At 43.5% G+C, this 71,069-nt stretch overlaps 4 protein-coding genes across 5 annotated transcripts; 1 reads left to right on the top strand and 3 right to left on the bottom strand.

Annotated features, from left to right (window-relative positions):
• Window positions 1-4,576: 4,576 nt before the first annotated feature.
• On the top strand, window positions 4,577-5,984 carry LOC116985879 (hemoglobin subunit beta-like). Its single transcript, XM_033040980.1, has 3 exons — window positions 4,577-4,735; window positions 5,006-5,213; window positions 5,649-5,984. The coding sequence occupies exons 1-3, from the start codon at window positions 4,644-4,646 to the stop codon at window positions 5,775-5,777; spliced, it is 429 nt and encodes a 142-aa protein (XP_032896871.1). The 5' UTR covers window positions 4,577-4,643; the 3' UTR covers window positions 5,778-5,984.
• Window positions 5,985-21,334: 15,350 nt separating this feature from the next.
• LOC116985881 (hemoglobin subunit beta-like) lies at window positions 21,335-22,751 on the bottom strand. The gene is made up of 3 exons (XM_033040983.1): window positions 22,593-22,751; window positions 22,115-22,322; window positions 21,335-21,680 (listed from the first exon to the last, which is right to left on the bottom strand). The coding sequence occupies exons 1-3, from the start codon at window positions 22,682-22,684 to the stop codon at window positions 21,552-21,554; spliced, it is 429 nt and encodes a 142-aa protein (XP_032896874.1). The 5' UTR covers window positions 22,685-22,751; the 3' UTR covers window positions 21,335-21,551.
• Window positions 22,752-28,736: 5,985 nt separating this feature from the next.
• LOC116985880 (hemoglobin subunit alpha-like) lies at window positions 28,737-30,759 on the bottom strand. 2 transcript variants are annotated; one of them, XM_033040982.1, is made up of 4 exons: window positions 30,635-30,759; window positions 30,173-30,380; window positions 29,782-29,928; window positions 28,737-28,932 (listed from the first exon to the last, which is right to left on the bottom strand). In XM_033040982.1, the coding sequence occupies exons 1-3, from the start codon at window positions 30,727-30,729 to the stop codon at window positions 29,803-29,805; spliced, it is 429 nt and encodes a 142-aa protein (XP_032896873.1). In that variant the 5' UTR covers window positions 30,730-30,759; the 3' UTR covers window positions 28,737-28,932; window positions 29,782-29,802. The 2 variants fall into 2 exon arrangements, with proteins under 2 accessions (XP_032896873.1, XP_032896872.1); XM_033040981.1 differs by lacking the exon at window positions 28,737-28,932 and having other exon boundaries at window positions 29,590-29,928.
• A 7,822-nt stretch (window positions 30,760-38,581) lies between these two features.
• Window positions 38,582-47,946, bottom strand: LOC116985437. Its single transcript, XM_033040228.1, has 6 exons — window positions 47,786-47,946; window positions 47,324-47,531; window positions 46,955-47,079; window positions 39,840-39,995; window positions 39,362-39,569; window positions 38,582-38,927 (listed from the first exon to the last, which is right to left on the bottom strand). The coding sequence occupies exons 1-6, from the start codon at window positions 47,878-47,880 to the stop codon at window positions 38,799-38,801; spliced, it is 921 nt and encodes a 306-aa protein (XP_032896119.1). The 5' UTR covers window positions 47,881-47,946; the 3' UTR covers window positions 38,582-38,798.
• Between the last annotated feature and the right edge of the window lie 23,123 nt (window positions 47,947-71,069).

The raw sequence follows: 71,069 nt of genomic DNA, 5'->3' as shown, positions 1-71,069 counted from the left end.
ACTTGCTCCTTATTCTTAACCTATGGCCCCTGGTTCTGGACTCCCCCAACATTGGGAACATGTTTCCTGCGTCTAGTGTGTCCAAACTATTAATAATCTTATATGCTTCAATAAGATTCCCTCTCATCCTAAATTCCAGAGTATACAAGCCCAGCCGCTAAGATTCTATCAACAAATGACAGTCCTGCCATACTGGGAATTAACCTGTTGAACCTACGCTGCACTCCCTCAATAGCAAGAATGTCCTTCCTCAAATTAGGGGACCAAAACTGCACACAATACTCCAGGTCTCACTAGGGCCCGGTACAACTGCAGAAGGACCTCTTTGCTCCTATATTCAACTCCTCTTGTTATGAAGGCTAACATGCTATTTGCTTTCTTCACTGCCTGCTTTACCTGCATGCTTACTTTCAGTGACTGAGGAACAAGGACCCCAAGATCCCATTGCACTTCCCCTTTTCCCAACTTGACTCCATTTAGATAATAATCTGCCTTCCTGTTTTTGCCACCAAAGTGGCAAACCTCACATTTATCCACATTAAACTGCATCAGCTATTCATCCGCCCTTTTCCAATGAAGGTTAGTAGCAGATTCATCAGTCAATAAGACTCCATCGGGCATGACGGCACATCACAACTGCAGCCTAGTATTTCAGAATGTTGAACGAAAATAACCCTGTTTACAAATATTTATGTAATGTTGTCTTAAAAGTTCCATCCGCAGAATCCCATATACATAGACAAGCACTTTAGATAACTTATATTCTGTATGTTTCAATGAGGCCTCCCGTCATTCTTCTAAACTCCAGCGAGTACAGGCCCAGTGCCGGCAAATGCTTAATGGTTGTAATGTTCAGTGGTGCTTTATTATCACATGTGTAAACGCACAGTGAAATTATTTTAATACTAATAATCCAGTGGAGTATTGCCAAAGTGTACGGAAATAGTCTGCTGAGCCAGTATTCAAGAGGCGCCATGTTTAGGCACATTTTTCAAAGGTCAGTCTATGGGCTTATGAGCGGTGCCCCTTCCAGGCAAGTCCCAGGCTGCTGCGAACCTCCAGCCATCGCCTTTCTTTGGACACGTTGATCGATCTGCGAACCGACGTCCCTCTCCTCACCCGCCCACCTTTGTACCCTGCAGGTACCTCCTACATTGGTATGTGATAACTACAGCATTCTCTATCTCCTTAGCTCTCTCTTTGCAATCTCTGAGGTGTCAATTATCCAGCTTTTTGGAATTTGTCCATTTCTGGGCTCCTTGACTTTTCCGGTGCTATGATTTTACTACTGTTTTTACTATCTACTCTCTGTCATTTGCAATATTGGTTCTCCATTTTTTTCTTGCAGAAAACGGGCACAAAGTATTTGCTTAATTCGTCTTCCATTCCATTATTCCCCATTTTAAATTCTATTCACTGTCAAGAACATCCATTTCCCCTTATTAGTCTTTCCCTTTATACATGTTGACTGATGTGCTTAGTCTATTTTTGCAAGTTAAGCCTCATTTTCTACTTTCCCATCAAATATCAATTTCCTGAATCCTAAAATGCACCCAATCTTCAGGCTTGCTGCTTTTCCAGGATGTTTTGCATGACTCTGGCTTAGATTTAATAATATCTTTGATTTCCCCGGTAATAGTGTTGAAGGGGAATTTACTTACAATTTAGAGATACAGCGTGGCAACATGCCCTCCAGCCCACCGTGCCAACACCGACCAGCAACCTCGCACACTAGCACGATCCTACACACACTGCGGTAAATTTACAATTTTATACCAAAGCCAATTAATCTACAATCCAGTAGGTCTTCGGAGTGCGGGAGGAAACTGGAGCACCCGGGGAAAACCCACGCGGGTCACGGGGAGAAGATACAAACTCTATACAGACAGCACCCATAGTCAGGATCGAACCCGGGTCTGTGGCACTGTAAGGCAGCAACTCTACCTCTGCACCATTGTGCCGTCTCTTGTAGGGATTTGTGCCTCTAGAGCAAAACATGCACTTTTTTTCCTCTAGAACCCAGTCAATGTCTCCGCACTGCCATGCCCTTTGCTCTAGTTTCTCAAACTATCGTTGCCAAACAGCTCAAACCATATTTTCCTTTCTTGGATTGAAGATTAATTTGAGTTTCACTCTTCAACACATAGACCTGAGGTTATCGTCACTCTTTGCTAGGAGATATTTCCCTACAGTTTATTAGTTAACATTTTCTTAGAGCACAGAACTCGACCTAAAACCATCTGCTCCCCCTGTCACAATTTCTTATCTTCTATCGTTAGAAACATAGAAACATAGAAACATCGGTGCAGGAGGAGGCCATTCAGCCCTTCGAGCCAGCATTGTGATCATGGCTGATCGTCCCCAATCAATAACCGTGCCTGCCTTCTCCCCATATCCCTTGATTCCACTAGCCCCTTGAGCTCTATCTAACTCTTAAATCCATCCAGTGATTTGGCCTCCACTGCCCTCTGTGTCAGGGGATTCCACAAATTCACAACTGGGTGAAAAGGTTTTTTCTCACCTCGGCCTTAAATGGCTTCCCCTTTATTTTAAGACTGTGGCCCCTGGTTCTGGACTGTATAAGATAACCCCTCATCCTTCTAAACTCCAGTGAATACAAGCCTAGCCTTTTCAATCTTTCCTCATATGATAGTCCCGCCATCCCAGGGATCAATCTCGTGAACCTACGCTGCACTGCCTCAATCACAAGGATGTCCTTCCTCAAATTAGTAGACCAAAACTGGACACAATACTCCAGATGTGGTCTCACCAGAGCCCTTTTCTATAGATGAATGAAATTTCTCTCCAAAGCACATTGTTAAATTCATCTTGCATGAGACTGTGAATGCCCATGGCTTAGTTTACCATTTGATGGACACACTGAACAGACATTTACAGAGGCACATCTAACATATTATCAAGTAAAAACAAGGAACTCCACAGTCTAAAATGTAGAAACTGGAGACTGCAAGGGTCTAAAAAAGGGTCCCGACCCGAAACGTCATCTATCCATGTTCTCCAGGGATGCTGCCTGACCTGCTGAGTTATTCCCGCACTTTGTGTGCTACCAAATTATACATCTCCCTGTAGCCAGGCAAAATGTTACTACTTGAAAGATAATAGCAGAATCAGCAGTCAAAATGACTGCAAGGACCATGACAGGCATATTACTGAAGCAGCCCAGTATTCCAGAACACTGACCGAAAATAAGCTTTTATCTTGAAATGTTGAATAACTTTTAATGTCCAAAATATTGTTTTTTTTTGTCCTAAGCACAATCCTGTGTCTTCAATCGTAGTTTATTGGATTCAATGATACATCTTACACTAAATGTTGCACCCTTTATCCTTTATAGAGTCAGAGAGTCTCACTGCAAGGAAACAGGCCCTTCGGTTCAATTTGTCCACACTGGTCAATATATCCCATCTACACTGGTCCCACCTGCCTGCGTTTGCCCCCATATCCCTATACACCTGAACTATCCATGTTCCTGTCTAAATCGTTCGATACATCCACCACCCTTTGTGTGAAAAAGTAACCACTCATGTTCCTATTAAATCTTTCCCCCTCAACTTAAACCAATGTCCTCTGGTCCTCGATTCATTGCCTCGTGAACATCTTTATATTCGTGTATAGTCTTTTCTATGACTGGATAGCACGTAAACAAGTGCTTTTCATTGTACGTTGGCACACATGATAATAATAAATATGCTAAACTAAACGAGGCAAACACAAGCACATTATTCAAAATATATTATATTGAATGAGGGTTTGGTTTCAACATCAGAAATGTATATATTTCTGCCTTTGAAAAATTATTCTGTTTAACGGTAAAGTGTAAGAGGAAAATGGAAATGTACACCTGGAAGACATGAGATTCCTCCTAGCAGGCAAACCAGACCATTTCCAAAAGATTTGGTCTCCATTTATCGACTTATTACAAGTATAGGGTGCAACATAACTTTGAAAATAAATGGTTTCAGGACCTGGTGAGGGGTGAGTAAAGATACGAAGAAGGTATATCCCTTTTATCTTTTTTTACTTTTTTATAGCTTCTGTTCTCTTCTTCTCTCTTTCTTTTTCTTTGGCTTTCTTCTTAACTCTTTTTCGAGTTTTATGTTTCTAAGGGTCTCTCTTGATCACTCTTTCACGCACTTACTATCCTATCTAACTCTCTTTACTTTTCTTCTTTTTAAAGTATAAGATATGAAGTGGTACAGGAAATGTATGATGTTATTTTTGGCTTATATCACTGGAATGTACACTACTTCTAATAAGTTAAGTTGAACTTGTTACATCTTGTTCAAATGGAAAAGTTGAATCAAGAGAGGATTGTACAGTTTAAAAGTGAATGCCTTGAGATATTATTCAGCAGAATTGGGTTGTGCCTCTCTGCGTTGGGGGGTGGGGGGGGTGGGGTGGGGAGAAGTGAAGCACAAAGAACAGGTGTTTATCTTAACGCTCACACACAGATGGGTGAAGCCTATTGATGGAAAGTGGGTCCAGCCCACAAGCAGTCAGCCTATTACAGTCGGGTCTTGGTCAAAGATGAGCTCCGCTGCAGCCTATAAAAGTGAAGGCAGAACTCCAGACCGACACAGCTATCTTGTGCAAGAAGTGGCAGTGAAATCTTAACCTCCAAAATGGTGCACATAACAGCGGATGAAGCCCACACCATCGGGGGCATCTGGAAGGATTTGGACAAGCAAGCGACAACTGCCCTAGCCCTAGAAAGGTATGATGAAAATGTCTATTTGATTTAAGTTTAATTTGTGCATTATATTTTCAAGTCTGGTTGCAATGAAGGTTCTTTCATTCTCAATGCATTCATAAACCTTGTTACAGGTTGAGGGAGTTGGTATTCAACAGGACACGGAGGTTCCAGTCAGCTCTATGGATGCTCAGTTGTTAGCATGATACAAATTGACCCAATGATGAGCCGGGAGGGTTAAATGGATTTCAATCTTTCACAAAACCCTCGATGACTTTTGCTTTTCCCCTCCAGGGTGTTCACGGTCTATCCCTGGACGACCAGGCTGTTTAGCAGCTTCAAACATGATTTCAAAGCCACCGGCAGTGGTGTCCAAGGTCATGCAAAGAAAGTTGTAGGGGCTCTGAATACGGCAGTTGATCACCTCGGTGACCTGGAAGCTGTCTTCCATGATCTCAGCAAGAAACATCAAACCATCGGAGTGGACACTCAAAACTTCAAGGTAGGAACTTGAGTGGAATGTTGAATCACTAATCCTTATTCACCATTCATCAGCTGCAGCAATGTGTGGCAGTGGTTAGTGTGGCTGCTGCACAGCTCCAGAGACGATGGTTCAATCCTGACCTTGGCTACTATCTTTCAAGAGTTTCCTTCAGGTTTCTGTAGCTACAAGTTAATCAGCTACTGTACATTACCCAATGGGTTGGCAAAAAGAATCTAAGGGGCTTTGATAGACATATGGGAGCAGAATAAATTATAAGATTGCAGGGAAAAAGGAGAGGGCTAATGTGCTTGCACCACTGGGAGGTGGAATGTACTCAATGGGCCGAACGACCTCATTCCGTGCCATTACCTGTGAGATCACTGGAGGGTTTGGGGTTTCGATTTCCATGTTTTGTTTCATATTTTCTATACTAATCGTTCTTTTCTTTTCCAGCTTCTGGGCCAGACCTTCATCGTTGAGCTCGCCATTCTGTTAAAAGACGGGTTCACTCCCGAGGTGCATGAAGCTGCATATAAGTTTTTCTTGGCAGTCGCAGGAGCTCTCTCCGCTCAATACCATTAGATCTGCATCCATCTGCATCCTCCACCATCTTCAAGAAGTGCAATGAGAACATGCATCCTTGCCTCAATACACTCTGTGCGCTTAATGAACTTGTGTAACACCCGGTTCAAATCATGCTTAGATAAAGGTTTCACTTTGTATGGTAATTTCGCCTGAAATGTCTATATGCATTCCTTCTGCTTCAATAAAGAAACAATCTTTCCCTCACATTTGCCTCATGTACATTCTTCATTCAAGATAATTAAAATGCAAAGATCCACGACTTAGTCAATTCATTGCCACAGACGGCTGTGGATGCCAAGTCAATGGATATTTTTAAGGTGGAGATTGACAGACTCGTGATTACTTTGTGTGTCCGGGGTTATGGGGAGAAGGCAGGAGAATGGGGTTGAGAGGGAAAGATAGATCAGCCATGATTGAATGGCAGAGTAGACTTTTCTGGGCCGAATGGTCTAATTCTGCTCCTATCACTTATGAACTTTTGCTGTTCGCCTATGGTGCCTTGTTAAAAAAACCCAGACATATTGCTGCAGGGCATTCACTGCCGCAGGCCTGGTTATGGGTATTTATCATTCGTCAAAGTAGTTGTAAGATAAATTTCCTGCTGTACTTTGGGGAAAAACAGCAGACAATTTTTTAACTTACTTCTCATATTTATCATCGTGGATGCTAGGGAACTCATAGTTAAACAGTCAAACGACATGGTAACAAGCCTTTGGCCCCAACTTCCTCACACTGACCAACATGCCCCATCTACACTAGTCCCACCTGCCTGCATTTGGCCCATATCCCTCTTAACCTGTCCTCACCATTTTCCTGCCTCAACACAGGAAAGCTTATAGCATTGTATTGAAGTGAGTCCACCTTAAAAAAAAAAAAAGAGGGGATTCTTGAGGTATAAAAACCACTAAGTAGCTAAAACCCTGGACCTGATCAAATGTTCATGTATCAAATTATACATGCCCCTCATCCTCACTCCTGCAAGCCCACCCTCTCTCTTCTGTCCCACCACTGCTACCCACTCCACTTCTTCACCCATCTGCAAAGAGTCGGGCTACAGGAGTCTGGTGAACGACATTCTTGCCTATGGTGAGGTGAACGACCTAAGCCTCAACACAGACAAGACAAAAGAAATAATAATGGACTTCAGAAAAAATCCACCCCCCCTGCAGCCCCTCATCATCAAGGGGACTGTGGTGGAGAGGGCTGACAGTTACAGATACCTGGGATTACAAATAACATCAGATCTGAACTGGACTTTGAACACTGCAGCCACAGTGAAAAAAAGCCCAGCAGAGACTGTACTTCATCAGGCTGCTCAGAAAAGCTGGTCTGCACTGTCGCCCTCTCACCCAGGTCTACAAAGGACTGGTAGAGAGCATCCTCACCACAGGCATCACGGTGTGGTATGGAAACACCACACAGACAGAGAGGAAGGCTCTGCAAAGAGTCATAAAGACTGCAGAGAGGATCATCAGAACTGAACTCCCCTCCATGGACACAATCTACACACAGCGCTGTCAAAAAAGAGCAGAGAGAATCATTAGAGACACACTACATCCAGCTCACTCCCTGCTCAAACACAAAAACTGCACATACAACCTCAGGCACAGACGAGCGGACAGTATCGCCACAAATAGAACACGCTTTTTTAAGAGCTTCTTCCCTGCAACAGTGAGACTCTTGGCCAAAACACAACAAAATGAACTGATGTCCTGATATAGGGTTTGTGCAAGTTACAATGCTCTATGTGTCTTCTGTGTGTCTTTTTAAATTTTTTTTTTTTTTTTTTTTTTTAATTTTTTAATTTTAATTTTTAACTTAACTTGACTCTCTGAATAGCCGCACAAGAGTTCCTATGTGTGTAAGCACAAATGGCAAATAAAGTTTTTGACCTTTGACCTTGACCTCAGCAAACATCTGCAAATAGGGCCACCAACATATGTGGGAAAGAACTGCAGAGGCTGGATTAAATCGAAGGTGGACACAAAATGCTGGAGTAACTCAGTGGGACAGGCAGCATCTCTGGAGAGAAGGAATGGGGGACATTTCCAAAACATCACCCATTCCTTCTCTCCAGAGCTGATGCCTATCCCGCTGAGTTACTCCAGCTTTTTGGGGCCACCTGCAAGCACAGTTAGTGCCTGACCACAACAATGATGGTCCCTCTGCCTGTCTGACATCCTCTTTAAATGCACTACATCCACTCGCACCTAACGATATTCTGGTTCTGCTCTTAGGAGAGGGTGGGGATCAGAGGAGAATGAATGGAGAAGTGGTAGAAGAAGGTTTGGAGATTAACAATATATTGTTTACCGTAGCAATGCAGAAGGCAGGTTTGAATGAGGTCATAGCGTGGAAACAGGCCCTTCGGCCCAACTTGCCCATGCCGACCAACATTTCCCATGTACACTAGTCCCACCTGCCTGTGTTTGACCCATATCCCTCTAAACCTGTCCTATCCATGTACCCGTCTAAGTGCTTCTTAAACATTGCAACTGCCTCAATTACCTCCTCCTGCAGCTTGTTCCATACACCCACAACCCTTTGTATAAAAAAGTTACCTCTCAGGTTCCCATTAAATCATTTCCCCCTCACCTTAAACCTATGTCTTCCGGTTCTTGCCATAGAGGGAGTACATTCTTGACATTCTTGCCATAGAGGGAGTACAGAGAAGGTTCACCAGACTGATTCCTGGGATGTCAGGACTTTCATATGAAGAAAGACTGGATAGACTCGGCTTGTACTCACTAGAATTTAGAAGATTGAGGGGGGATCTTATAGAAACTTACAAAATTCTTAAGGGGTTGGACAGGCTAGATGCAGGAAGATTGTTCCCGATGTTGGGGAAGTCCAGAACAAGGTTTCACAGTTTGAGGATAAGGCAAGGCAAGGCAAGGCAAGGCAACTTTATTTATATAGCACATTTCATACACGAGGCAGACTCAAAGTGCTTCACATAAAAACATGTCATACAATAAATGAAATAATAAAATGAAATAAAATAGAAGAACTAAAAGAAAAGAAAAACAAAATTAAAAATGCATTATAAAAAGTGCAAAAGTTAAAAGTGCAATGTAGTTAAGATTTAGCTGAAAGCTAAAGTAAACATAAAAGTTTTCAGTCTTGTTTTAAAAGTGGTCAAAGTTGAGGCAAGTCTTAAATCTTCAGGAAGTTTATTCCAGCTATTTGTTGCATAGTAACTAAATCCTGCTTTCCCATGTTTTGTATTTACTCTGGGAATCACTAGCAGATTGGTTTCAGAAGATCTTAGCGGTCTAGAAGGCTTATATAGTGGAAGCATGTCAGTGATATACTTTGGCCCTAAACCATGTAGTGATTTATAGGTGAGCAGCAGGATTTTAAAATCAATTCTCTGACATACAGGGAGCCAATGTAAGGATTTAAGAATTGGTGTAATATGCTCAAATAAGGGGGAAATCTTTTAGGACCGGGATGAGATAAAACATTTTCACACAGTGAGTGGTGAATCTCTGGAATTCTCTGCCACAGAAGGTAGTTGAGGCCAGTTCATTGGCTATATTTAAGAGGGAGTTAGATGTGGCCCCTGTGGCTAAATGGATCAGGGGGTATGGAGAGAAGGCAGGTACAGGATACTGAGTTGGATGATCAGCCATGATCATATTGAATGGTGGTGCAGGCTCGATCTATTCCTCTCATATAACCATATAACCATATAACCATATAACAATTACAGCACGGAAACAGGCCATCTCGACCCTTCTAGTCCGTGCCGAACACGTATTCTCCCCTAGTCCCATATACCTGCGCTCAGACCATAACCCTCCATTCTTTTCCCGTCCATATAACTATCCAATTTATTTTTAAATGATAAAAACGAACCTGCCTCCACCACCTTCACTGGAAGCTCATTCCACACAGCCACATATGGTTATATGAGAGGAATAGATCTGAGTAAAGAAGTTCCCCCTCATGTTACCCCTAAACTTCTGTCCCTTAATTCTCAAGTCATGTCCCCTTGTTTGAATCTTCCTTACTCTCAGTGGGAAAAGCTTATCCACGTCAACTCTGTCTATCCCTCTCATCATTTTAAGGACCTCTATCAAGTCCCCCTTAACCTTCTGTGCTCCAAAGAATAAAGCCCTAACTTGTTCAACCTTTCTCTGTAACTTAGTTGCTGAAACCCAGGCAACATTCTCGTAAATCTCCTCTGTACTCTCTCTATTTTGTTGACATCCTTCCTATAATTAGGCGACCAAAATTGTACACCATACTCCAGAATTGGTCTCACCAATGCCTTGTACAATTTTAACATTACATCCCAACTTCTATACTCAATGTTCTGATTTATAAAGGCCAGCACACCAAAAGCTTTCTTTACCACCATCATGATTGTGATGCTGATTGCAACCATGATGTGTTGTAACTTTGGGTTCGAATGTTAGGGACAAATAAATCATTAATAGCAAGACATTGCGTAACAACATTGAAGTACAGAGAGTTTCTGGTGTCCAAGTCCGCAGCTCCATGAAAGTGGCAAAGGCAGATGATAGAGTGGTAAAAAAAAGCATGTGGTACGCTTGCCTTCACCGGTCGATGCAATGGGATTAAGTCAGGAAGTCATGTTGCATCTTCATAGAATTTAGGTCAGGCCACATTTGGAGTATTGTGTGCAGTTCTGGTCACCCCGTTAGTAGAAGGAAGTGGAGGCTTTGGAGAGGGTGCAGAAGAGGTTTACAAGAATGCTGGCAGACACAAAATGCTGGAGTAACTCAGCGGGTGAGGCAGCATCTATGGAGAGAAGGAATTGGCGACGTTTCAGGTCAAGACCCTTCTTCAGACTAATGTCAGTGGAGGGAATAGGACAATGAAAGAAAGTAGGCGGAGACAGTGGGAGGACTGGGAAGGGGGAGAGGATGGAGAGAGAGAGCAAGAGCTATCTGAAGTTAGAGAAGTCAACACTCGTACCGCTGGGGTGTAAGCTACCCAAGCGAAATATGAGGTGCTGTTCCTCCAATTCGCGCTGGGCCTCACTCTGACAATGGAGGAGGCCCAGGACAGAAAGGTCAAATTGGGAATGGGAGTGGGAGTTGAAGTGCTGGGCCACCGGGAGATCAGTTTCTTTGGTTTTACAAGAATGCTGCCTGGATTAGAGGGTATTTACCGATGAGGTTGGACAAACCTGTATTGTTTCCTCTAGCGCCTCGGATACTGGGATGAGACCTGATGGACATTTACAATATTATGAGCGGGATAGATAGGAAAGAGAACCAGAACCTTTATCCTGGGGTGGAAATGTCAAGGACGAGAGGGCATAGCTTGAAGGTGAAAGTGGCAAGGTTTAAAAAAAGTTGTGTGGGTAAGTTTTTTATGCGGGGAGTGGTGGGTGCGTGGAACATGCTCGCAGGGGTGGAGACAGTTACAAAAGAGGCATTTCAATAGACAATAGACAATAGACAATAGGTGCAGGAGTAGGCCATTCAGCCCTTCGAACCAGCACCGCCATTCAATATGATCATGGCTGATCATCCCCAATCAGTACCCCGTTCCTGCCTTCTCCCCATATCCCCTGACTCCGCTATTTTTAAGAGCCCTATCTAGCTCTCTCTTGAAAGCATCCAGAGAACCTGCCTCCACCGCCCTCTGAGGCAGAGAATTCCACAGACTCACCGCTCTCTGTGAGAAAAAGCGTTTCCTCGTCTCCATTCTAAATGGCTTACTCCTTATTCTTAAACTGCGGCTTCTGGTTTCTGAAGCTTTGGACATGCAGGAAATGGAAAGATATGGATCACGTGCAGGCCGAGGAGATTAGTTTCTTTTAGCATTATGTTTGGAACAGATATAATGGATTGAAGGGCCTGTTCTAATGCTGTACTGTTCTAAGCTACCTTCTATGTTCTACTTAGAGCGTGGAAAAACGTCACCCGCTCAGAGTCACGTCTCCTACAAGACAAAGTCACTTTGAGATGGCTTTGTGCATCATCAAAGATGATTATTACATCTTTCCACTAAGTTTTCACTATTTGCAAGCCTTATTTTCAAACTTTCTCATTGTCTACGCAGGGTGCAGGCGAGACGTGAGGCCTGTTAAACGGAGATGCCTGCATCATCAACATACACATGGAGATTGGCAACATAGGCTGCCGTAGGCTGGTCTGTATCAGAGGACAAGAATGATCCCAGCAATGAGCAGGTCAACCTATGGTGAACATTTGTATGCACTGGGCCTGTACTCGCTGCTGCTTGGAAGAATAAGGGGAGGCCTTATTTAAACATACAGAATAGTGAAAGGCTTGGATAGAGAGGATGTGGAGAGGATGTTTCCACTGGTGGGAGAGACTAGGAGGTCATAGCCTCAGAATTAAAGGACGTTATTTTACAAAGGAGTTAGATAGAGCTCTCGGGGCTAGTGGAATCAAGGGATATGGGGAGAAGGCAGGCACGGGTTATTGGTTGGGGAAGATCAGCTATGATAGCAATGAATGGCGACTCGAAGGGCCGAATTGCCTCCTCCTGCACCTATTTTCTATGTTTCTATGAGATGAGGAGAAATGTATTTAGTCAGAGGGTTGTGAATCTATGAAATTCTTTGTCACACAAGGCAGTGAAGACCGTCAGTGGATGATTTTAAGGCAGAGATAGATAAGTTCTTGAATAGTACAGGTATAAGAGGTAATGGGGAGAAGGCTGGAGAATGGGGTTAGAAGGGAGAGATAGATCAGCCATGATCGAATGGCGGAGTAGACTTGATAGCCCAAATGGCCTAATTCTACTCTTATAACATATGAGCTTATGACTTTATCCTCCCCAAACTCTGCTCAGCTCGATGTGTTCTGAATGATTCAGAAGGTGGAGAATAAGGTCATGTCATAAGGAATAGGAGCAGAATTAGGCCATCATCTAGAATCAAGTCTACTCCGCCGTGGCTGATCTATCTCTCCCTCCTAACCACATTCTCCTGCCTTCTCCCCATAACCTCTGACACTGTGCTGATCAAGAATGTTTCTATGTCTGATATATTCATAGTTCCTTCTATTGGCTGAAACATTGTCTGAGGTGTTGAAAATGAAGAATGCGTCGCGTATGTAATCACATGTGAAAATCTACAATTACAACAATGTAATTTAGAATATAAAGGGGCTGACCTAATCCGTGAGTTCTGGCGAGTTTGCCCTCGACTCATACTCGCTGCATGGACGACACGAGGTCCTAGGAGGTCTTTGTAACTCTCCTTCCATGCTTGAGAGTGATCCCCGCGTACTCGAAGCCTCAGCTGGGTCGCGGAGTATTTTTCAATATGTTAAAAAATGCCCGCGAGTAAAAAAAGGTCGCCATAGAAAAAAATAGATACTTTTTTTACTCATAGGTTTAGTCGTAGTAGGTCGCAGTAGGTCGCCATGTTGGTCGTAGGTAATCGAGGGTAGTCGAAGGTAGTCGAAGGTAGTCGTAGATAGTCTTCTTCATAGTCGAAGGGAGGTCGAAAGAGATCGAAGGAGGTCGTCTTCACTCTCCACTATTCGGTGTCCAATTTTCAAGAAGTTAGTCGTGACTAGTCAAAGCGCTTCTTCAACATAGTCGAAGGAGGTCGAAGGAGGTCTTCTACATAGTCGAAGGATGTCTTTAGCATGGCATTTTTTCAAACTCTCCTAAACTGATAATATATTAAAGTCTTCCATCCCAACCATATTCTGCTCGATGCCCCATCAAGAATTGTTCAACCAGGAGAATGACTGATTTCTCAGATAAAGGAAGGCAGTTGATGACAATCAGCCGGATGGATCCTTACCAAGTACAGGCCATGTGCGGCTGTAAAACTTCATGAGATTCACAGTTCTTCCCCCAACACTTCAAGAGAGACTCATGCCTGTGGCTGCAATTGTGCCAAAGTCATAGAGTTCTAGAGCATGGAACCAGGCCCTTCAGCCCAACTTGCCATCACTGACCAACATGTCCTATCTACACTAGTCCCACCTGCCTGAGTTTGGCCAAAATCCCTCTAACCTGTCCTATCCACGTACCTGTCAAAATGTTTCTTGATCATCGCAGTTGTACCTGCCTCAACTAACTCCTCCGGCTGCCTGTTCCATACACCCACCACCTTTTGTGTGAAAAAGTTACCACTTGGATTCCTATTAAATGTTTCTCTCCTCTGGTGGGTCTCTTCCTACTAGAACTCGCTAGAATTTAGGGAGATTGAGGGGGGATCTTATAGAAACTTACAAAATTCTTAAGGGGTTGGACAGGCTAGATGCAGGAAGATTGTTCCCGATGAAGTCCAGGACAAGGGGTCACGCTTTAAGGATAAAGGGGAAGTCCTTTGGGACCGAGATGAGAAAAGCATTTTTCACACAGAGAGTGGTGAATCTCTGGAGCTCTCTGCCACAGAGGGTAGTTGAGGCCAGTTCATTGGCTATATTTAAGAGGGAGTTAGATGTGGCCCTTGTGGCTAAAGGGGGGTATGGAGAGAAGACAGGTACAGGATACTGAGTTGGATGATCAGCCATGATCATATTGAATGGCGGTGCAGGCTCGAAGGGCCGAATGGCCTGCTCCTGCACCTATTTTCTATGATTCTATGATTCTATGATTCTATGATTCTATGATGAGCAGTGCACCCAGGCAGTGTGAAGGTGGAGCCTGGGACATTATCTGTAATCAAACCAGCATCTGCAGTTCTTTCCAGCACACATTGTCTGCAATGCATGATTCTGCGAGTACAACATTACGAGACCGGTCTTACTGTCTCTGACTACATTTTACCTCTGTTTCCGTTGTTGTTACCTTCTGCCAACTAACAATGATCTATTCTACATTTTCCTTGATCTCCATTCCCTTTGTTCTGTTTTCACACTATACTCGTCCTCATCTATGTACCTCTCTCTCCCCTGACATCAGTCTGAAGCAGGGTCTCAACCTGTGAAGGCACCCATTCCTTCTCTCCAAAGATGCCGCCTGTCCCGATGAGTTATTTCAACATTATGTGTCTATCTTGTTTAATCCAGCATCTGCAGTTCTTTCCTACACACTGTGACACTGTTACTTGACTTGTCCATGGAATATCTCTGCCAATTTAGATAAAAGCCTTAAGGAATCTATGAGGAGGACTTTGTAAGTTCAACTAGCTGGGAGCAACTGTGCCACCATTGAATCCATTGTCTTTGATGATGCTATATTAACCTCTTCAATGAGAGGATATATAGACAAGGATTTGGTTTAGTTTAGTTTAGATTAGAGAAACACCGTGGAAACAGGCCCTTCGGCCCATCGAGTCCACACCAACCGACGATCCCCGCAGGTAGACAAAAATGCTGGAGAAACTCAGCGGGTGAGGCAGCATCTATGGAGCGAAGGAATAGGTGACGTTTCGGGTCGAGACACTTCTTCAGCGATCCCCACAAACTAACACTATTCTACACACTAGGGATAATTTACAATACTAAGGGAAATCCACGCAGGTCGAGGGGAGAACGTGCAAACTCCATACAGACAACACCCGAAGACAGGATCAAACTCGGGTCTCTGGCGCTGTAAGGCAGCAATTCTACCTCTGCGCCACTGTTCCGATTTCTGTGATGGCAGAAGATTTTGAATTAAATTGATAAGTATTCTGACAATTTACCTGACTGTTTTAACCATGTCCTTTGAATTGTAAAAGTGCAAATGTAACTCCTTCAGTTTAGGAAAATGAGAGAGAAAGCAAGACATTAAAGTGGTTTTGGTTTAGTATTTTTTTTAGAATATATACAGTAAATACTATACTTACTATTATATATAAGTGCATACTTACTACTAAACTTAGAATATATACGTGTGACCGAACACAGGGAAATTTAGTTTAGAGATACAGCGTGGAAATAGGTCCTTCAGCCTAATGCCCCTGTCCCACTTAGGAAACCTGAACGGAAACCTCAGGAGACTTTGCGCCCCACCCAAGGTTTCCATGCGGTTCCCGGAGGTTCCTGGAGGTGTTCGTCAGTCTCCCAACCTGCTTCCACCATCTGCAACCACCTGCAACCTCCGGGAACCTCACGGAAACCTTGGGTGGGGCGCAAAGTCTCCAGAGGTTTCCGTTCAGGTTTCCTAAGTGGGACAAGGGCATTACGATTCTGTGCCGATCAGCGATGACCCGTACACTACTTCTATCCTGCACACTAGGAACAATTTACAGATGCTAATTAACCTACAAACCTGCACGTCTTTTGAATGTGGGAAGAAACCATACCACCCTGAGAAAACCCACGTGGTCATGGAAAGATGGGGCAAACTCCGCACAGACAGCACCTGAGGCCGGGATCGAACCCGGGTCTCAGGCACTAGCTCCACCGCTGCGCCACTATGTTGAAATATTGACTAGTTAAGGAAAGCTAACATGGATTAGTAAAAATGAGATCAAATCTTGTTTAATTAACCTCATTGTCAATTGGGTACCAGTCATTCCTAATCTGTACTCTTCAGAGACTTATAATGAGCAGACACCTCTGAAGCACTGGAGAGATGTTACCAGGTTAAATGGCCTCTGTAAAATTGCCCCTTATGCGTAGGGAGTGGATGAGAAAGTGGGATAGTGAGAAAGTGTTAACAGCTGGCTCGGGGAGGGGGGGAAGGGGGGAGGGGGGTGGCGAAGTTACTGTTTCCATACTTTATCTCTGAACTAAACTGAACTATTTCAGCAATGTTGTGTCAATTATACATGGCAAATAACCATGTAACATGTTCCACAGCTTATTAATTTTACCAGTTCACTTTAAAATATTATTGGGCCATAAGTTGACAAGCAGCCCCTCTTGGAGGGAGTTCGATTGGAAAATTAAAATGAGAGTATTTAGGACCCCTCTAGTGCTGGCAAGATACAGTAACGCCTCAAATTTATGCTGGAGACAATGTGGGAAGATCGGTGATCACACACATATTTTTTGGGATTGTCTCAAATTGTACCAATACTGGAGAGACATCCAGGTAGAGATTATATTAATTCTGGGAGTGGATCTACCTTTGGAACCGGCTTGTTTCATATTAAGAGATACTCCAGCAGAGACAGATATTCAAAATCAGAAATATCTGCTTGGGGTGATGCTGTTGATTGCTAAAAAGATGATAACAGTGCTATGGAGAAAGGAAATGCCACCAAATGTTCAACAGTGGAGGGAAAGATTGAAAAATGTATACTTGGTGGAAAGTATAACTGCTAAACTCCAGTTGAGGACTGATGCCTTTAATATTATATGGATGTGAATGGATGAGCTTGCTCTGGTGCCTGTGAATAAGATGCTTTTATGATAGAATGTTAAGAGGATTTGAAGCGATGCTAATGTAGGTTAGGTGATTTGTATTTTGTCATTCTGCGACTGTCTTTTGTCTGCTTCTTTGTTTTGTCTGTTTGTGCATTTTGTTATGTCAATAAATGTTAAGTTCAAAAAATATATATTATGTACCAAAATAATATTAAAATAATCCTAAACTATGATTCTTGAAAGAAACACAGTGGCGCAGCGGTAAAAATTGCTGCCTTACAGAGCCGGGGTTGATCCTGACTACAGGCGCTGTCTGTAGGGAATTTGTACGTTCTCCCCGTGGCCTGCATGGGTTTTCCCTGGGTACCCCTGTTTACTCCCACACTCCAAAGATGTGCAGATCTGTAGGTTAATTGACCTTGAAATGTCCCTAGTGTGTAGGATGGTACGGGGTGATCACTGGTCGGCATGGACTCAGTGGGCCGAAGGGCCTGTTTCCACGCTGTATCTCTACAGTAAAGAAAATTAAAAATTGCTTCGGAACATTTGGATCACAGAAGAGTTAATTTTAATCTGAGTTTGTCAGGTTTTTGGTGTTGCCGTATAGTGCTACTTTGAAGAGGTGTGGTACAGTATCTATCAAATTTTACTTTTCCCCAAGAGCAAAACAGCTCATAATCTTGGCCAATCATACATGGCCTAAGATGTGATACAACAATTATCTTTGCTGAGTCACCAGGCCACAGGAGATAATGTGCATCTTTAGAGCAAGATCTGCTTCTTCTCGTGTTTAAGGCGATCAACATGCATTTCATCAATTAAACCATATCCCCTTTTCTGTGTGCCTGTGTGCACATGATCAGAGAGAATTTGTTTATCGGTGATGTCCACCCTGTATCAAGCGGCTGTTGTTTGAGCAACATGTTTCAATACTTAGAAGCTGGATTAACTGACAACTTTAAATAAATGTCTGAGGAAATTTAATGTTACAAATTCTCCAAGTTCATGTTCAAGCTCATTGTCAAAAACAGGAGTGTGGTGAAGTACAGGTACAAAGAATATCCTTCTTTACAGCTACATCCCAGACACACACGGGATCCGATAAGCACAGAGAAAAATTAAATATACATAAATTCCACTTACAATTCTAAAAGAAAGAAGATTGCGTGGAATCAAACAAGTCATTAGTGCAGAAACTTAATTAAAAAAAAGAAAAAAAGCACGTCCATCTTGGTACAAGAGTACTGTTGTGTTCTCAAGGTGGGGTTAGGGTTATAGAATCATAGAGAGCCATACAACGGCCCTTCAGCCCAACTTGTCCATGCCGACCAAACCCCATCCACACTAGCCCCATTTGCCCACACTTGGTCTACATCGCTCTAAATCTCTCCTTTCCATGTACCTGCACAAATGTCTTTTAAATGTTCCCAAATGTGCGCGAGTAACTCAACAGGACAGGCAGCATCTCTGGGGAACATGGATAGGTGACATTTCGAAGTGGGACCTGAAACGTCACCTATCCATGTCCTCCAAAGATGCTGCATGACCTACTGAGTTACTGCAGCACTTTGTGGCTGTTTTTATTTGTGAGCCAGCATCTGCAGTTCCTTGTTTCTACATCTTTTAAATGTTATTATAGTACCTGCCCCAATTATGACCAATAGCAATTTGTTCCATATACCCACCACCCTTTATGTGAAAAGGTTGCCCCTCAGGTTCCTATTAAATCTTTCTCTTCTCAACTTAAACCCATGTCCTTGATTTCCCTGCTCTGGGTAAAAGCCTATGCTTCACCCTATCTGTCTCCCTCATGAGATTTGTGCACCTCTATAAGATCACTCCTCAACCTCCTGCACTCCAAGGAATAAAGTCCTGGCCTGTTCCACCTCCCCCTATAGCTCAGCCCCGCAAGACATAGCAAAAGGTTATGTGGATTGTGTAGGTTGTTTCAAGAAACCGATAGTTGTAAGAAAGCCTTCCGTTAGGTCACCCGTGGCTATGGAAGATAAATGAACAATTTCATAAGTTCATAAGTGATAGGAGTAGAAATAGGCCATTCGGCCCACCGGGTCTACTCCGCCATTCAATCATGGCTGATCTAGCTTCCCCTCCTAACCCCATTCTTCTGCTTTCTCTCCGGAAGTGGTGGCGCTGTTAACAGCTGCGGCTCGCCTGCAGTCCGTCTGTCTTTACTTTTTCTGTTGTTTTTTTTGTCTTGTTTTGGTTAAGTTTTAGTTTGTTGGGTTGTGTTGGGGGGGGGGGTGGGGGAAACATGTTCTCTGTCTCTTCCTTCGGGGGAATGCAACTTTTTCGTGTCATATCCCCCTTCTCTGCATCTGTCTGCACTGAGGCCTAATGGCGGAGCTGGCGGCCTCCAGCCTGCGACCGACCCCGAGGCTCCGGAGGGAGAGCCAGCCAGGACTTACCAACGAGAGGCTGGTCGTCTTCGGGGCTGAGGCAGCGGTGGCCCGACTTGCTGGTGCGGCGTTCTGGCTTTCGGCGGTGGCCTGGAGCTGATGCAGCGGGGCTCGGAGCTGAGACTGCGGGACCAAGAGCTGGGGCAGCGGCCTGGAGCTGGGGCGGCTGCCCGGAGCGGAGACGGCGTTCCGGCTTTCGGCGGCGGCGACATCACCACGGAGGTCCGCTGGACTGGAGGACGGCATCTCCGGCCTGGATCGATCGCCTCAGCGCAGAGGGAGAACAAGGAGGGAAGAGACGGAGACTAAGACTTTGCCTCCATCACAGTGAGGATGTGCTTGGTGAACTCACTGTGGTGGATGTTTAATTTGTGTTTATTGTATGTTTTGTTTTTATTGGTTCTGTGTATGACTGCAGGCAACATAATTTCGTTCAGACCGAAAGGTCTGAATGACAATAAAGGAATCAAATTCTAATCTAATAACCCCTGACACCCATAGTTCACAGTTTGATCATAGTTTCCCAGAATGTCCCTGCATATGTTTGATCAGGTCCTGAAGGGTTCTGTACCTTAATGCATTTAAAGACCTCGAGACTCTTGTGTAATGTGGCCTTTTCTTCAATACATCACTATTAACTTTCCTATTGACATCTTGAAGAAACGGGACTCCTCCTATCAGGCAAAGCAGACCAATTCTTAATGTTCAAGAAGGAACTGCAGATGCTGGAAAATCGAAGGTACACAAAAATGCTGGAGAAACTCAGCGGGTGCAGCAGCATCTATGGAGCGAAGGAAATAGGCAACGTTTCGGTCCGAAACCCTTCTTCAGAATGAAGAATTTTGGTCTTCTTTTGTCGACTTTTTACAAGCATACAGTGCAACATAACATTAGAAATTAAACGTTTCAGAACCGGGTGAAGGGTGGATAAAGATATTAAATAGGTATATTTCTTTCAATCTCTTTCTTATTATTTCCTTTCTTTTTCTCTATCTCTTTTTTTTTCTCTTTTCTATTTTCCTCTCCATCCCCTTCTACCTTTTCTTCGGGCTTTTTTTACTCTCACGAACTAACACTATCATCAGTGCTTATGACACTCTTTTCTTCTCTATCTTGGCTTGTCTCATTTTCTGTTCTATTCTGTTAAATTTGAAACAAGAAGTTGTACATGAACTGTAATATCTCAGTATGTATTAGGTACTTATGTACAACATTATTGTACTTACTTCTAATAAAAAATATATATTTTTAAACTTCCCTATTGAGTTCCCATAAATTGTGAAACAAATGAAAAATTGCCTACCATTCGTTCCCCAAAGTACAGCAGTGAATTTATATTAAAACTAGGTTGCCAGATGAATAGTGCTTTACACAGGCCTAGAGCAGTGAAAACCCTGCGTAAAATATGTCTCTTTTTTTAAGATAGGACCGATGTCAAGCTCAAAGAAACATAGAAAGAGAAAAATAGGTGCAGTAGGCCATTCGCCCTTCCAACCAGCACCTCCATTCAATATGATCATGGCTGATCATCTAAAACCAGTATCCCGTTCCTGCATTTTCTCCATATCCCTTGATTCCTTTAGCCCTAAGAGCTAAATCTAACTCTCTCTTGAAAACATCCAGTGAATTGGCCTCCACTGCCTTCTGTGGCAGAGAATTCCACAGATTCACAACTCTCTGGGTAAAAATGTTTTTCCTTATCTGAGTCCTGAATGGTCTACCCATTATTTTTAAACTGTGACCCCTGGTTCTGGACTCCCCCAACATCGGGGACATTTTTCCTGCATCTAGCTTGTCCAATCCTTTTAGAATTGTATATGTTTCTATAAGATTGCCTCTCATCCCTCTAAATTCCAGTGAATCAACACTGAGTCATGGATCTTAGCGTTTTATTTATCCCGAATGAAGAATGTACATGAGGCAACTGTGAGGGAAAGATTGTTTCTTTATTGAAGCAGAAGAAAGTTTTATTGAAATTTCAGGCAAAATTACCATACAAAGTGAATTATTGCACCACCTTTATCTTAGCATAATTTGAACCTGGTGTTACACAAATTCATTAAGCACACAGAGTGTATTGAGGCAAGGATGCATGTTCTCATTGCACTTCTTGAAGATGGTGGAGGATGCAGATGGATGCAGATCTAATGGTATTGAGCGGAGAGAGCTCCTGCAACTGCCAAGAAAAACTTATATGCAGCTTCATGAACCTCGGGAGTGAACCTGCCTTTGAAGTGAATGGCGAGCTCAACGATGAAGGTCTGGCCCAGAAGCTGGAAAAGAAAACAACAATTATTATAGAAAATATGAAACAAAACTAGAAATCGAAACCCCAAACCCTCCAGTGATCTCACAGGCAATGGCACGGAATGAGGTCGTTCGGCCCATTGAGTAGATGCCACCTCCCAGTGGTGCAAGCGAATTAGCCCTCTCCTTTTTCCCTGCAATCCTATAACTTATTTTGCTCCCATATGTCCAGCAAAGCCCCTTAGATTCTTTTTGCCAACCCATTGGGTAATGTACAGTAGCTGATTAACTTGTAGCTACAGAAACCTGAAGGAAACTCTTGAAAGATAGTAGCCAAGGTCAGGATTGAACCATCGTCTCTGGAGCTGTGCAGCAGCCACACTAACCACTGCCACACATTGCTGCAGCTGATGAATGGTGAATAAGGATTAGTGATTCAACATTCCACTCAAGTTCCTACCTTGAAGTTTTGAGTGTCCACTCCGATGGTTTGATGTTTCTCGCTGAGTTCATGGAAGGCAGCTTCCAGGTCACCGAGGCGAAGGACTGCCGTATTCAGAGCCCCTACAACTTTCTTTGCATGACCTTGGACACCACTGCCGGTGGCTTTGAAATCATGTTTGAAGCTGCTAAACAGCCTGGTCGTCCAGGGATAGACCGTGAACACCCTGGAGGGGAAAAGCAAAAGTCATTGAGGGTTTTGTGAAAGATTGAAATCCATTTAACCCTCCCGGCCCATCATTGGGTCAATTTGTATCATGCTAACAACTGAGCATCCATAGAGCTGACTGGAACCTCCGTGTCCTGTTGAATACCAACTCCCTCAACCTGTAACAAGGTTTATGAATGCATTGAGAATGAAAGAACCTTCATTGCAACCAGACTTGAAAATATAATGCACAAATTAAACTTAAATCAAATAGACATTTTCATCATACCTTTCTAGGGCTAGGGCAGTTGTCGTTTGCTTGTCCAACTCCTTCCAGATGCCCCCGATGGTGTGGGCTTCTTCTGGTGTTATGTGCACCATTTTGGAGGTTAAGATTTCACTGCCACTTCTTGCACAAGATAGCTGTGTTGGTCTGGAGTTCTGCCTTCACTTTTATAGGCTGCAGCGGAGCTCATCTCTGACCGAGACCCGACTGTAATAGGCTGACTGCTTGTGGGCTGGACCCACTTTCCATCAATAGGCTTCACCGAGCGGCAAGATAAACACCTGCTGTTTGTGCTTCACTTCTCCCCCCCCCCACCCCCCCCCCCCCCCCCCCCCCCCACCCCTCCAACACAAAGCACAACCCAATTCTGCTGAATAATATCTCAAGGCATTCACTTTTAAACTGTACAACCCTCTCCTGAAGTTCAACATTACATTTCCATTTAGCACTTACATTTCCCCATTAAACAGAATAACTTTCAATAGGTGACATTGTATAATGAAAACTAAAATTTTCAGGTATGGGTGAAAGATGATTCAGAATATAAAAAAATAATCTCCTTGTGGCGACTGAATAATCTCCCTCCTGCTTCCCTTCTTCACTTATTCCTTTTTTTCACTTTTTCTTTATCTGTTTTTCATTCCGTTCACAAGTCTATCCTTCACTTTTCACAACCGATTTTTCCTCTCTTTTCTCACCTCTTTAAAAAAAAAAAGGAAGTTGTACAGAGAATGTAATATGTTAACAAAATTTTTGTACCAATGTATTGTACTTGCTTCTAATAAATACATTTAAAAAAACAACAACAAAAAACTTTCAATAGGCAGAAATATATGCATTCTGATGTTGAAAGCAAACCCTCACCTTGTATAATATCTTATGAGCAATATGCACCTATATGTCTAGTTTATTTTAGTTTAGTTTATTTATTATTGCCACATGTGCTGAGGTACAGTGAAAAGTTCTTGTTTGCATGCTACCCAGTGAACAAAATGACTACACATGAATATACTCAAGGTGGTCGTAGTGTACTGATAAAGGATAAAGGTTACCACATTTAGTGCTAGATATAACATTGAGTCAGATAAAGTCTGATTAAAGATATAGGATTTTGCAGATGGGACTTTTTACTAGCAGGCGGTTTTAGAAGGAGGTCTGACTTAGGGTCTCGACCCGAAACGCCACCCACTCCTTCTCTCCAGAGAAGCTGCCTGACCCGCTGAGTTACTCCAGCATTTTGTGTTCACAGATGGTTTTAGATCAAGTTCTGTGCTCTAAGAGAGTGTTAATTAATAAACCGCGGAGAAATATCTCCCAGCAAAGAGTGACTATAACCTCAGGTCCACGTGTTGAAAAGTGATACTCAAAGTAAAACCAGTATGTTTAATCCAAGAAAGAAAAAAAAAGATTTGAGCTGTTCGGCAATGGTAGTTTGAGAAACTGGAGCAAAGAACATAGCAGTGGGGAGACATTCACTGGATTCTAGAAAAAAAGTGCATGTTTTGCTTCAGAGGCACAGAATTGTAAACTCTGTATTACCGGAGAAATTAAAGACAGTATTAAATTTAAGGCAAAGGCATCCAAAAAAACCGGACAAGCAGTAAAGCCCTATGACTAGGCGTATCTCGAATTCAGGGAATTGATACTTAATGGGGAAATGGAATTTGAGGTGCAACTTGCAAAAATGGATTCTAAACACATCTGTCGGTCACATCATCCGTAAAAAGGAAAAGGCCTCTTCGGCCAAATGCATGTTTTTTTACAAACAGAGTGAAGGGATTTAAAAATGGGGAATATTTAAATAATTACATTATAACGTAATTAATAATTGAATGGAAGAAGAATAAAGCAAATAATTTATGTTCATGTTCCACCAGAAAAAAAAAATGAGAGAACCAAGAAACCACGTGAGTAAATAGATTGCAAAAAAAGTAGTAAAACGATAGTACTGGAAAAGTTAGACCTTAAAATCGGACAAATTCCGGACAATTGACCTTTGTGAGGTTTCAAAGAGAGATCTAAGGAGATAGAGGATATTATGGTTAATATTGAACAGGGCTCAGGGCTTGTAGTGTTGCTAGTTTATACTGAAAATAGACACAAAATGCTGGAGTAACTCAGTGGGACAGGCAGCATCTCTTCAGAATTCTGAAGAAGGGTCTTGACCCGACCACTCCTTCTCTCCAGAGGTGCTGCCTGTCCTGCCGAGTTACTCCAGCATTTTACGACTATCTAGGTTTTGTGGTGTGTTGGTTTATCAATAGGCTTTTGATAAGGTTACATGCAGGAGGAGGTGAACAAAAGGACACAAAGTGCTGGAGAAACACCACATGGCAGGCAGCATCTCTGGAGAACATGGATAGGTGACGTTTCGGGTCTAGATCCTTCTTCACTCAAAATTGGAGCAAATGTAATTGGGGACAATATGCTTGTTTAAACTGAGTGTTAACATAGAAACATAGACACAGAAAATAGATGCAGGCTTAGGCCATTCGGCCCTTCGAACCAGCACCGCCGTTCAACATGATCATGGCCAGGCTCGGAAATCGCTATCAAAACATGTGGGGGACACAATTTCTTGGCGGCCGTGCTCGCGCATGCGCACACACGCGAGGCTTCGGCCATGGGCCCTGTGGACGGTAACATCGGGAGCTGACCTGGTTGACTGGGAAGCGGTTCCCCCTCCCCCACATAGAAAAACTAAGGAAATCTCCAAAACAAAATGTTAAGACAAACTAAAATAAAAAAAAGATTGAAAAAAACGGAGAGACTGTAGGCAGAGGCTGCCAACATCCCGGCGCCCCTAGTGGAACATCCAAAAGGGTTGTTTGTAATTTAATCAGCAGTAAGAAAGGAAAATGTTAGCATTTATTTAGAAAGGGCCAGAATACAAAAAACAAGGATGTAATGTTGAGGCTTTATAAGGCACTGGTCAGACTGCATTTGGAGTATTGTGAGCAGTTTTGGGCACCATGTCTGACAAAGTATGGGCTGCTCATGGAGAGGATCCAGAGGTACTTTATGAGAATGATCCTGGGGATGATCGGGTTAATTTGCGATGAGCGTTGGATGGTTCTGGGCCTGTACTGGCCGGAGTTAAGAAGGACGAGAGGACACCTCATTGAAACTTACCGAATAGTGAATGGCTTGGATAGAGTGGATATGGAGAGGATAATAATAATAATAATGGATGGGATTTATATAGCACCTTTCTAATACTCAAGGCGCTTTACATCGCATTATTCATTCACTCCTCAGTCACACTCGGTGGTGGTAAGCTACTTCTGTAGCCACAGCTGCCCTGGGGCAGACTGACGGAAGCGTGGCTGCCAATCTGCGCCTACGGCCCCTCCGACCACCACCAATCACTCACACACATTCACACACATTCACACACAGGCAAAGGTGGGTGAAGTGTCTTGCCCCAGGACACAACGACAGTATGCACTCCAAGCGGGATTCGAACCGGCTACCGATGTTTCCATTAGTGGGAGAGTCTAGGACTAGAGGCCACAGCCTCAGAATAAAAGGAGGTACCATTAGAAAGAAGATAAGGAGGAATTTATTTCATCGGAATTTGATGAATCTGTGGAATTCATTGCCACATACGGCTGTGGAGGCCAAATCATTGGGTGTTTTTAAAGTGGAAATTGACAGATTCTAATGGCCCTGTCTCATGGTGTGAGTCCACCCACGAGTGATCCCGAGCTTAAAACAAATCAAACTCTTGGTAATCACGTAGAATTAACGTAGCGGGAACGTCGGAACTCGTAACGCTAACGGCAGGAACTCGGGGAAACTTGTTAACTCGTGAAACTCTTTCAACATGATGAAAGATTTCCACGAGCCAAATTTACTCTTGAAGTAAAAATTTTAAACTTTTAAACTCGTTGTAAGAACGTAGTAGCCCGTGAGTTTACCGTAGTGACTCGTGAGTCTACCGTGCGCACTCTTTAACTCAGCGGGACAGGCAGTATCTCTGGAGAGAAGGAATGGGTGATGGGGTGAAGTTTCCAAAATTCTGCTGTGTCTTTATGTTACTCCAGCACTGTGTGTTCACTTTTTGTCAACCAGCATCTGCCCTTTCTTGTGTATGACATTATTTGTATCCGTGGCAGTTGATTGTCGCTCCCTTCAGTTTCCCAGGGGGTCGGGACGGGACTGGAGTTGGGAGGGAAAAGTGGGGGGGGGGGGGGGGGGGGGGGGGGTGGGAGGGCGTAATATATGAAACACCAAGAAAGGACAGCAGAGATGTCTTTGCTATACTGCTACAATAATCGGACTATTGGTACGCTGACTACGGTCATGTGAAATGACTCTTGAACATTTAATATATCGACGAAGTCTGGCAATGAATCTCACTCTCTCAAATCTGTAGAGAGACACGAAAAGCTGGGGTAACTCAACGGGTCAGACAGCATTTCTGGAGAAATGGACAAGGCGACTGCAGACTGCAGTATGAAGAAGAGTCTCGACCCGAAATCTCGCCCATTCCTTTTCTCCTGAGATGCTGCCTGTCCCGCTGAGTTACCCCAGCTTTTCGAGCCTATCTTTGGTTTAAACCAGCATATGCAGTTCCTTCCTGCACATCTCAAATCTGTGCCATTGTTGAGTACTCCAATTTTTGTTTGAGTGAGTTTGATCATGGTTGGTGTCATGGTACACCAGTCATTGAAAGTAGGCATGCAGGTGCAGCAGGCAGCGAAGAAAGCGAATGGTATGTTAGCATTCATAGCAAAAGGGTTTGAGTATAGGAGCAGGGAGGTTCTACTGCAGTTGTACAGGGTTTTGGTATTGCTCTCCAAATCTGAGGAAAGACATTCTTGCCATAGAGGGGGTACAGAGAAGGTTCACCAGACTGATTCCTGGGATGTCAGGACTTTCATATGAAGAAAGACTGGATAGACTCGGCTTGTACTCGCTAGAATTTAGAAGACTGAGGGGGGATCTTATAGAAACTTACAAAATTCGTAAGGGGTTGGACAGGCTAGATGCAGGAAGATTGTTCCCGATGTTGGGGAGGTCCAGAACAAGGGGTCACAGTTTAAGGATAAGGGGGAATTCCTTTAGGACTGAGATGAGGAAAACATTTTTCACACAGAGAGTGGTGAATCTCTGGAATTCTCTGCCACAGAAGGTAGTTGAGGCCAGTTCATTGGCTATATTTAAGAGGGAGTTAGATGTGTCCTTTGTGGCAAAAGGGATCAGGGGGTATGGAGAGAAGGCAGGTACAGGATACTGAGTTGAATGATCAGCCATGATCATATTCAGGAGATCCTTCACCCCTGCAGCCATTAGATTTTATAATTCAGACCGCTAGGCTGTAGGGGGATGCATTTTGCAATTATTAATTTTTAACTGTTAATTATTGGTCTTTTTAAGTATTTATTGCTCTCAGGTAGTGTCCACATTGTATTCTATGTATTTTCTGTCTGCGTTCGTTTTGAATCTGTGGGTTTGTTGGTTGGGAGCTTCTGGACATCTGAATTTCCCCGAGGGGATCAATAAAGTATTTATTATTATTATTATTATTATATTGAATGACGGTGCAGGCTCGAAGGGCCGAATGGCCTACTCCTGCACCTATGTTCTATGTTTCTATATTTCTATGATCCATTTACAATGGGAAAAGTGACCACCACGTAAACAGAATGCTTTCATGTAGGAATTTCTCCTTCGTGTTTGTAGTTCTCTCACGATATTTAATTTAGTTTACTTTAAAGATACACGGAAACACGGAAACACACAAACAGGCTCTTCGGCCCATCGAGTCCGTGCCGACCAGCGATCCCCGCATACTAACACCATCCTACACACACTTGGGATAATTTACAACTTTACCAAGCCTATTAGCCTACAAATCTGTACGTCTTTGGAGTGTGAGGGGAAACCGAAGCTCGTGGATGAAACCCCAGCAGGTGACGTGGAGAACATACAAACTGCGTACAGTCAGCGCCCGTGGTGAGGATCGAACCCGGGTCTCTGGCGCTATAAGGCAGCAACTCTACCACCGAGTCAGGATAGGTAAGAGCGCCCTAAGGGTATTCTCTGTCATCTTGCCACGGGCACGCGTGACATGTTTCATGGTTCGTATTCTAAAATTTGTGCACGTTTTAATAAATCAGCAACAACAAACTCTAAAACATGGATGGAAGTGAATGTTTATATAGCGCTCAGTTTTACCAATTTTGCCAAAGTTCATTATTGACAACATTTAAAAGATTAAAGCGAGGGAGCAAAAGCAAACGCAATATTTGCATTCAAAGGAATAATGATTTTATTAGCTAGGATTTTGAGAAAACAGGTAGGTGGGGATTCGAATGATGATCTTGCTGTCTTCCACCATAGTTGTTTGACTGCATCTCCCACACTCCAAAGACATACAAGTTTGTATGTTGACCGGCCTTGGTAAAAACAATAAATCGTCCCTAGCATGTAGGAAAGTGTTAGCATACAGGGGTGATTGCTGGTTGGCATGGACTTGGTGGGCCAAAGGGCCTGTTTCCACACTGTATCTCTGAAGTCTGAAGTCTAAAGATTGTTTGCCCAGTTTTTACCATCAGACATTGAGTGCTTTATAATTAGGTGACTGGGTATTTAAAGTTGCATTGGTAATTCAGTTTTGGAAAACAAACGAATATTTAATGCATAAAGCTTGATTTGAGTTATAAGTCTTGATATTTTGTTGAACGTGTAAAAGTCAGCTGAAGAGATTTTGATGCCTTCATGCAGAATTGTTGCTTTTTAGGAAGATTTGCAGTGAGTCTGATTCATTTACAATGAGAGAAGTAACCACCATATTAACAGGGATTTATGACAGCTGAATATTTCTATGTACCAAGTTCTCCATCCCCTCTCTTCTTATCTCATAGAGATTGTGATAGAGATGAGGGCCCTGTGGAGTTCTATGTGATCTTGCCATGAACATGTCTGACATATCTGATGTCATTTGTATTCTGAAATTGTGTAATGTTTAATAAATCAGCCACGGCAAACGATAAAGCATTAATGAAAATTAATGTTTATTGAGCACTCAGTTTACTAATTATGTCAAAAATTAATGGAAGACACAATGTGAAAAAGATTAAAGAGGGCGAAAATATTTGCATTTAAAGGAATAATTATTTTATTAGCCGGCATTTTGAGAAAACAGACAGGTGGGGATTCGAATGATGATCTTGCTGTTTTCCACCATAGTTGTTTGACTGCATCTTCAGCGGTACATGGAGCTCAATTGATGTGCAACTTCCTCAAGGAATTTGTCGACGGCAGTATGAGTTGCAGGGGTGAACGAAGGCAGATGAATGGCCAAGGTGGCCACAATGATGTCTGAAAACAGCTGTAAGAGTAAAACAGGACAATGTCAGGTGGTGCTAATATATTCTCAACGCATCATTTTTTTGCTCGCTTGCACTTTGTGATGATGTACAGGAGAAAATATTCCCAGCTAAACCGAACACGGTTACACATTCAGACTGCGGAGAGTTCACGTAAATGAACTTGAACCTGCATTGCTGTTTATCTGACCCTAACGTCAGGGTCTGTGACATGGTGACGAGGAAGGATATGAAAGGGTTACCTACCACATAGTTGTGAGGTTCCACAAGGAGTTCAGTACCATGTTTCTTGGCCAGCTTCTCCAGGTGTTTGGGCAGGTCGTCCAAGTGTTCAGCGGCCTTCACCAAGGCATCAAATACCTTGGTGCCATGAGCTATGACATGATGATCAGTGGCAAGGTAGCTCTTGAAACACGGGAAGTATGTCTTGGTTTGAGGATGGAGCTCAAACAGCCTTCAAGGAACATGGAAAAGAAAGTCAGAAGTCATTTGCAGACGCAGGTTCCAATAAATCTCTCCTCAGATTACAACCCCATTACGTTCAGACCAGCAATTACATTAGTTTGGTAAAACTTCAACTCCATGCAGAGAATGCTATTGCACACTTATTAATTGTATCGCTGTTCTCGGGAAATGCAAGCAAAATGTTCACAATCACAAATAATCGATGAAAGAACAGTCAATATGCAGAACGTTTAAGAACATTACCTGGCTAAAGCATCTGCACCAATAGCTGCAGCCTTTGGCTTTATTAGTAGGGCCACTTGTTCTATTGCATGCTTGTCGGCTACTGAGAAGACCATTGTTGCGGTGTTTTTTGCTCTTCCAGATCTCTCAGTACTTGCAAGATAACTCCTGCTCGATGCGCACGGTATTTATTGCCATCCACACTGACCCGCCTCTCCCCTCCCCTCACCTTCCCATTGGCCCTGGGGGCCGCACTCATGGTCTATAGGATGAACTCAAACATAGAGATAAGGGGCAACACCGAGCAGAGAGCCAATCATCTGTTTCACTTACAGCTGTTAGCAAAGATATCCTGTTGCAGAAGATACAACCCCACCTCCCACACATTTCAATTTGAAACACTTTGGTCAAGGTTTACAATATCGTCAATTAAATCACCAGTAAATGTACCTAAATCTACTATGTTTATTTCATTTATTATTTTCATGAATGCCGAGGTACAGTGAAAAGCTTGTGTTTGCCTGCTATCCAGTCAAACAAAAGACTATACATGAACACAATCAAGCCGCCCAGAATCCAATGATAAACGACAAATGTTTAGTGCAAGAAAAGTCCAATTAAAGGCTTCCAAGTAAGGTACATGGGAGGTCAGGACCGCTCTCTAGTTGAAGATAGGATTGTTTAGTTTCCTGATAACAGCTGGGATGAGATGGTCCCTAAACCTGGAGGTGTATGTTTTCAGGCTTCTTTACCTCTTGCCTGATGAGAGAGGGGAGAAGAAGGAGTGACCATGGGTGAGGCTGGTCCTTGATTATGTTGGTGGCCTTGCCAAGCCTGCGTGAGGTGTAAATGGGGTCAATGGAATGTAGTCTGAAGAAGGGTTTCGGCCCGAAACGTCGCCTATTGAGTCTGAAGAAGGGTTTCGGCCCGAAACGTCGCCTATTTCCTTCGCTCCATAGATGCTGCTGCACCCGCTGAGTTTCCCCAGCAATTTTGTGTACCTTCAATGGAATGTAGGTTGGTTTGTGTTATGGTCTGGGCTACGTCCACAACTCTCTGTAATTTCTTGCGGACTAGGATGGAGCTGTTCCCAATCCATGCCGTGATGTGTGTTCAGAACTGGCTCTAATATAATCCAGCTTAACTATCAAATATCAAAGATGTGTAACCAAAGCTTCCATTGACTCCATCTACACTTCACGCTGCCTCGGCAAGGCCACCAGCTTAATCAATGACCAGTCTCATCCGGTCACTCCTTCTCCCCTCTCCCATCAGGCAAGAGGTACAGAAGTTTGTAAACGCACACCCCCAGATTCATGGAAAATTTCTCCCCAGCCGTTAACAGGCATCTTATCACCAACTGTGTTACCATCTACCTTGTCAGAGACCCTCGGACTATCTTAAATCAGACTTTACTGGTCTTTATCTTGCACTAAACGTTATTCCTTCATCCTGCATGTGAACACTGCGGTTGGCTTGATTGTAATCATGTATTATCTTTCCGCTGACTGGAGCCACAAAAACGCTTTTCACCGTACCTCATCACATGTGACAATCAAACTAAACTAGAACAACTAACTAACTAAAAGTTTTGTTCTTCCTGAAATTGCGTTGGGGCCAAATTCTGGTCACCCTTTGCTATACACCAGATAAATGATGTCACTAATCAGAGGCAATGGAAGGGTCAGTAGAACTAGTGAAGAGATAGACCTACTAGTTAGAAGCTACATTCATTGATGATGGGTATCAAGGCTCTGGTTATGCAAAAAGAAGTGCATATGTCAGGTATAGGCAGCTTGGATCAGGGGAATCCCATGGTAATGTAAGGAATGTAGGAATACGGAAGGGGGAAATCAGGAGGAAATGAAAGAACATGGGATAACTATAGCAGGTAAGGTAACGGAAAATCATACAAGATTCTCCAAAAGTATAAAACTACATCTAATGTAATGTTGATGTAAATCCAGACTATCCATCTAAGATCAAGGACTTCACTGAATATTTCTCTACTGTGTTTACCGGGCAGCATGGTGGTGCAGTGGTAGAGTTTCTGCCTTACAGCGCCAGAGACCCAGGTTCAATCCTGACTACGGATGCTGTCTGTCCGGAGTTTGTACGTTCTCCCCATCACCGCGTGTGTTTTCCGCCCACACTACAAAGACGTATACGTTTGTAGGTCAAATGGCTTTGGTGGAAATTGTAAATTGTCGCTGGTGTGTAGGATGGTGCTAGTGTAACGGGGATCACTGGTCGGCGCGGACTCGGTGGGCCGACGGGCCTGTTTCCATGCTGTATCTCTAAACGAAACTGAACTACTGTGGAAAGGTTCATGGAAGCTAAAGATTTAAGGGAGGTTAATAATGATGTCTTGGACCCTATCCACATTACAAAAGAGGTGGTGGTGGTAGTTGATAACTCCTTGGATCTGACAGAGTGTGTCCTTAGATGGTCAGGGAAGGAAGGAAAGAAGCTACCAGTGATAGTTGTATAATCTTTGGTCATTGAGAAGTTACTTGAGGACTGGATGGTGGAAAATGTTGTGCCTTTATTTAAAGAACTGCATAGAACAGCACAGATACAGGTACTTTGCCCGCAATGGCCATGCTGTACTTAATGCCTAGGTACACTGATCTACTCTGCCTGTATGTGATCCTTATTCCCTGCATACCCATGTGTCTATCTAAAAGCCTCTTAAATCGCACTATCAAATCTGCCTCCATCATCACCCTTGGCAACGAATTCCAAGCACCTACTATTCTCTGTGGAAAAACTTACTCAGTACATTTCATCTAAAAAAATGAACCTCTTAACTTAAATCTACGATTCAGTCTGAAGAAGGGTCTCAACCCGAAATGACACCCATTCATTCTATCCAGAGATGCTGCCTGTCCCTCTGAGTTACAAGACCCTCTAATCCAGGCAGCGCTCTGGTAAGCCTTTTCAGCACCTTCTCCCAAGCCTCCACAAACCTTCCTGTAATGGGGTGACCAGACTTGCACCCAATACTCAGTGCCACAAATGATGAAGATAAGCATAACACGCTGTAAGCCTTCTTTACCACTCCATCCACTTGTGTTGCCACTTTCATGGAGTTGAGGATGGACTGAAAGAACAAGCCAGGGAATCACAGGCCGGTGAGCCTGAAATCAGAGGTGTGGAAGATACTGGAGAGGATTCTGAGAGATCGGATTCACGTGCATTTTGAAAGGCAAGTACTGATTAGGGCTAGTCTCCTGTTGTTTGTCATCTACAGCAGTGATTCCCAACCTGGGGCCATATGGCAAATTTCAGGGGGGCCACAGAAATTTTTGGGGATTTAGGGGGCCACAGGTTCAATGAAGGGGGCCACAGAGCTACCACCATGTTGCCTCCTAAATTTCAGTTCTAATAAATTTAAATCTATGTAGTTGAAATATTTTTGATGTTTGTGGAATAGAATAAAAGAGAATATATGTGCAATTAATAGACACTGATATTTTTATGGAAGGTATTATAATACCTTCGGTGGTCGAACTATTTAATGACAAGTATGCAGAGACTAAAGGTGGCTTATAACGATGCCATGAGAACACTGCTAAGGCAACCTAGATGGTGTAGTGCCAGTAATATGTTTGTGGCTGCAGGAGTCAGTACTTTAGAAGCTATCCTAAGACACCACATGTATAAATTCATTTGCAGGATAAATGACTCTAAAAATGTGCTTATTGTGGCCTTGACAAACATAAGGGTTAGCACCACACGCTACGAACCCCAGCTGTGGAGACGCTGGTATCGTTGTCTCGTTGTAGGACATTGATCATCTTTTAATCTGGATTTTTAACTTAAGTATTGTGGTGTTTTAAAAAATATAAATTATGATGTTTTTAAGTGATATACCAAGATTTTATATATATTTATGATATTTAATATGCAATGCATTTTTAATGTAATGTTGCCCTTGTCTGGACCTTGAGTCCGTAATAAAGTTTATTATTATTATTATTATTATTATTGAAGTACTTTTTTTCTGCTAATAATGTCAGGGGGGGCCACAGAAAAATTAAAAGATCCCAAGGGGGCCATGAGCTAAAAAAGGTTGGGAACCACTGATCTACAGTAATGACCTAGGTGACAATGTAGATGCCATGTCTGTTGGTAAGTTTTCAGATGACACCAAACTTGGCTGTGGGTGTGGGCAGCGAAGAAGGTTATCAAAGACTAGACGAGATCTAGATCGACTGGGGAAATGGATGGCAGAGGGAATTAACACAGCCAAGTGAGAGCTGTTGCATTTTGGGAAGTTGAACCATTGCAGGACTTACGTCGTAGAGATGGCGTCCAAGCAAGGCGGCCCGCTGCGTGCTGGTCCCAGAAGTGGATCTGCGATCACTCATTACAATCGTTCCACTCTCTTAAACCCCAGCACCAACAGCAGTATCTCTTACTTTAACTATGCTACTCCAAGTCAGCTCGATTGTAATCATGTGTAGTCTTTCCGTAGGCGGGATGGCACGCAACAAAAAGCTTGCCACTGTATCTCGGTACCACTGTACACACGACAATAAACTAAACTAAACTGAATAGCAGGGCCTTGAAGGGTGTTGTGGAACAGACTTTCACCACTGGCAGGTTGGGCATGCTTACTTACCTTCACTGGTCAGGACATTGAGTACAGTAGCTCAGACCTCATGTTACAGCTGCGCAAGCCATTGTTAACACCTCTCTTGAAGCATTAGATGAAGAATATCAAGCTGGAAATGGCACAGGGAAGATTCAAGGTGGAAAGGGTACAGAGAAGATTTAAGAGGATGTTGCCAGGTCTAGAGGGTCTGAGCTACAGGGACAGGTTGAGAAGGCTGGGACTCTTATTCCATGGAGTGCAGGAGGATGAGGGGTGAGCATATAGAGGTGCATAAAATCATGAGAGGAATATACTGGGTAGAGTCTCTTGCCCAGAGTAGGTGAATCGATGACCAGAGGACATAGGATAAAGGTGAAGAGGAAAAGATTTAATAAGAATCTGAGGGATGACTTTTTCACACAAAGGGTGGTGGGTGTATGGAACAAGCTGCCAGATGAGGTAGTTGAGGCTGAGACTAACCCAAAATTTAAGAACCATTTTAGACAGGTGCACGGATAGGACAGGTCTGGAGGGATATGGGCCAAATGCAGGCAGGTGCGACTAGTGCAGCTGGGACATGTTAGCCGGTGTGGGCAAGTTAGGCCGAAGGGCCTGTTTCCACGCTGTATCACTCTATGACTATGACTCTTTAACATTGTATGCAACTCTGATTGCTTTGTTGTCGGAAGGGTGTCATTAAACTGGAGAGGATGCAGAAAAGATTCATGAGGTTGTTGCCCAAACTGGAGTGATTATGTTTTTGGGAGATACTGGGGTTGCATGCTCTGTAGTATTGGAGACTGAGTTTATTGACCTTATTGAGGTACATACAACAATCAGGGGCAAGATACAGTGAACCATAACATCCTGCTCACCAGACTCAAAGACCTCGGCATTGAAGGCTCTGCACTCAGCTGGCTCCGTTCCTACCTTTCCAACAGATCCCACTTCATCTCTCTCCACAACCACACCTCTGCTACAGCCGCAGTCACTCAAGGCGTTCCCCAAGGCTCCGTACTCGGCCCCCTCCTCTTCATCATCTACATCCTCCCCCTTGGTCAGATACTCCGCCACTTCATTCTGGACTTCCACTGTTACGCTGATGACACCCAGGTTTACCTTGGCACCAAATCCCCCTACAACCCCCCCCCCCTCTCCCATATCAACTCCTGTTTGTCAGCTATAAAAACCTGGATGCAACATAATTTCCTCAAACTAAACAGCGATAAGAAAGCATTCCTCCTCATAGGCTCCAAAGCCACACTCAGCAAAATCAATAACCCCACTCTCACCATCGACGGCACCACTGTCTCCCCATCTCCCCAGGCCCGTAACCTTGGCGTGATCTTTGATTCCACCCTCTCCCTTGAGTCTCACATCCGCCATGTCATTAAAACCTCCTTCTTTCATCTCCGCAACATCGCCAAACTCAGACTCTCTCTCACACCGCCCGCTGCTGAAAGACTCATCCATGCCTTCATCTCCTCCCGACTGGACTATCAGCTCCACCTACATCAACCGACTCCAACTGGTCCAGAACGCAGTCGCCTGACTCATCACCCACACCAAATCCTGGCATCACATCACTCCAGTCCTCAAACAACTTCACTGGCTTCCCATCTCCCACCGGATCACCTACAAAATCCTGATCCTCACCTACAAAGCTCTCCACCATCTGGCCCCCCCATATCTCATTGACCTCCTCTCCCCCTACCAACCCTCACGGTCCCTCAGATCCACATCAGCCGGTCTCCTCTCCATCCACAAGTCCAACCTCTGCAGTTTTGGGGACAGAGCCTTCTCCAGGGCAGCTCCCAGGCTCTGGAACTCCCTCCCCCAACTGATCCGCAATTCCGTGTCCCTCACCATCTTCCAGTCCCGCCTCAAGACCCATCTCTTCACCTCTGCCTATCCTTAGCCCCACGTCCCCGTCCCTTTTCATCTGTGCATTAATTGCCTCATACTGTGTTTTGTATTGAATTCTGTCTTTACTTTGTGTACTAGTCATGTCTCTACTATTTATTTCATTCCCCTTACATGTTTTTCCTCTACATGCTCAATTTTTGTAAGGTGTCCTTGAGACTCTTGAAAGGCACCCATAAATAAAATTTATTATTATTATTATTAAGATATGGGACAGGGGAATGAAAAACTAGAGGGCATTGATGTAAAGTGAGGGCATCTGAAGGCGTGTTTAAGAAGGAATTACAGATGCTAGAAAAATCGACGGTAGACAAAAATGCAGCGGGTGAGGCAGCATCTATGGAGCGAAGGAAATAGGTGATGTTTCGGGTCGAGACCTTCTTCAGACTCATGTGGGGGTGGGGGGGGGGGGGGGAAGAAAGGAAGAGGGGGAGACAGAGCTGGGATGGGGAGGGGAAAGAGGGAGAAAACAAGAACCACCTGAAATTGGAGAAGTCAATGTTCATACCGCTGGGGTGTAAACTACCCAAGCAAAATATGAGGTGCTGCTCCTCCAATTTATGGTGGGACTCACCCTGGCCATGGTGGAGGCCCAGGAGAGAAAGGTCGGATTCAGAATGGGAGGGGGAGTTGAAGAGCTGAGCCACCGGGTGACCAGGTTGTTTATTGCGAACTGAGCGGAGGCGTTGGGCGAAGCGATCGCCAAACCTACGCTTGGTCTCACCGATGTAGAGCAGCTGACACCTAGAGCAGCGGATGCAATAGATGAGGTTGGAGGAGGTGCAGGTGAACCTCTGCCTCACCTGGAAAGACTGCTTAGGTCCTTGATGGAATCATGGGGGCAAGTAAAGCGAAAAGTGTAGCATTTTCTGCGGTTGCAAGGTAAAGTACCAGGGGAGGGTTTGCTACTGGTTATTAGTGAGCCTGTGCCTGTAGTGTAATCCCATTAGGATGTTTGGCCTTTCTCGTTTATCATCTCTACCATATTACCTCAGTGGATGAAAGGAGGCGGAGTATGTGTGTAAAACCAAAGGTATGAACATTGAATTCTCGTTCCCGTCCCCACAACCCCCCTTTCTGCCCCCCTCCACTCCCCCGACCCCTTCTCTCTTCTGTGCCCCACATTGACTCAAACCAATGTCTCCCCTCTTCCTTCCTCTCCACCTACATTCCTTCCTCTGGCTTCACAATTCGCAATTCTTCAATCCTTTTGTCTCAAACCTTCTGCTTTTTCATCTCTGGTCTTTGTCCAACCACCTGGTTAAGCCCCCCCCCCCCCCAACATCGGGGACATTTTTCCTGCATCTAGCTTGTCCAATCCTTTTAGAATTGTATATGTTTCTATAAGATTGCCTCTCATCCCTCTAAATTCCAGTGAATCAACACTGAGTCATGGATCTTAGCGTTTTATTTATCCCGAATGAAGAATGTACATGAGGCAACTGTGAGGGAAAGATTGTTTCTTTATTGAAGCAGAAGAAAGTTTTATTGAAATTTCAGGCAAAATTACCATACAAAGTGAATTATTGCACCACCTTTATTTTAGCATAATTTGAACCTGGTGTTACACAAATTCATTAAGCACACAGAGTGTATTGAGGCAAGGATGCATGTTCTCATTGCACTTCTTGAAGATGGTGGAGGATGCAGATGGATGCAGATCTAATGGTATTGAGCGGAGAGAGCTCCTGCAACTGCCAAGAAAAACTTATATGCAGCTTCATGAACCTCGGGAGTGAACCTGCCTTTGAAGTGAATGGCGAGCTCAACGATGAAGGTCTGGCCCAGAAGCTGGAAAAGAAAACAACAATTATTATAGAAAATATGAAACAAAACTAGAAATCGAAACCCCAAACCCTCCAGTGATCTCACAGGCAATGGCACGGAATGAGGTCGTTCGGCCCACTGAGTAGATGCCACCTCCCAGTGGTGCAAGCGAATTAGCCCTCTCCTTTTTCCCTGCAATCCTATAACTTATTTTGCTCCCATATGTCCAGCAAAGCCCCTTAGATTCTTTTTGCCAACCCATTGGGTAATGTACAGTAGCTGATTAACTTGTAGCTACAGAAACCTGAAGGAAACTCTTGAAAGATAGTAGCCAAGGTCAGGATTGAACCATCGTCTCTGGAGCTGTGCAGCAGCCACACTAACCACTGCCACACATTGCTGCAGCTGATGAATGGTGAATAAGGATTAGTGAGTCAACATTCCACTCAAGTTCCTACCTTGAAGTTTTGAGTGTCCACTCCGATGGTTTGATGTTTCTTGCTGAGTTCATGGAAGGCAGCTTCCAGGTCACCGAGGCGAAGGACTGCCGTATTCAGAGCCCCTACAACTTTCTTTGCATGACCTTGGACACCACTGCCGGTGGCTTTGAAATCATGTTTGAAGCTGCTAAACAGCCTGGTCGTCCAGGGATAGACCGTGAACACCCTGGAGGGGAAAAGCAAAAGTCATTGAGGGTTTTGTGAAAGATTGAAATCCATTTAACCCTCCCGGCTCATCATTGGGTCAATTTGTATCATGCTAACAACTGAGCATCCATAGAGCTGACTGGAACCTCCGTGTCCTGTTGAATACCAACTCCCTCAACCTGTAACAAGGTTTATGAATGCATTGAGAATGAAAGAACCTTCATTGCAACCAGACTTGAAAATATAATGCACAAATTAAACTTAAATCAAATAGACATTTTCATCATACCTTTCTAGGGCTAGGGCAGTTGTCGTTTGCTTGTCCAACTCCTTCCAGATGTCCCCGATGGTGTGGGCTTCTTCTGGTGTTATGTGCACCATTTTGGAGGTTAAGATTTCACTGCCACTTCTTGCACAAGATAGCTGTGTCGGTCTGGAGTTCTGCCTTCACTTTTATAGGCTGCAGCGGAGCTCATCTCTGACCGAGACCCGACTGTAATAGGCTGACTGCTTGTGGGCTGGACCCACTTTCCATCAATAGGCTTCACCGAGCGGCAAGATAAACACCTGCTGTTTGTGCTTCACTTCTCCCCCCCCCCCCCCCCCACCCCCCCCCCCCCCCCCCCCCCCCCACCCCCCACCCCCCCCCCCCCCCCTCCAACACAAAGCACAACCCAATTCTGCTGAATAATATCTCAAGGCATTCACTTTTAAACTGTACAACCCTCTCCTGAAGTTCAACATTACATTTCCATTTAGCACTTACATTTCCCCATTAAACAGAATAACTTTCAATAGGTGACATTGTATAATGAAAACTAAAATTTTCAGGTATGGGTGAAAGATGATTCAGAATATAAAAAATTAATCTCCTTGTGGCGACTGAATAATCTCCCTCCTGCTTCCCTTCTTCACTTATTCCTTTTTTTCACTTTTTCTTTATCTGTTTTTCACTCATGTTCACAAGTCTATCCTTCACTTTTCACAACCTATTTTTCCTCTCTTTTCTCACCTCTTTTTAAAAAAAAAAGGAAGTTGTACAGAGAATGTAATATGTTAACAAAATTTTTGTACCAATGTATTGTACTTACTTCTAATAAATAAATTTTAAAAAACAACAACAAAAAACTTTCAATAGGCAGAAATATATGCATTCTGATGTTGAAAGCAAACCCTCACCTTGTATAATATCTTATGAGCAATATGCACCTATATGTCTAGTTTATTTTAGTTTAGTTTATTTATTATTGCCACATGTGCTGAGGTACAGTGAAAAGTTCTTGTTTGCATGCTACCCAGTGAACAAAATGACTACACATGAATATACTCAAGGTGGTCGTAGTGTACTGATAAAGGATAAAGGTTACCACATTTAGTGCTAGATATAACATTGAGTCAGATAAAGTCTGATTAAAGATATAGGATTTTGCAGATGGGACCTTTTACAAGCAGGCGGTTTTAGGAGGAGGTCTGACTTAGGGTCTCGACCCGAAACGCCACCCACTCCTTCTCTCCAGAGAAAGCTGCCTGACCCGCTGAGTTACTCCAGCATTTTGTGTTCACAGATGGTTTTAGATCAAGTTCTGTGCTCTAAGAGAGTGTTAATTAATAAACCGCGGAGAAATATCTCCCAGCAAAGAGTGACTATAACCTCAGGTCCACGTGTTGAAAAGTGATACTCAAAGTAAAACCAGTATGTTTAATCCAAGAAAGAAAAAAGAAGATTTGAGCTGTTCGGCAATGGTAGTTTGAGAAACTGGAGCAAAGAACATAGCAGTGGGGAGACATTCACTGGATTCTAGAAAAAAAGTGCATGTTTTGCTTCAGAGGCACAGAATTGTAAACTCTGTATTACCGGAGAAATTAAAGACAGTATTAAATTTAAGGCAAAGGCATCCAAAAAAACCGGACAAGCAGTAAAGCCCTATGACTAGGCGTATCTCGAATTCAGGGAATTGATACTTAATGGGAAAATGGAATTTGAGGTGCAACTTGCAAAAATGGATTCTAAACACATCTGTCAGTCACATCATCTGTAAAAAGGAAAAGGCCTCTTCGGCCAAATGCATGTTTTTTTACAAACAGAGTGAAGGGATTTAAAAATGGGGAATATTTAAATAATTACATTATAACGTAATTAATAATTGAATGGAAGAAGTATAGAGCAAATACCTTATGTTCATGTTCCACCAGAAAAAAAAAATGATAGAACCAAGAAACCACGTGAGTAAATAGATTGCAAAAAAAGTAGTAAAACGATAGTACTGGAAAAGTTAGACCTTAAAATCGGACAAATTCCGGATAATTAACCTTTGTGAGGTTTCAAAGAGAGATCTAAGGAGATAGAGGATATTATGGTTAATATTGAACAGGGTTCAGGGCTTGTAGTGTTGCTAGTTTATACTGAAAATAGACACAAAATGCTGGAGTAACTCAGTGGGACAGGCAGCATCTCTTCAGAATTCTGAAGAAGGGTCTTGACCCGACCACTCCTTCTCTCCAGAGGTGCTGCCTGTCCTGCTGAGTTACTCCAGCATTTTGCGACTATCTAGGTATTGTGGTGTGTTGGTTTATCAATAGGCTTTTGATAAGGTTACATGCAGGAGGAGGTGAACAAAAGGACACAAAGTGCTGGAGAAACACCACATGGCAGGCAGCATCTCTGGAGAACATGGATAGGTGACGTTTCGGGTCTAGATCCTTCTTCACTCAAAATTGGAGCAAATGGAATTGGGGACAATATGCTTGTTTAAACTGAGTGTTAACATAGAAACATAGACACAGAAAATAGAGTTCAAAAGGGAACTGCAGATGCTGGAATATCGAAGGTACACAAAATTGCTGGAGGAACTCAGCGGGTGCAGCAGCATCTATGGAGCGAAGGAAATAGGCGACGTTTCGGGCCGAAACCCTTCTTCAGACACAGAAAATAGATGCAGGCTTAGGCCATTCGACCCTTCGAACCAGCACCGCCGTTCAACATGATCATGGCCAGGCTCGGAAATCGCTATCAAAACATGTGGGGGACACAATTTCTTGGCGGCCGTGCTCGCGCATGCGCACACACGCGAGGCTTCGGCCATGGGCCCTGTGGACGGTAACATCGGGAGCTGACCTGGTTGACTGGGAAGCGGTTCCCCCTCCCCCACATAGAAAAACTAAGGAAATCTCCAAAACAAAATGTTAAGACAAACTAAAATAAAAAAAAGATTGAAAAAAACGGAGAGACTGTAGGCAGAGGCTGCCAACATCCCGGCGCCCCTAGTGGAACATCCAAAAGGGTTGGTTGTAATTTAATCAGCAGTAAGAAAGGAAAATGTTAGCATTTATTTAGAAAGGGCCAGAATACAAAAAACAAGGATGTAATGTTGAGGCTTTATAAGGCACTGGTCAGACTGCATTTGGAGTATTGTGAGCAGTTTTGGGCACCATGTCTGACAAAGTATGGGCTGCTCATGGAGAGGATCCAGAGGTACTTTATGAGAATGATCCTGGGGATGATCGGGTTAATTTGCGATGAGCGTTGGATGGTTCTGGGCCAGTACTGGCCGGAGTTAAGAAGGACGAGAGGACACCTCATTGAAACTTACCGAATAGTGAATGGCTTGGATAGAGTGGATATGGAGAGGATAATAATAATAATAATGGATGGGATTTATATAGCACCTTTCTAATACTCAAGGCGCTTTACATCGCATTATTCATTCACTCCTCAGTCACACTCGGTGGTGGTAAGCTACTTCTGTAGCCACAGCTGCCCTGGGGCAGACTGACGGAAGCGTGGCTGCCAATCTGCGCCTACGGCCCCTCCGACCACCACCAATCACTCACACACATTCACACACATTCACACACAGGCAAAGGTGGGTGAAGTGTCTTGCCCAAGGACACAACGACAGTATGCACTCCAAGCGGGATTCGAACCGGCTACCGATGTTTCCATTAGTGGGAGAGTCTAGGACTAGAGGCCACAGCCTCAGAATAAAAGGAGGTACCATTAGAAAGAAGATAAGGAGGAATTTATTTCATCGGAATTTGATGAATCTGTGGAATTCATTGCCACATACGGCTGTGGAGGCCAAATCATTGGGTGTTTTTAAAGTGGAAATTGACAGATTCTAATGGCCCTGTCTCATGGTGTGAGTCCACCCACGAGTGATCCCGAGCTTAAAACAAATCAAACTCTTGGTAATCACGTAGAATTAACGTAGCGGGAACGTCGGAACTCGTAACGCTAACGGCAGGAACTCGGGGAAACTTGTTAACTCGTGAAACTCTTTCAACATGATGAAAGATTTCCACGAGCCAAATTTACTCTTGAAGTAAAAATCTTAAACTTTTAAACTCGTTGTAAGAACGTAGTAGCCCGTGAGTTTACCGTAGTGACTCGTGAGTCTACCGTGCGCACTCTTTAACTCAGCGGGACAGGCAGTATCTCTGGAGAGAAGGAATGGGTGATGGGGTGAAGTTTCCAAAATTCTGCTGTGTCTTTATGTTACTCCAGCACTGTGTGTTCACTTTTTGTCAACCAGCATCTGCCCTTTCTTGTGTATTACATTATTTGTATCCGTGGCAGTTGATTGTCGCTCCCTTCAGTTTCCCAGGGGGTCGGGACGGGACTGGAGTTGGGAGGGAAAGATGGGGGGGGGGGGGGGTGGGAGGGCGTAATATATGAAACACCAAGAAAGGACAGCAGAGATGTCTTTGCTATACTGCTACAATAATCGGACTATTGGTATGCTGCTGTTTCCTTGACTACGGTCATGTGAAATGACTCTTGAACATTTAATATATCGACGATGTCTGGCAATGAATCTCACTCTCTCAAATCTGTAGAGAGACACGAAAAGCTGGGGTAACTCAACGGGTCAGACAGCATTTCTGGAGAAATGGACAAGGCGACTGCAGACTGCAGTATGAAGAAGAGTCTCGACCCGAAATCTCGCCCATTCCTTTTCTCCTGAGATGCTGCCTGTCCCGCTGAGTTACCCCAGCTTTTCGAGCCTATCTTTGGTTTAAACCGGCATATGCAGTTCCTTCCTGCACATCTAAAATCTGTGCCATTGTTGAGTACTCCAATTTTTGTTTGAGTGAGTTTGATCATGGTTGGTGTCATGGTACACCAGTCATTGAAAGTAGGCATGCGGGTGCAGCAGGCAGTGAAGAAAGCGAATGGTATGTTAGCATTCATAGCAAAAGGGTTTGAGTATAGGAGCAGGGAGGTTCTACTGCAGTTGTACAGGGTTTTGGTATTGCTCTCCAAATCTGAGGAAAGACATTCTTGCCATAGAGGGGGTACAGAGAAGGTTCACCAGACTGATTCCTGGGATGTCAGGACTTTCATATGAAGAAAGACTGGATAGACTCGGCTTGTACTCGCTAGAATTTAGAAGACTGAGGGGGGATCTTATAGAAACTTACAAAATTCGTAAGGGGTTGGACAGGCTAGATGCAGGAAGATTGTTCCCGATGTTGGGGAGGTCCAGAACAAGGGGTCACAGTTTAAGGATAAGGGGGAATTCCTTTAGGACTGAGATGAGGAAAACATTTTTCACACAGAGAGTGGTGAATCTCTGGAATTCTCTGCCACAGAAGGTAGTTGAGGCCAGTTCATTGGCTATATTTAAGAGGGAGTTAGATGTGTCCTTTGTGGCAAAAGCGATCAGGGGGTATGGAGAGAAGGCAGGTACAGGATACTGAGTTGGATGATCAGACATGATCATATTGAATGACGGTGCAGGCTCGAAGGGCCGAATGGCCTACTCCTGCACCTATGTTTCTATATTTCTATGATCCATTTACAATGGTAAAAGTGACCACCACGTAAACAAGCATTTATGATGGCAGAATGCTTTCATGTAGGAATTTCTCCTTCGTGTTTGTAGTTCTCTCACGATATTTAATTTAGTTTACTTTAAAGATACACGGAAACACGGAAACACACAAACAGGCTCTTCGGCCCATCGAGTCCGTGCCGACCAGCGATCCCCGCATACTAACACCATCCTACACACACTTGGGATAATTTACAACTTTACCAAGCCTATTAGCCTACAAATCTGTACGTCTTTGGAGTGTGAGGGGAAACCGAAGCTCGTGGATGAAACCCCAGCAGGTGACGTGGAGAACATACAAACAGCGTACAGTCAGCGCCCGTGGTGAGGATCGAACCCGGGTCTCTGGCGCTATAAGGCAGCAACTCTACCACCGAGTCAGGATAGGTAAGAGCGCCCTAAGGGTATTCTCTGTCATCTTGCCACGGACACGCGTGACATGTTTCATGGTTCGTATTCTAAAATTTGTGCACGTTTTAATAAATCAGCAACAACAAACTCTAAAACATGGATGGAAGTGAATGTTTATATAGCGCTCAGTTTTACCAATTTTGCCAAAGTTCATTATTGACAACATTTAAAAGATTAAAGCGAGGGAGCAAAAGCAAACGCAATATTTGCATTCAAAGGAATAATGATTTTATTAGCTAGGATTTTGAGAAAACAGGTAGGTGGGGATTCGAATGATGATCTTGCTGTCTTCCACCATAGTTGTTTGACTGCATCTCCCACACTCCAAAGACATACAAGTTTGTATGTCTTTGGTAAAAACAATAAATCGTCCCTAGCATGTAGGAAAGTGTTAGCATACAGGGGTGATTGCTGGTTGGCATGGACTTGGTGGGCCAAAGGGCCTGTTTCCACACTGTATCTCTGAAGTCTGAAGTCTAAAGATTGTTTGCCCAGTTTTTACCATCAGACATTGAGTGCTTTATAATTAGGTGACTGGGTATTTAAAGTTGCATTGGTAATTCAGTTTTGGAAAACAAACTAATATTTAATGCATAAAGCTTGATTTGAGTTATAAGTCTTGATATTTTGTTGAACGTGTAAAAGTCAGCTGAAGAGATTTTGATGCCTTCATGCAGAATTGTTGCTTTTTAGGAAGATTTGCAGTGAGTCTGATTCATTTACAATGAGAGAAGTAACCACCATATTAACAGGGATTTATGACAGCTGAATATTTCTATGTACCAAGTTCTCCATCCCCTCTCTTCTTATCTCATAGAGATTGTGATAGAGATGAGGACCCTGTGGTGTTCTATGTGATCTTGCCATGAACATGTCTGACATATCTGATGTCATTTGTATTCTGAAATTGTGTAATGTTTAATAAATCAGCCACGGCAAACGATAAAGCATTAATGAAAATTAATGTTTATTGAGCACTCAGTTTACTAATTATGTCAAAAGTTAATGGAAGACACAATGTGAAAAAGATTAAAGAGGGCGAAAATATTTGCATTTAAAGGAATAATTATTTTATTAGCCGGCATTTTGAGAAAACAGGCAGGTGGGGATTCGAATGATGATCTTGCTGTTTTCCACCATAGTTGTTTGACTGCATCTTCAGCGGTACGCGGAGCTCAATTGATGTGCAACTTCCTCAAGGAATTTGTCGACGGCAGTATGAGTTGCAGGGGTGAACGAAGGCAGATGAATGGCCAAGGTGGCCACAATGATGTCTGAAAACAGCTGTAAGAGTAAAACAGGACAATGTCAGGTGGTGCTAATATATTCTCAACGCATCATTTTTTTGCTCGCTTGCACTTTGTGATGATGTACAGGAGAAAATATTCCCAGCTAAACCGAACACGGTTACACATTCAGACTGCGGAGAGTTCACGTAAATGAACTTGAACCTGCATTGCTGTTTATCTGACCCTAACGTCAGGGTCTGTGACATGGTGACGAGGAAGGATATGAAAGGGTTACCTACCACAAAGTTGTGAGGATCCACAAGGAGTTCAGTGCCATGTTTCTTGGCCAGCTTCTCCAGGTGTTTGGGCAGGTCGTCCAAGTGTTCAGCGGCCTTCACCAAGGCATCAAATACCTTGGTGCCATGAGCTATGACATGATGATCAGTGGCAAGGTAGCTCTTGAAATCCGGGAAGTATGTCTTGGTTTGAGGATGGAGCTCAAACAGCCTTCAAGGAACATGGAAAAGAAAGGCAGAAGTCATTTGCAGACGCAGGTTCCAATAAATCTCTCCTCAGATTACAACCCCATTACGTTCAGACCAGCAATTACATTAGTTTGGTAAAACTTCAACTCCATGCAGAGAATGCTATTGCACACTTATTAATTGTATCGCTGTTCTCTGGAAATGCAAGCAAAATGTTCACAATCACAAATAATCGATGAAAGAACAGTCAATATGCAGAACGTTTAAGAACATTACCTGGCTAAAGCATCTGCACCAATAGCTGCAGCCTTTGGCTTTATTTGTAGGGCCACTTTTTCTATTGCATGCTTGTCGGCTACTGAGAAGACCATTGTTGCGGTGTTTTTTGCTCTTCCAGATCTCTCAGTACTTGCAAGATAACTCCTGCTCGATGCGCACGGTATTTATTGCCATCCACACTGACCCGCCTCTCCCCCCCCCTCACCTTCCCATTGGCCCTGGGGGCCGCACTCATGGTCTATAGGATGAACTCAAACATAGAGATAAGGGGCAACACCGAGCAGAGAGCCAATCATCTGTTTCACTTACAGCTGTTAGCAAAGATATCCTGTTGCAGAAGATACAACCCCACCTCCCACACATTTCAATTTGAAACACTTTGGTCAAGGTTTACAATATCGTCAATTAAATCACCAGTAAATGTACCTAAATCTACTATGTTTATTTCATTTATTATTTTCATGAATGCCGAGGTACAGTGAAAAGCTTTTATTTGCCTGCTATCCAGTCAAACAAAAGACTATACATGAACACAATCAAGCCGCCCAGAATCCAATGATAAACGACAAATGTTTAGTGCAAGAAAAGTCCAATTAAAGGCTTCCAAATAAGGTACATGGGAGGTCAGGACCGCTCTCTAGTTGAAGATAGGATTGTTTAGTTTCCTGATAACAGCTGGGATGAGATTGTCCCTAAACCTGGAGGTGTGTGTTTTCAGGCTTCTTTACCTCTTGCCTGATGAGAGAGGGGAGAAGAAGGAGTGACCATGGGTGAGGCTGGTCCTGACAGACCTCAGCGTCCCGACTCCCACCTGCAACTGGATCTTAGATTTCCTGACTGAAAGACCACAGGTGGTGAGGATGGGAAGGAGGGTGTCTGCAGAGCTCACCGTCAGCACAGGATCACCACAAGGCTGCTGTCTCAGTCCCAAACCTTTCACCCTGTACACACACGACTGTGTCTCCACCCAGGAAAACACCATCATTATTAAGTATGCGGATGATACCACCATCCTGGGCCTCATCAAGGGGGGGGACGAGTCGGGCTACAGGAGTCTGGTGAACGACATTCTTGCCTATGGTGAGGTGAACGACCTAAGCCTCAACACAGACAAGACAAAAGAAATAATAATGGACTTCAGAAAAAATCCACCCCCCCTGCAGCCCCTCATCATCAAGGGGACTGTGGTGGAGAGGGCTGACAGTTACAGATACCTGGGATTACAAATAACATCAGATCTGAACTGGACTTTGAACACTGCAGCCACAGTGAAAAAAAGCCCAGCAGAGACTGTACTTCATCAGGCTGCTCAGAAAAGCTGGTCTGCACTGTCGCCCTCTCACCCAGGTCTACAAAGGACTGGTAGAGAGCATCCTCACCACAGGCATCATGGTGTGGTATGGAAACACCACACAGATAGAGAGGAAGGCTCTGCAAAGAGTCATAAAGACTGCTGAGAGGATCATCAGAACTGAACTCCCCTCCATGGACACAATCTACACACAGCGCTGTCAAAAAAGAGCAGGGAGAATCATTAGAGACACACTACATCCAGCTCACTCCCTGCTCAAACACAAAAACTGCACATACAACCTCAGGCACAGACGAGCGGACAGCATCGCCACAAAAAGAACACGCTTTTTTAAGAGCTTCTTCCCTGCAACAGTGAGACTCTTGGCCAAAACACAACAAAATGAACTGATGTCCTGATATAGTGTTTGTGCAAGTTACAATGCTCTATGTGTCTTCTGTGTGTCTTTTTAAAAAAAAATTTAATTAAAATTTTTTTAATTTTAAGTTTTTAACGTAACTTGACTCTCTGAATAGCCGCACAAGAGTTCCTATGTGTGTAAGCACAAATGGTAAATAAAGTTTTTGACCTTTGACCTCCTTGATTATGTTGGTGGCCTTGCCAAGCCTGCGTGAGGTGTAAATGGGGTCAATGGAATGTAGTCTGAAGAAGGGTTTCGGCCCGAAACGTCGCCTATTTCCTTCGCTCCATAGATGCTGCTGCACCCGCTGAGTTTCCCCAGCAATTTTGTGTACCTTCAATGGAATGTAGGTTGGTTTGTGTTATGGTCTGGGCTACGTCCACAACTCTCTGTAATTTCTTGCGGACTAGAATGGAGCTGTTCCCAATCCATGCCGTGATGTGTGTTCAGAACTGGCTCTAATATAATCCAGCTTAACTATCAAATATCAAAGATGTGTAACCAAAGCTTCCATTGACTCCATCTACACTTCACGCTGCCTCGGCAAGGCCACCAGCTTAATCAATGGCCAGTCTCATCCGGTCACTCCTTCTCCCCTCTCCCATCAGGCAAGAGGTACAGAAGTTTGTAAACGCACACCCCCAGATTTATGGAAAATTTCTCCCCAGCCGTTAACAGGCAACTGTCTCATCTTATCACCAACTGTGTTGCCATCTACCTTGTCAGAGACCCTCGGACTATCTTAAATCAGACTTTACTTGCACTAAACGTTATTCCTTCATCCTGCATGTGAACACTGCAGTTGGCTTGATTGTAATCATGTATTATCTTTCCGCTGACTGGTGCCACAAAAACGCTTTTCACCGTACCTCGTCACATGTGACAATCAAACTAAACTAGAACAACTAACTAACTAAAAGTTTTGTTCTTCCTGAAATTGCGTTGGGGCCAAATTCTGGTCACCCTTTGCTATACACCAGATAAATGATGTCACTAATCAGAGGCAATGGAAGGGTCAGTAGAACTAGTGAAGAGATAGACCTACTAGTTAGAAGCTACATTCATTGATGATGGGTATCAAGGCTCTGGTTATGCAAAAAGAAGTGCATATGTCAGGTATAGGCAGCTTGGATCAGGGGAATCCCATGGTAATGTAAGGAATGTAGGAATACGGAAGGGGGAAATCAGGAGGAAATGAAAGAACATGGGATAACTATAGCAGGTAAGGTAACGGAAAATCATACAAGATTCTCCAAAAGTATAAAACTACATCTAATGTAATGTTGATGTAAATCCAGACTATCCATCTAAGATCAAGGACTTCACTGAATATTTCTCTACTGTGTTTACCGGGCAGCATGGTGGTGCAGTGGTAGAGTTTCTGCCTTACAGCGCCAGAGACCCAGGTTCAATCCTGACTACGGATGCTGTCTGTCCGGAGTTTGTACGTTCTCCCCATCACCGCGTGTGTTTTCCGCCCACACTACAAAGGCGTATACGTTTGTAGGTCAAATGGCTTTGGTGGAAATTGTAAATTGTCGCTGGTGTGTAGGATGGTGCTAGTGTAACGGGGATCACTGGTCGGCGCGGACTCGGTGGGCTGTATCTCTAAACGAAACTGAACTACTGTGGAAAGGTTCATGGAAGCTAAAGATTTAAGGGAGGTTAATAATGATGTCTTGGACCCTATCCACATTACAAAAGAGGTGGTGGTGGTAGTTGATAACTCCTTGGATCTGACAGAGTGTGTCCTTGGATGGTCAGGGAAGGAAGGAAAGAAGCTGCCAGTGATAGTTATATAATCTTTGGTCATTGAGAAGTTACTTGAGGACTGGATGGTGGAAAATGTTGTGCCTTTATTTAAAGAACTGCATAGAACAGCACAGATACAGGTACTTTGCCCGCAATGGCCATGCTGTACTTAATGCCTAGGTACACTGATCTACTCTGCCTGTATGTGATCCTTATTCCCTGCATACCCATGTGTCTATCTAAAAGCCTCTTAAATCGCACTATCAAATCTGCCTCCATCATCACCCTTGGCAACGAATTCCAAGCACCTACTATTCTCTGTGGAAAACTTACTCAGCACATTTCATCTAAAAAAATGAACCTCTTAACTTAAATCTACGATTCAGTCTGAAGAAGGGTCTCAACCCGAAATGACACCCATTCATTCTATCCAGAGATGCTGCCTGTCCCTCTGAGTTACAAGACCCTCTAATCCAGGCAGCGCTCTGGTAAGCCTTTTCAGCACCTTCTCCCAAGCCTCCACAAACCTTCCTGTAATGGGGTGACCAGACTTGCACCCAATACTCAGTGCCACAAATGATGAAGGTAAGCATAACACGCTGTAAGCCTTCTTTACCACTCCATCCACTTGTGTTGCCACTTTCAGGGAGTTGAGGATGGACTGAAAGAACAAGCCAGGGAATCACAGGCCGGTGAGCCTGAAATCAGAGGTGTGGAAGATACTGGAGAGGATTCTGAGAGATCGGATTCACGTGCATTTTGAAAGGCAAGTACTGATTAGGGCTAGTCTCCTGTTGTTTGTCATCTACAGCAGTGATTCCCAACCTGGGGCCATATGGCAAATTTCAGGGGGGCCACAGAAATTTTTTGGGATTTAGGGGGCCACAGGTTCAATGAAGGGGGCCACAGAGCTACCACCCTGTTGCCTCCTAAATTTCAGTTCTAATAAATTTAAATCTATGTAGTTGAAATATTTTTGATGTTTGTGGAATAGAATAAAAGAGAATATATGTGCAATTAATAGACACTGATATTTTTATGGAAGGTATTATAATACCTTCGGTGGTCGAACTATTTAAAGACAAGTATGCAGAGACTAAAGGTGGCTTATAACGATGCCATGAGAACACTGCTAAGGCAACCTAGATGGTGTAGTGCCAGTAATATGTTTGTGGCTGCAGGAGTCAGTACTTTAGAAGCTATCCTAAGACACCACATGTATAAATTCATTTGCAGGATAAATGACTCTAAAAATGTGCTTACTGTGGCCTTGACAAACATAAGGGTTAGCACCACACGCTACGAACCCCAGCTGAGGAGACGCTGGTATCGTTGTCTCGTTGTAGGACATTGATCATCTTTTAATCTGGATTTTTAACTTAAGTATTGTGGTGTTTTTAAAAATATAAATTATGATGTTTTTAAGTGATATACCAAGATTTTATATATATTTATGATATTTAATATGCAATGCATTTTTAATGTAATGTTGCCCTTGTCTGGACCTTGAGCCCGTAATAAAGTTTATTATTATTATTATTATTATTATTATTGAAGTACTTTTTTTCTGCTAATAATGTCAGGGGGGGGCCACAGAAAAATTAAAAGATCCCAAGGGGGCCATGAGCTAAAAAAGGTTGGGAACCACTGATCTACAGTAATGACCTAGGTGACAATGTAGATGCCATGTCTGTTGGTAAGTTTTCAGATGACACCAAACTTGGCTGTGGGTGTGGGCAGCGAAGAAGGTTATCAAAGACTAGACGGGATCTAGATCGACTGGGGAAATGGATGGCAGAGGGAATTAACACAGCCAAGTGAGAGCTGTTGCATTTTGGGAAGTTGAACCATTGCAGGACTTACGTCGTAGAGATGGCGTCCAAGCAAGGCGGCCCGCTGCGTGCTGGTCCCAGAAGTGGATCTGCGATCACTCATTACAATCGTTCCACTCTCTTAAACCCCAGCACCAACAGCAGTATCTCTTACTTTAACTATGCTACTCCAAGTCAGCTCGATTGTAATCATGTGTAGTCTTTCCGTAGGCGGGATGGCACGCAACAAAAAGCTTGCCACTGTATCTCGGTACCACTGTACACACGACAATAAACTAAACTAAACTGAATGGCAGGGCCTTGAAGGGTGTTGTGGAACAGACTTTCACCACTGGCAGGTTGGGCATGCTTATCTTCACTGGTCAGGACATTGAGTACAGTAGCTCAGACCTCATGTTACAGCTGCGCAAGCCATTGTTAACACCGCTCTTGAAGCATTAGATGAAGAATATCAAGCTGGAAATGGCACAGGGAAGATTCAAGGTGGAAAGGGTACAGAGAAGATTGAAGAGGATGTTGCCAGGTCTAGAGGGTCTGAGCTACAGGGACAGGTTGAGAAGGCTGGGACTCTTATTCCATGGAGTGCAGGAGGATGAGGGGTGAGCTTATAGAGGTGCATAAAATCATGAGAGGAATATACTGGGTAGAGTCTCTTGCCCAGAGTAGGTGAATCGAGGACCAGAGGACATAGGATAAAGGTGAAGAGGAAAATATTTAATAAGAATCTGAGGGATTACTTTTTCACACAAAGGGTGGTGGGTGTATGGAACAAGCTGCCAGATGAGGTAGTTGAGGCTGAGACTAACCCAAAATTTAAGAACCATTTTAGACAGGTGCACGGATAGGACAGGTCTGGAGGGATATGGGCCTAATGCAGGCAGGTGCGACTAGTGCAGCTGGGACATGTTAGCCGGTGTGGGCAAGTTAGGCCGAAGGGCCTGTTTCCACGCTGTATCACTCTATGACTCTATGACTCTTTAACATTGTATGCATCTCTGATTGCTTTGTTGTCGGAAGGGTGTCATTAAACTGGAGAGGATGCAGAAAAGATTCATGAGGTTGTTGCCCAAACTGGAGTGATTATGTTTTTGGGAGATACTGGGGTTGCATGCTCTGTAGTATTGGAGGCTGAGTTTATTGACCTTATTGAGGTACATACAACAATCAGGGGCAAGATATGGGACAGGGGAATGAAAAACTAGAGGGCATTGATGTAAAGTGAGGGCATCTGAAGGCGTGTTTAAGAAGGAATTACAGATGCTAGAAAAATCGACGGTAGACAAAAATGCAGCGGGTGAGGCAGCATCTATGGAGCGAAGGAAATAGGTGATGTTTTGGGTCAAGACCTTCTTCAGACTCATGTGGGGGTGGGGGGGGGGGGGCTGGAAAAAGAAAGGAAGAGGGGGAGACAGAGCTGGGATGGGGAGGGGAAAGAGGGAGAAAACAAGAACCACCTGAAATTGGAGAAGTCAATGTTCATACCGCTGGGGTGTAAACTACCCAAGCAAAATATGAGGTGATGCTCCTCCAATTTATGGTGGGACTCACCCTGGCCATGGTGGAGGCCCAGGAGAGAAAGGTCGGATTCGGAATGGGAGGGGGAATTGAAGTGCTGAGCCACCGAGAGATCAGGTTGGTTATTGCAAACTGAGCAGAGGTGTTGGGCGAAGCGATCGCCAAACCTACGCTTGGTCTCACCGATGTAGAGCAGCTGACACCTAGAGCAGCGGATGCAATAGATGAGGTTGGAGGAGGTGCAGGTGAACCACTGTCGCACCTGGAAAGACTGCTTAGGTCCTTGATGGAGTCATGGGGGGAAGTAAAGCGAAAAGTGTAGCATTTTCTGCGGTTGCAAGGTAAAGTACCAGGGGAGGGTTTGCTACTGGTTATTAGTGAGCCTGTGCCTGTAGTGTAATCCCATTAGGATGTTTGGCCTTTCTCGTTTATCATCTCTACCATATTACCTCAGTGGATGAAAGGAGGCGGAGTATGTGTGTAAAACCAAAGGTATGAACATTGAATTCTCGTTCCCGTCCCCACAACCCCCCTTTCTGCCCCCCTCCACTCCCCCGACCCCTTCTCTCTTCTGTGCCCCACATTGACTCAAACCAATGTCTCCCCTCTTCCTTCCTCTCCACCTACATTCCTTCCTCTGGCTTCACAATTCGCAATTCTTCAATCCTTTTGTCACAAACCTTCTGCTTTTTCATCTCTGGTCTTTGTCCAACCATCTGGTTAAGGCCCCCCCCCCCACCCCCCTTCCCCTCATCTGTAGCCATCTATTTACTACCATATTGCCCTACTGCTCCTCTCATCCAGCTTTCTTCCCCCCCCCCCCCCCCCATTCCTCCCTCTACAATCAATCTTGAGGAAGGGTCCCGACTTGAAATGTCACTTATCCATGTTCTCCAGAGTTGCCGCCTGGCCCGTTGAGTTACTCCAGTACTGTGCTTCTTTTTTTTCCACTAAAATGTACGATGGAAAAATGGTCGGGGAATATGCTTTTTTCAATTTCAATACATCTCATCCCCTACAGGCACGATTGTTTATCTCTATGAAATATTAACAAGTTTATTTCTAAGTATTTGAAGGTGTGGGTACATGGCAAGAGATAGACAGGCCTCCGCTTATCCAGTAGATGCAGCATTGAAGTCTGACTGGGTCACTGAGTCCACAGAGTTGGGCGTTGCAGTTGTTATTTACTTTCCTTCGTATTTTTAAATGCTAAACCATTAAAAAATATTTAAATCGAGGAAATATATATTACAGAATGTAATCCCTCAAATGTCATATCCCTAATGCAAGAAATGCCACAATGGGAATGCCAGCAGTAGAGGCAGCACGGTGGCGCAGCGGTAGAGTTGCTGTCTTACAACACCCAGGGTCCCGGGTTCGATCCTGACTCCGGCGGCTGTATGTACGGAGTTTGTACGTTCTCCCTGCGATCGGGTGGGTTCCCAGTGTGGGATAGTGCTTGATAGGGGATGATTGCTGGTCGGCACGGACTGTGTCTCTAAAGTCTAAAGTCATACAGCATAGAAAGATACAGCATAGAAAGAGTCTTGTTTAGAGATGCAGCATAGAAACAGGCCATTCGGCCCACCCAGTGCATGCCAACCGTCTCACATGCTTCCATGTTATCCAACCTTCTCGTCCACCCCCTACACACTAGGGCCAATTTATAGAGGCCAAAAAAAAACTATTAACCGACACATCTTTGGGATGTGGGAGGAAACCGGAGCACCTGGAGGAAATCCACGCGTTCACAGCAAGAACGTACAAAGTCCATGGGCCTGTGACCAGGATCGAACCCAGGTTTTCATCAGCTCTACCAGCTGCACCACTCTGCAGCCCCAGATGTAAAAGAAAATGTATCTAAGAATGCAATTGCCTTTGGTCGTAGAAACATAGAAATATAGAAAATAGCATGAGTAGGCCATTCTGCCCTTTGAGCCAGCTCCGCCTTTCAATATGATCATGGCTGATCATCCAAAATCAGTAGTACCCGGATCCTGCGTTCTCCCCAAATCCCTTTTCCATTAGCCCTCAGAGCTAAATCCCACTCTCTCTTGAAAACATCCAGCGAATTGGCCTCCACTGTTTTTCTTCATCTTAGTCCTAAATAGCTTATCCCTTATTCTTAAACTGTGACCGGGTCAATGGGCTAAGTAGTCTCCTTCTATGACATAAGGAAATATGGAATATATTTTCCATTTATTTAAGGCAAAAAAAAAATCTCAAGACATTTTTTGTGAAGGTGGAACAGAAAACAGAAAGATATTCGGTCATTTATTTTTTATTAAAAGTACTGAAAATATATAGCTGTTGAATATGCTCTACAAGGAATGACAACATTGATATTTAAGTGTTGCTGGAAAAACAAATTTCTTTTGCACTTAAAATACCTTAGAATATAAATGTTATATTGCTCTCATTTGAACAACAGAATTTATTTCCGCAGCTGTACTGATCGCACCATGAGGGCAGTGTTTGATTCATATATCATTTGTCGTATTTCCATAATGTTAATATTCGCTCCATTTCATTTATTTTCCTCGTACGTGGAATGTATATTCAGTCCATAGAACCTATGCTGGCTCTCAGTCTAATTCCATCAAGTCCATTCACTTAGTTATTTCCCTGAAACCTGTCTAGTTTAGTTTAGTTTAGAGATCCAGTATGGAAACAGGCCCTTCGCCCCACCCGAGTGCGCGCCAACTAGTGATCCCATTCACAAGCATCATCCTACACACTAGGAACAATTTACAATTTTTCCCAAGATGGACGGCATGGATTATGTGGGCTGAATGGCCTGTTTCTATGCAGTATCTCCAAAAAGAACCAATTCCATACTGTATCTCTAAACAGGGAGTGGATAAGCAAATGGGATCACATAGAACTGGAGTGAATGGGTGATCGATGGTCTTTGTGGACTTGGTGGGCCGAATGGCCTGTTTCCATGCTGTATCTCTATACTAAGCTAAGCTATAGGACATTTATTTACATCTCCCAAACAAGAAAAAGCTGTGATTCATTCTAAGTATTTCAAGTTTTAAGTGAACAGCAGGTTGCAGGAAAAACAAGAGGTAGACTCAATGTCGTTTGTCCAATGAATAACGCCTGATTGTACCTGGACTGTGTGAATGCCCACAATATGTGCTTCAGCATTTTGTTTGTCACAAGTGTTTTCTTTACTAACTAGGTAAAAAACATGTTACATGTGAGGGAAAATATATCTCAGAATGCAAATATCTATTAACATGGAACCCATGAAGCAATAAATGTTGTCCGTAGGAAATAGCCTTGAACTTGAATGTTAGCATTCTGGTTACGATGACGAATGAGAAATGTATCTGGCCCCAATATATAAGGAAGTATCAGTCTCCATTAAACACACTATGGTGGAAAATAGCTCACAGCATGGAAACAGGCCCTTTGGCACTCCAGGTCCACGCTGACCATCGATCACCAGCTCACACCAGTTCTGTGTTGTCCCACCTTTGTTTGCAATCCCTACACACAGGGCACAATTTATAGTGGCCAATTAACCTACACACCCACACGTCTCTGGGATGAAGGTCATAATGTCATACGGTCAAAGGGTATACGAGTAGAATTAGACCATTCAGCCCATCAAGTCTACTCTGCCATTAAATCACAGAAACATTGAAACAGAACATAGGTGCAGGAGTAGGACATTCGGCCCTTCAAGCCGATCATCCTATTCAAGGCTATTCATCCTGAAACAGTGCCCCGTTCCTGCTTTCTCCCCATATCCCTTGATTCTGTTAGCCCGAAGAGCTATATCTAACTCTGCTGAAAACATCCAATGAATTGGCCTCCACTGCCTTCTGTGGCAGAGAATTCCACAGATTCACAACTCTCTGGGTGAAATTGTTTTTCCTCATCTCAGTCGTAAATGGCCTACCCCTTATTCTTAAACTGTGACTCCTGGTTCTGGACTCTCCCAACATCGGGAACATTTTTCCTGGCCTGCCCAATCCCATAAGAATGTTATAAGTTTCTATAAGATCCCCTCACATCCTTCTAAATTCCAGTGAATATCAACCCAGTCGATCCATTCTTTCATCATAGGTCAGTCCCGCCATTCCGGGAATTAACCTGGTGATCCTATGCTGCACTCCCTCAATAGCAAGAATGTCCTTCATCAAATTAGGAGACCAAAACTGCACACGATACTCCAGCTGTGATCTCACCAGGGCCTCATACAACCTGGTGAGATCACAGGACCTCCTTGCTCCAATACTCAAATACTCAAATCCCCTCGCTATGAAGGCCAACATGCCATTAGCTTTCTTCACTGCCTGCTGTACCTGCATGCTTACTTTCAGTGACTGATGTACAAGCACAGCCATGTCTCGTTGCACCTCCCCTTTTCCTAATCTGACACCATTCAGATAATAATCTGCCTTCTTGTTCTTGCCACCAAAGTGGGTAACCTCACATTTATCCACATTATACTGCATTATCATGACTGATCTATCTTTGCCTCCAAACCCCATTCTCCTGCCCTCTCTCCGTAACCTCTGACACCTGAATTAACCTAGAAACTATCTATCTCTGCCCTAAAAATATTGACTGATTTGGCCACCACAGCCCTTTGTGGCAAATAATTCCACAGATTCACCACCCTCTAACTAAAGAAATGTTTCCTCATCTCCTTCCTAAAAGAACGTCCTTTAATTCAGAGCCTAAGACCTCTAATCCTAGACTCTCCCCCACATCCACATCCACTCTATGTGAAAATTAGAATATCCAGAGAAAACCCACAGGGTCACAGAGGCAGCATGCAAACTCCACACAGACAGCTCCCAAGGTCAGGATCGAACCTAGGACTCGGGCACTGTGAGGTACGGCTCTACAATCTGCACCACTGTCCTGTCCCAGATTGCTGTCTATGGATCAACATGCCACTATTGCTTCATGTCAAAATTAATGCATTATTTCAGTCTAATATCACTAACATATTGAAGAAATAACTAATGCTGGTCTAAATAACATCCCATGAAATCTCTTTTAGTTTTTATCCAATTTGTTATTTACTTTAACAATTCAGCATGACAATTCAAACAAATTTGTTTCATGTGAAATTGTGACACTTTTGAATAATTTGAAAACTGGTTAATTCCAATTTAAGCCTTAGGTCCTCAAGGAAAACTTTTCCTTTGAAAACCAGGGGTACAGAGAAGGGGAATGTATTATATCTGAGATCCTCAGCTGATTGGTGTGTCTGTGTTTTTGCAGTTTTGAAAGGTGTAGGTTTGAGCTATGGTCGGTCAGCAGGTTTGGCATGGTAGGTTTGACAGTGAATATTAAAGTTAATATTTATTAATTACGTTTACCAGGAGAAAATCAAGATCCATGGTGGGCATCAGGGTGACACAGTGGTAGAGTTGCTGCCTAACAGTGCTTGCGGCGCTGGAGGCCTGAGTTTGATCCTGACTACGGGTGCTGTCTGTACGGAGTTTGTACGATCTCCCCGGAACATGACTGAACTTTATTGCTTTCCCTCACAGTGGGAAACGTTAAATGTTCATGTTAAATCCTATTGTGTATTGTGTTCTATTTATTTGTATATGGCTGTATGGTAATTCAGATCTCCCTGTACCAAGGGTGCATGGGATAATAAATATAACTTGACCGCGTGGGTTTTCTCCGAGATCTTCGGTTTCCTCCCACACTCCAAAGACATACAGGTGTGTAGGTTAATTGGCTTGGTGTATGTGTAAAATTGTCCCTAGTGTGTGTAGGATAGTGTTAATGTGCGGGGATCACTGGTCGGTACGGAACCGGTGGGCTGAAGGGCCTGTTTCCGCACTATATCTCAAAACAAAACTAAACTAAACTATCTCATCCTTCGATATGCAATGCCGACAAGGGTAATGGTTATCAAATGTTTCGATGAGTCAGTAAAGTTCAGCTATGTCCTGGCTGCTGAGCCAATGGATATTGGAAATTATTGATTATCATTTGTGACTGACCCTTTATTATCATATTCAAAATGATGAACATACTTGTTACAGCTTAAACCCTGTCATGAATATAGGCGTAAGGGAGTCTGTGAGTGTACGATTGGAAAAAAAATGAGCTATCAATCCTGCGCACATTAGGTTTGCACACTTCTTTTTTGTGGAGAACATATCAATTAATTTATTTTTTAACGTTAATATGAACCCCCCCCCCCCCCCTCCTGTTTTGAATTTGTGACCATTCAACTCCTAATTTAATAAACTAATAACTATAAAGTATAAAATCAACAGATGTTAAAAGTTAAACATGTTAAAATAATTTATACTCAATTTTTATAAAAATTTCAGAGGTGCTGTGGGATTTGCACCACATGAGCGCCATCAGTTCGATATTTACAAACCAATTTTGCGTGTGGCGTTTTGTACGTTCTCTCTGTGACTACGCGGGTTTTCTCCGGGTGCTCCGGTTTTCTCCCGCATTCCAAAGACGTGCGGGTTTGCAGGTTATTTAGCGTCTGTAACATGCCCCTAGTGGGTAGGATTTGAAAGTGGGATAACATAGAACTGGTGTGGGGTGATCGATGGTCTTTGGGACTCGGTGGGCATGCTGTTTTTCTAAACAAAACTAAACAAAATGTTATCTTCCGCCTTAAGTTAAACAGTTCAAGAGATTAGTTGAGCAAGGCCATTATACATGCATGTATTTAATGTAGATGATATTGTAATGAACAATGTCAAATAATATTTCAAATGAAGACACAAGGTTGTTGGAAGGTTTCAATATTTATAATGATGGATGATTATTTTTAAAGATTTATTAATGATGTTAAATTATAATCGACATTTATAAAAAACAATATGATTTTAAACTCGCAATGCAGAGAATGTTAAAGTGGTGAATAAATTGCTGAGGGGTACCATCACTTGAATGCCACAGATTCACCATCCTCTGACCAAAATAAATCCTCCTCATCTCCTTTCTAAAGGTACGTCCTTTTACTCTGAGTCTATGGCCTCTGGTCCAAGACTCTCCACTAGTGGAAACATCCTCTCCACATCCACTTCGCTCAGGCCATTCAGGCAGCATCCCTGGAGAGAAGGAATGGGTGACGTTTCGGGTTGAGACCCTTCTTCAAAACATCAACCATTCCTTCTCTCCAGAGATGCTGCCTGTCCCGCTGAGTAACACCAGCTTTTTGTGTCTACGCCATCCTTTGTCTAGTTCCCAGACTATAGCCATTTTTAGACAGACACAATTGCTTGGGCCCATTGATGTGAGTTGTGTAAGTAGAGATGCTGGAACCAATCAAGGAATAAAGTATATCCACAAACCAGCACTGCTCAATTTGATTAACACTTCTCATCCTTCCAGATCATGTCAGAAATATCAATAAGTTCCTTCCCTAGAGCTCTGCGAGTTCTATTACCTGTAACTGGAGGCTACAACTTTCCAAATAGTATAAGGCTGTATTATGGTATTGAGGTATCAGAATGAATTTAAATATTTTTCTACACAAAGCCCAGTAGAATATCTTCACATGGCACAGTGGCGCAGCGGTAGAGTTGCTACCTCACAGCTCCAGAGATCCGGGTTCGATCCTAACCGTGGGAGCTGTCTGTAGGGAGTTTGTACTTTCTCTCTGAGGCCGCCTGGGGTTTTTCCGGATGTTCCAGTTTCCTCCCATATTCCAAAGACATGCAGGTATGAAGATTAATTAGATTCTGTAAAATTGTCCCTAGTGTGTAGGATAGGACTGGTGTGTGGGTGATCACAGGTCAGCGTGGACTCGGGGGGGGGGGGGGCAAAGGACCTGTTTCCATGCTGTATCTCTAAACTAAACTAAACTAAACTAGACTAAACATGTTAGAGAGTTAACACGATAGAGTTATTGATCTCATTGTTGGAATAATCATAACACGTAGTTTCCTTATGTTCTTTGAGAACCTGGGAATTATCTCATATTGGACAAAATGCATAAACAGTAGTAATTTTATGTATGTATGTTGGCAAAGAGAAGAATAGTAAAATGTTGAAATAATATTGCAGACAATTTCCACTTAAAGGCAATTAATGAGAAGGCTGAGGCGGGTGGTAAAAATGAGAAGGCTTTGATGCATAGTGGTGAAGCAAATTGGTGGAAGAATATTTGATCTGGATTCTATTGCTTACTAATTCTGATATTTGCAAGTCATGAAATGTGTTGCCGGATTGACACGATATGCATGTGGTTGATAACTGATTTCCCTCTAATCATGCGTGTTTGAGGGGCTGTGTGTGAATAGCTCGCACGATAAAGCCTAAGGTACAAGGGTACGGCCATCAGTTCAAAGATGATTAAAAATAAGATTCATCTTCGCAAGATACTCAGAATCTACCACGACTCAGCAGTGAATGTTTCGCTGAAATGTGTTGAGTCATTGTGCCTGAGGCCAGCTGATTGACACAGAGGTGGCCAAGAACTTGGATGGGGTTATTTTGCAGCACAACAACAGTTTTAGAAAAGTGGGGTATGAAATCCAACAGCCCACCCCTTTCGCACACACAGATAGACAGTAACATCAGGATGCTGAGGCCTTCTGGTTAGCTACACTCCCGTTCCTGAACTTCTCATGATCCCAAATGCTTCTTCATTTCTTCCCAAAGAGTAAAAACTTAGTGGGTAGGAAATAACTGCAGATGCTGGTTTAAATCGAAGGTAGACACAAAATGCAGGCATCTGAAGAAGGGTCTCGACCCGAAACGTCACCCATTCCTTCTCTCCCGGGATGCTGCCTGTCCCGCTCAGTTACTCCAGCATTTTATGACAATAGACAATAGGTGCAAGAGTAGGCCATTTGGCCCTTCGGCCCTTCGAGCCAGCACCACCATTCACTGTGATCATGGCTGATCATCCACAATCAGTACCCCATTCCTGCCTTCTCCCCATATCCCCTGACTCCGCTATCTTTTTCTAACTCTCTCTTGAATGCATCCAGAGAATTGGCCTCTACTGCCTTCTGGGGCTGAGAATTCCACAGTCACAACTCTCTGTGTGAAAATGGTTTTCCTCAGCTCCGTTCTAAATGGTTTACTTCTTATTCTTAAACTGTGGCCCCTGGTTCTGGACTCCCCCAACATCGGGAACATGTTTCCTGCCTCTAGCGTGTTCAAACCCTTAATAATCTTATATGTTTCAATAAGATTCCTGCTGATCCTTCTAAATTCTAGAGTGTACAAGTCCAGCGCTCCATTCTATAAACATATGACAGTCCCGCCATCCCAGGAATTAACCTTATGAAACTACGCTGCATTCCCCTCAATAGCAAGAATGTCCTTCCTCAAATTGGAAGATTAAAACTGCACACAATACTCCAGGTGTGGTCTCACTAGGGCTCTGTACAACTGCAGAAAGACCGCTTTGCTCCTATACTCAACTCCACTTGTTATGAAGTCCAAATGCCATTAGCTTTCTTCACTGCCTGCTGTACCTGCATGCTTACTTTCAATGACTGATGAACAAGGTCCCCCAAATCCCGTTGTACTTCCCCTTTTCCCAATTTGACACCATTCAGATGATAATCTGCCTTCCTGTTTTTGCCGCCAAAGTGGATAACCTCACATTTATCCACATTAAACGGCATCTGCCATGCATCTGCGCACTCACCCAACCTGTCCAAGTCACCATGCATCCTCATAGCATCCTCCTCACAGTTCACACTGCCACCCAGCTTTGTGTCATCTGCAAGTTTGCTAATATTACTTTTAATCCCTTCATCTAAATCATTAATTTATATTGTAAATAGATGCCAGCACCGAGCCTTGCGGTACCCCACTAGTCACTGCCTGCCATTCTGAAAGGGATCCGTTAATCCCTACTCATTGTTTCCTGTCTGCCAACCAATTTTCTATCCATGTCAGTACCCTACGCCCAATAACATGTGTTCCTATGTGGGACCTTATCAAATGCTTTCTGAAAGTTCAGGTACACTACATCCACTGTCTCTCCCTCATCCATAACATTAGCTACCCTCCAATCCACAGGAACTGATCCTGAATCTATAGAACATTGGAAAATGATCAACAATGCGTCCACAATTTCTAGAGACACTTCCTTCTGTACTCTGGGATGCAGACCATCAGGTCCTGAAGATTTATCAGCCTTCAATCCCATCAGTCTATCCAACACCATTTCCTGCCTAATGTGAATTTCCTTCAGTTCCTCCGTCACCCTAGATCCTCTGGCCACTAGTACATCAGGGAGATTGTTTGTGTCTTCCTTAGTGAAGACTGATCCAAAGTACCTGTTCAACTCATCTGCCATTTCCTTGCTCCCCATAATAAATTCACCTGTTTCAGTATTCAAGGGTCCAACTTTGGTCTTAACTAATGTTTTTCTCTTAATACCTAAAGAGGCTTTTACTATCCTCCTTTATATTCTTGGCCAGCTTACATACGTACCTCATCTTTTCTCCCCGTATTGCCTTTTTAGTTATCTACTGTTGCTCTTTAAAAGTTTCCCAATCCTCTGGCTTCCTGCTCATCTTTGCTGTTATACTACTTCTCTTTTATTTTTATACTGTCCCTGACTTCCCTTGTCAGCCCCTTACTCCCCTTGCAATCTTTCTTCTTCTTTGGAATGAATTAATCCTGCACCTTCTGAATTATTCCCTGAAATACCTGCCACTGTTGTCCACTGTCACCCTGCTAGGGTATCTTTCCAGTCAACATTGGCCAGCTCCTCCCTCATGGCTCCATAGTTCCCTTTGTTCAATAGTAATACTGACACTTCCGATTTTCCCTTCTCCCTCTCAAATTGTAGATTAAAACTTATCATATTATGGTCACTACCTCCTAATGGCTCCTTTACCTCGAGTTCCCTTATCAAATCTGGTTCATTACACAGCACTAAATCCAAAATTGCCTTCTCCCTGGTAGAGGCACTCCACAAACTCCCTTTCTTGGGGTCCAGTCCCAACATGATTTTCCCAGTCTTCCTGCATGTTGAAATCTCCCATGGCAACTGTAGCATTACCTTTGCTACATGCCAATTTAAACTCTTGACTCAACTTGCACCCTATATTCAGGCTACTGTTTGGGGGCCAGTAGATAACTCCCATTAGGGTCTTTATACCCTTACAATACCTCAGTTCTATCCATACCGACTCTACATCTCCTGATTCTATGTCTCCCCTTGAAAGGGCCTGAATTGCATTCCTCACCAACAGAGCTACCCCACCCCCTCTGCCCACCTGTCTGTCTTTTCGATAAGACATAGACCCGTGAATATTCAGTTCCCAGCCCTGGCCCTCTTGCAGCCATGTCTCTGTAATTCCCACAACATCAAACTTGCCAATTTCTAACAGAGCCTCAAGCTCATCCACTTCATTTCTTATACTTCGCGCATTCATATACAACACTTTAACTTCGGTATTCACCTCCCCTCTCACACCAGTCACTATTGGCCCTGACCTTACTCTCATCGAGCAAAAACTTAGTGTTGGGCTTCAAAAATAGTTTTCATACAATTAAAAATGCCACATCATAATACCAATCTTAAGTGTTAAGTACTTCAAGTGATTAAGCAAAGTGCTCAAAACTATATTGTCAAACACATAAGAGTTGCAAATGCTGGAAAATATAACAGATGAAGAAGCAACTGTGTAGTGAGACCTGTCCTATCCATGTACTTGTCTAAAAGTTTCTGAAACGTTGCGATTGTACCTGCATCAACTATCTCCTCCGGCAGCTCGTTCCACACACCCAACACCCTTTGTGTAAGCAAATGACCTCTCAGGTTCCTATTAAATCTTTCCCCCCTCACCAAAAACCTATGGGGTGTGGTTCTTGATTCCATACTCTGGGCAAGATACTGTGTGTGTCTACCCGATCTATTCCTCCCATGATTTTGTACAGGTCTATGAGATCACCCCTCATCCTCTTGCTCTCCAAGGAATAGCGTCCGTGCCTGCTCAACCTCTCCCTGTGCTCAATCCGCATCTCTGGTGCTGTAAGGCAGCAACTCTACCGCTGCGCCTTCGTGCTGCCATTTCGCTAACACTCTGATTCACTAACACCCAGTCAGCTCAATTGCACAAAGTCAGAGTTAGCTGACCATAACTCAATGGTCTTCACAAGGGTTTCTGTTACACTGTTTGATCAGGTGCTCCAAGAAAATGGCCAACCATGACCTCGTCTTACAATGGTCATTTTGATCAAGCAGTATACACAGACGCTGAAGTTAGGATAATTTTGTACTGCATCATCGACAAACCAATGCATGACAAGGTACTATGTTCTAGTTTCCTTATTATTCTGTGTAGGGAGGAACAGCAGATGCTGGTTAACACCCAACATAGGCACAAAATGCTGGAGTAACTCAGCGAGTCAGACAGCATCTCTGGAGAAAAGGAATAGGTGATGTTTCAGGTCGAGAACCTTCTTCAGACTGAGAGTCAGTGGAGAGGGAAACTAATTGTATGAAAAGGGCCATCAGTGCATGCTTTGATTTGTCCTGGACCCTCTCCCCTGACTGTCAGTCTGAAGAGGGGTCTCAACCCGAAATGTAACCTATTCCTTTTCTCCAGAGATGCTGTCTGACTCGTTGTGTCTTTTTATTTTTCTAAAATGTAAATACTGGTTCTGTTCTGTTGTTCTGTTGTTTTGCACAAGCCTGCGGGCATTGCCACTTTCATTTCACTGCACATCTTGTATGTGTATGTGACAAATAAAGTTGACTTGACTTGATCAGTGCCGGCTCTGATTTGTTCTGGACCCTCTCCGCTGACTCTGAGTCCGAGGATGGGTCTCAACCCGACATGTAACCTATTCCTTTTCTCCAGAGATGCTGTCTGACCCGTTGAGTTACTCCAGCATCTTGTGGCTGTCTCCCTCATCATTCTGTAGCATCAGGGCTTCAAATAAAGGCAAATGTAAAAAGAGAAGTAAAGTTTGTGGCCCACTTCTAAAAAGCAAGGAATAAGGGAAAGAAATACGATGAAGAGTTGTTTACGGATCTGATGAATGTTGAGCAGATCATGGACCTCTGCCCTTGAGCACCACATATCTTTGCAACACAAGTCTCTGGCTTATAGCCTGGAAAATTACAATGTTGTTTATGAATTTTCTTATGTTAGATGACTGTGCATATCGCAGCTTTCCAGTTGCACTGGGCGGTACTGAGGCAATGACATAGCAAAATTGTACCATTTTACAACTGTGCAAAATATTAGTAATAGTAGCAATTTCTGTTTAAAAAAAAAGATTGAACATGACAAAAATATAAAGAATTTTTGCATTATGTGACTTATTTCATGCTGTTCTTTGTGGGTTCCTGGTTTCCTATCCACAAGGAGAGTTGAATATTTTTTAACATTGCTTTAGACTGCTTTACATCTTAGGGTCTTTCATTATTTTCCTTGTTTGGTACAATCAATAAAATGCCCGTGAGTTGGAAATATTACAACTTCTAGCCCAACTCGGCACCGAGTTCGTGCCGACCAGCGATCACCGCACACTATCCTACACACTTGGAACACTTTATCATCCTTTGTGTAGGAAGGAACTGCAGATGCTGGTTTAAACCAAAGATAGACACAAAAAGCTGGAGTAACTCAGCAGGACAGGCAGCATCTCTGGAGAGAAGGAATGGGTGACATTTCGGGTTGAGATTCTTCTTCAAAACACCAACCATTCCTTCCCTCCAGAGATGCTGCCTGTCCTGCTGAGTAACTCCAGCTTTTTGTGTCTACATCATCCTTTGTCTAGTTCCCAGACTATAGCCATTTTAGGCAGACACAATTGCTTGGGCCCATTGATGTGAGTTGTGTAAGTAGAGATGCTGGAACCAATCAAGGAATAAAATATATCCACAAACCAGCACTGCTCATTTGGATTAACAGTTAGTTATCACCCTTCCAGATCATGTCAAAAGGAACATTTAATACCTTCCCTAGAGCTCTGTGAGTTCTAAAAACTGTAACTGTCTGTGCATACTCTTTTCCAAATAGTATAAGGCTGTATTATGGTATTGAGGTATCAGTATGAATTTTATTTTTTTTCTACTCGAAGCCCAGTAGAATATCTTCACATGACACAGTGGCGCAGCGGTAGAGTTGCTGCCTTACAGCTCCAGAGATCCGGGTTCGATCCTAACTACGGGTGCTGTCTATAGGGAGTTTGTACTCGCCTGGGTTTTCAGTTTCCTCCCATATCCCAAAGACGTGCAGGTTTGGAGGTTAATTGGCTTCTGTAAAATTGTCCCCAGTTTGTAAGATAGAACGGGTGTGTGTGTGATTACAGGTCAGAGTGGACTCGGGGGGGCAAAGGGACTGTTTCCATGCTGTATCTCTGAACTAAACTAAACATGTTAGAGAGTTAACACGATGGAGTTATTGATCTCATTGTTGGAATAATCATAACACGTAGTTTCCTTATGTTCTTTGAGAACCTGGGAATTATCTCATATTGGACAAAATACATAAACAGTAGTAATTTTATGTATGTATGTTGGCAAAGAGAAGAATAGTAAAACGTTGAAATAATATTGCAGACAATTTCCACTTAAAGGCAATTAATGAGAAGGTTGAAGCAGGTGGTAAAAATTAGAAGGTTTTGATGCATAGTGGTGAAGCAAATTGGTGGAAGAATATTTGATCTGGATTCTATTACTTACTAATTCTGATATTTGCAAGTCATGAAATGTGCTGCCGGATTGACACGATATGCATGTGGTTGATAAGTGATTTGCCTCTAATCATGCGTGTTTGAGGGGCTGTGTGTGAATAGCTAGCACGATAAAGCCTAAGGTACAAGGGTACGGCCATCAGTTCAAAGATGATTAAAAATAAGATTCATCTTCGCAAGATACTCAGAATCTACCACGACTCAGCAGTGAAAGTTTCGCTGAAATGTGTTGAGTCATTGTGCCTGAGGCCAGCTGATTGACACAGAGGTGGCCAAGAACTTGGACGGGGTTATTTTGCAGCACAACAACAGTTTTAGAAAAGTGGGGTCTGAAATCCAACAGCCCACCCCTTTCGCACACACAGATAGACAGTAACATCAGGATGCTGAGGCCTTCTGATTAGCTACACTCCCGTTCCTGAACTTCTCATGATCCCAAATGCTTCTTCATTTCTTCCCAAAGAGTAAAAACTTAGTGTGCAGGAAAGAACTGCAGATGCTGATTTAAATCGAAGGTAGACACAAAATGCTGGGGTCTGAAGGAGGGTCTCCACCCTAAACGTCACCCATTACTTCTCTCCAGAGCTGCTGACTGTCCCGCTGAGTTCCTCCAGCATTTTGTGTCTACCTTCGAGCAAATATTTAGTGTTGGGCTTCAAAAATAGTTATCAGACAATTAAAAAATGCCACAGCGAACCAACCTTAAGTGTTACGTACTTCAAGTGATTAAGCAAAGTGGTTTAAACTATATTGTCAAACACGTAAGAGCTGCAAATGCTGGAAAATATAAGCGATGATGAAGCAAATGTGGAGTGGGACCTGTCCTATCCATGTACTTGTCTAATAGTTTCTTAAACATTGCGATAGTACCTGCCTCAACTACCTACTCCAGCAGCTCGTTCCACACACCCATCACCCTGTGTAAGCAAGTTACCCCTCAGGTACCTATTAAGTTTTTCCCCCCTCGCCATAAACCAATGTCATGTGGTTCTTGATTCCCCTACTCTGGGCAAGATACTGCGTGTGTCTACCCGATCTATTCCTCCCATGATTTTGTACAGGTCTATGAGATCACCCGCCATCCTCCTGCTCTCCAAGGAATAGCGTCCCAGCCTGCTCAACCTCTCCCTGTGGCTCAGGCCCTTGAGAATCCTCGCCAATCTTCTCTGCACCATTTCCAACTTGACAACATCTTTCCTGTAACATGGTGCCCAGCACTGAACCGAATACTCTAAATTGCTCCTCTCTCTGTTATTCACCAGTCTGCAGCTCTTCACTGCACCCTTGTGGTCATTTGTCTCATCAGCATCCTTCTCAGGTCTTTGTGCAACAGGCTGCGCACATCACTCCTCAAGCACAACCATGGCTTGTCATTGATGTGATTGATCATATTATCAAGTCGTTGAAGGTAAAAGACGTACAGGTTTGTAGGTTCATTGACTTGGTAAAATGGTAAATTATCCCTGGTGTGTAGGATAGTGTTAAGGGCCTGTCCCACTGTACGAGGTAATTCAAGAGTTCTCCAGAGTTTTCCCCTGATTCGAACTCGGAGAATGTCCGTGGCGGATCCGTAGGAGTTCGTGGATGTCTCGTAGCGGCTCGTACGAGTAACGGTAGGTACTCGGGAAATCCGGTAAACTCGTGACGGTTTTTCAACACTGTGAAAAATGTCCACCAGTAAAAAAATACTCGTGATCAAAAGAATTGTTACTTTTTACTTGTACGGGCCGCTACTAGACATCCACGAACTCCTACGGACCCGCTACGGACATTCCCCGAGTTTGAATCAGGGGAAAACCCAGGAGAACTCTTGAATTACCTCGTACAGTGGGA

Source organism: Amblyraja radiata, chromosome 22 (genome assembly GCF_010909765.2).
Source record: "Amblyraja radiata isolate CabotCenter1 chromosome 22, sAmbRad1.1.pri, whole genome shotgun sequence".
NCBI lineage: Eukaryota > Metazoa > Chordata > Chondrichthyes > Rajiformes > Rajidae > Amblyraja > Amblyraja radiata.
Note: the sequence above shows the minus strand (reverse complement) of the source record. Positions and strands in the feature narration are given on the sequence as shown.

What these genes read in the sequence shown, in the direction of transcription:
- LOC116985879 (XM_033040980.1), top strand. Translation starts at nt 4,644, where the DNA reads ATGGTGCACATAACAGCGGATGAAGCCCACACCATCGGGGGCATCTGG. An exon ending in ACTGCCCTAGCCCTAGAAAG is followed by an intron (nt 4,736 to 5,005) that starts GTATGATGAAAA and finishes TTTCCCCTCCAG; the next exon opens with GGTGTTCACGGTCTATCCCT. An exon ending in TGGACACTCAAAACTTCAAG is followed by an intron (nt 5,214 to 5,648) that starts GTAGGAACTTGA and finishes TTTCTTTTCCAG; the next exon opens with CTTCTGGGCCAGACCTTCAT.
- LOC116985881 (XM_033040983.1), bottom strand. Translation starts at nt 22,684, where the DNA reads ATGGTGCACATAACACCAGAAGAAGCCCACACCATCGGGGGCATCTGG. An exon ending in ACTGCCCTAGCCCTAGAAAG is followed by an intron (nt 22,323 to 22,592) that starts GTATGATGAAAA and finishes TTTCCCCTCCAG; the next exon opens with GGTGTTCACGGTCTATCCCT. An exon ending in TGGACACTCAAAACTTCAAG is followed by an intron (nt 21,681 to 22,114) that starts GTAGGAACTTGA and finishes TTTCTTTTCCAG; the next exon opens with CTTCTGGGCCAGACCTTCAT.
- LOC116985880 (XM_033040982.1), bottom strand. Translation starts at nt 30,729, where the DNA reads ATGGTCTTCTCAGTAGCCGACAAGCATGCAATAGAACAAGTGGCCCTA. An exon ending in GGTGCAGATGCTTTAGCCAG is followed by an intron (nt 30,381 to 30,634) that starts GTAATGTTCTTA and finishes TGTTCCTTGAAG; the next exon opens with GCTGTTTGAGCTCCATCCTC. An exon ending in TGGAACCTCACAACTATGTG is followed by an intron (nt 29,929 to 30,172) that starts GTAGGTAACCCT and finishes TTACTCTTACAG; the next exon opens with CTGTTTTCAGACATCATTGT.
- LOC116985437 (XM_033040228.1), bottom strand. Translation starts at nt 47,880, where the DNA reads ATGGTCTTCTCAGTAGCCGACAAGCATGCAATAGAAAAAGTGGCCCTA. An exon ending in GGTGCAGATGCTTTAGCCAG is followed by an intron (nt 47,532 to 47,785) that starts GTAATGTTCTTA and finishes TGTTCCTTGAAG; the next exon opens with GCTGTTTGAGCTCCATCCTC. An exon ending in ACTGCCCTAGCCCTAGAAAG is followed by an intron (nt 39,570 to 39,839) that starts GTATGATGAAAA and finishes TTTCCCCTCCAG; the next exon opens with GGTGTTCACGGTCTATCCCT.